The 60,948-nt window shown below is 42.2% G+C and overlaps 2 protein-coding genes across 4 annotated transcripts; one reads left to right on the plus strand and one right to left on the minus strand.

Annotated features, from left to right (window-relative positions):
* The first annotated feature begins 1,100 nt into the window (after positions 1-1,100).
* On the plus strand, positions 1,101-21,384 carry LACTB (lactamase beta). 3 transcript variants are annotated; one of them, XM_003314702.5, is made up of 6 exons: positions 1,101-1,538; positions 1,946-2,012; positions 6,156-6,346; positions 6,650-6,986; positions 8,768-8,933; positions 20,603-21,384. In XM_003314702.5, exons 1-6 carry the CDS (start codon positions 1,182-1,184, stop codon positions 21,126-21,128), a joined length of 1,644 nt encoding a protein of 547 aa, XP_003314750.2. In that variant the 5' UTR covers positions 1,101-1,181; the 3' UTR covers positions 21,129-21,384. The 3 variants fall into 3 exon arrangements, 1 of the variants encoding a protein (XP_003314750.2); XR_001709996.3 differs by having other exon boundaries at positions 1,113-1,538; positions 8,772-8,933; XR_008539317.2 differs by lacking the exon at positions 20,603-21,384 and adding an exon at positions 20,324-20,402 and having other exon boundaries at positions 1,113-1,538; positions 8,772-8,933.
* An 11,832-nt stretch (positions 21,385-33,216) lies between these two features.
* RPS27L (ribosomal protein S27 like) lies at positions 33,217-37,098 on the minus strand. The gene is made up of 4 exons (XM_003314703.6): positions 36,748-37,098; positions 35,761-35,869; positions 34,970-35,080; positions 33,217-33,418 (listed from the first exon to the last, which is right to left on the minus strand). The coding sequence occupies exons 1-4, from the start codon at positions 36,751-36,753 to the stop codon at positions 33,390-33,392; spliced, it is 255 nt and encodes an 84-aa protein (XP_003314751.1). The 5' UTR covers positions 36,754-37,098; the 3' UTR covers positions 33,217-33,389.
* Between the last annotated feature and the right edge of the window lie 23,850 nt (positions 37,099-60,948).

A 60,948-nucleotide genomic window follows, 5' to 3' on the forward strand; every position in this document is an offset into this window, starting at 1 on the left:
TTATTACCTCAATATATTTATTTTGAGGTATGTATATGTTTACTCAGTAAGTTTATTACCTCAATATGTTTCTCCTGATGGCTTGTCAGTTCAAGTCTGTGAGCTCTCTTCTTTATTCCACCTGCAAGAAAAGACAGGGCCATTTTGTATATGGGGCATATTGCCCCAGTGCTGAAGGTCTAAAGCCTACAAGCTTTCAAAGATCGTGTGTGTGTGTGTGTGTGTGTGTGTGTATCCCAAAATATAAAAATTACAAAACTGATAAATGTTTAAGTAACTTCAAATTAACATATCAATTTCATTACATGTTAAACTAGGATTTTATACACATTTTACATTTTGTAGCAATTTGAGATTAGGTTTCTTATTTCACAAGAATGTCTGATCATTTACAGATGCTGAGAAATCATAGGTAATTGTAAATTATAATAGTTACTTTTGGATTAAAATTTTTCAAGCACGAAATTTTTAAAAAACACTTTATCTTTTATAGCAAAAGAAAGGTAATATAAGGTCTGGATGTAACTTCATGTCTTTGGTACGGTATGGAGCTAGAATTCCAGAAGCAATAGATTTTAAAACATCTTTAGGGAAATGGGTGAATTGAAATGAGACATAAGGGAGATGGCAAGAGAGTGAAAAGAAGCGCGTTCTAAAGGAGGAAAGGAGAAAGGGAAAGGAAAGGAGAAAGGCATCTCTAAAGGGAAAGGAGATGCCTGCTGAGCGTCTACTGTGTGCCCTGCGCTGTTCCAGAAGTTGAGGATCCAAAACTAAGTCTAGGCTCCCCAAAGAAGTCCCAGTCTGGTAAGGAATCTGACAAGTAGTTAAATGATACAAAGTGTTAACTGTTGTTAAAGAAGTGTGCACACCGAGGGGCAAGATGGTAAGGGCGAGAACTCCCATGGGACGGGAACTAGGAAGGCTTCTGGGAGGTGACGCTTGATCTGAGGGTAAGCAAAGGAAAAAAAGGAAAGAGAGACAGAAAGGAAAAACAAGGAAGAGACAAGAAAAGGGAGAGGAAGAAGGGCTCGATGCGATCGGCGCTCGGGTAGTCAGGCGTCGACTGCTAGGGTCTGACCGCGGTCCCCACCCCCGTCCCGCCCCCTGTCCTTCCCTCCGCCCCGCGCCGCGGCGGGCAGGGTGTGCGTGAGTTTGGTGGCGGCCGGCTGTGCAGAGACGCCATGTACCGGCTCCTGTCAGCAGTGACTGCCCGGGCTGCCGCCCCCGGGGGCTTGGCCTCAAGCTGCGGACGACGCGGGGTCCATCAGCGCGCCGGGCTGCCGCCTCTCGGCCACGGCTGGGTCGGGGGCCTCGGGCTGGGGCTGGGGCTGGCGCTCGGGGTGAAGCTGGCAGGTGGGCTGAGGGGCGCGGCCCCGGCGCAGTCCCCCGCGGCCCCCGACCCTGAGGCGTCGCCTCTGGCCGAGCCGCCACAGGAGCAGTCCCTCGCCCCGTGGTCTCCGCAGACCCCGGCGCCGCCCCGCTCCAGGTGCTTCGCCAGAGCCATCGAGAGCAGCCGCGACCTGCTGCACAGGATCAAGGTGCGGCCACTGGAGCGGGGGGCGTAGGGGGCCGGGGATCCACCCCTGTCGGCGGTGCTGTCGGGGGCTGAGTGGACCCCACCCTGGGCGGCGGGGTGCCCGCGATCGGCTTCCGAGAAAGACTTCCCATTTCCCCACCGCCGAGCCGTGGTCAGACGCTCTTGGGGGTTCCCCAAATCTGGGTGGAGGTCACTGCCTGTCTCGGGGACCGCCCCTTCCCCCTAGGGGGCGGACAGGCACATCCCTTGCTGTTAGTGAGTGAGCATGGCCTGGGACGAGGTGGGCGGGGCCCAGGTGGAGGGGGCGGGGCCCAGGCTCGGGGGGCGGGGCCTTGGAAGGTCCCCGAGGAGAGCGCTGGGCTTTTTCAGCAGGCCCATAACTGTCGGTTCTTTCCCCTTCGGTCTTAGGATGAGGTGGGCGCACCGGGCATAGTGGTTGGAGTTTCTGTAGATGGAAAAGAAGTCTGGTCAGAAGGTGGGTTCAGAAAATTGTTGTTTTGTTCTGTGCCAGTTGGTAAATAAAATATTTTACTGGTTAGAGTGGATCCCATGAAATGCTATTGCATTTACATAAAACGATGCATATTGTAGAGAAAACATCTAACATAATAAAAGAATCAGGTGTTTTTAAATCACGGTAAGGTTTAAAATGTGACTAATAAATTGGAGTCATGAGGATGGCTACCCACTCCCACTTTTCTCTTAGGACTGGATTTATTAGTCTGAAAGTTATATACAGTAGTCCCTCCTTATCCTGCGGATATATTCCAAGACCCTCAGTGGATGCCTGAAAACGTGGATGATATTGAACCCTGTATATACTATATTTTATCTTATATATACATATCTATGATAAAGTTTATAAATCAGGCATAGTAAGAGATTAGCAACAATAATAAAATAGAACAATCACAACAATACTCTGAGTGGCATGCAATTTAAAGCTTACGAATTGTTTATTTCTGGAATTTTCCATTTAATACTTTCGGACCGTGGATAACTGAAACTGAGGAAAGCGAAACCACAGATAAGGGGTAACTACTGTGTAGAACAATCCATTAACTGAGTACTTGCAGGTAACACTTATGGGTAGATAAAACTCAGAATTTGTGAAGTTTTCTTTTTTAATTAAGTTAACAATTTCTTGAGGCCTCTCTTCCGTAAAAAGCAAAGTGCTAAGTACTGGGGTTATACACTATTGTAGGGACCAGCCCCACAGGGTCGGTGGGTCTCTCCCTGTGTGCGGCGATGAGAGAGTGTAGAAATAAAGACACAAGACAAAGAGATAAAAGAAAAGACAGCTGGGCCCGGGGGACCACTACCACCAATGCGCGGAGACCGGTAGTGGCCCCGAATGTCTGGCTGCGCTGTTATTTATTGGATACAAAGCAAAAGGGGCAGGATAAAGAGTGTGAGTCATTTCCAATGATAGGTAAGGTCACGTGGGTCACGTGTCCACTGGACAGGGGGCCCTTCCCTGCCTGGCAGCGGAGGCAGAGAGGGAGAGGAGACAGAGAGAAAGACAGCTTATGCCATTATTTCTGCATATCAGAGACTTTTACTACTTTCGCTAATTGACTACTGCTATCTAGAAGGCAGAGCCAGGTGTACAGGATGGAACATGAAGGCGGACTAGGAGCGTGACCACTGAAGCACAGCATCACAGGGAGACGGTTAGGCCTCCGGATAACTGCGGGCAGGCCTGACTGATGTCAGGCCCTCCACAAGAGGTGGAGGAGCAGAGTCTTCTCTAAACTCCCCCGGGGAAAAGGAGACTCCCTTTCTGGTTCTAAGTAGCGGGTGTTTTTCCTTGACGCTCTTCGCTACCGCTAGACCACGGTCCGGCTGGCAACGGACGTCTTCCCAGATGCTGGCGTTACCGCTAGACCAAGGAGTCCTTCTGGTGGCCCTGTCTGGGCGTAACAGAAGGCTCGCACTCTTGTCTTCTGGTCACTCCTCACTGTGTCCCCTCAGCTCCTATCTCTGTATGGCCTGGTTTTTCCTTGGCTATGATTATAGAGCAAGGATTATTATAATATTGGAATAAAGACTAATTGCTACAAACTAATGATTAATGATATATATAATCATATCTAAGATCTATATCTGGTATAACTATTCTTGTTTTATATTTTATTATACTGGAACAGCTCATGTCCTCGGTCTCTTGCCTCAGCGCCTGGGTGGCTTGCCGCCCACACACTACTCCTTGTCTTTAATGACTTTTCAGTCTACTTTATTAGGCTTTTTAACCAGGCAGAGGTGTCAACTATTTTTTTCAAACAGAGGCAAAAAACTTAGGGAGAGGGATTTCTATTCATTTTATGATACTTTTATCAAGGCATTATTTTTCATAACTTCTCTGTTGCACAGAAATTGATCTAATTGGTCATCCTAGGTTTCTAGGAGTCCCACTTTTAGAAAATGATGTTTCAGGCCAGGTGCAGTGGCTCAAGCCTGTAATCCTAGCACTTTGAGAGGCAGAGGCAGGTGGGTTGCCTGAGCTTAGGAGTTCGAGACCAGCCTGGACAACGTGGCAAAACCCCATCTCTACTAAAAACACAAAAAATTAGCCAGCCATGCTAGTGCGTGCCTGTAATCTCAGCTACTCGGGAGGCCAGGGCACGAGAATCGCTTGAACTCGGGAGGCGGAGGTTTGCAGTGAGCCGAGATCGTGTCACTGCACTCCAGCCTGGGCAACAGCGAGATTCTGTCTCAAAAAAAAAGAAAAAAAATGTTTCATATGCCATTTAAAGGCAGTAAGTTGATGGGTGCAGCAGGGGTTTGAATTTGAAGAAAAATGGGCCAGTTGAGGTGGCGCACGCCTGTAATCCCAGCGCTTAGGGAGGCCAGGGAGGAAGGATGGCTGAAGACCAGAAGTTTGAGACCAGCTTAGGCACCATAGCGACACCTGTGTCTCCATAAAAAAAAATTTTTTTTTTATTATTATTTTTTTTGGAGTTTCACTCTTGTTGCCCAGGCTGGAGTGCAATGGTGCGATCTCAGCTCACCACAACCTCCACCTCCCAGGTTCAAGTGATTCTCCTGCCTCGTCCTCCCGAGTAGCTGGGATTACAGGCATGCACCACCACGCCTGGCTAATTTTTGTATTTTAAGTAGAGACGGGGATTCTCCATGTTGGTCAGGCTGGTCTCGAACTCCCGACCTCAGGTGATGCGCCTGCCTTGGCATCCCAAAGTGCTGGGATTACAGGCGTGAGCCACCGTGCCCAGCTTAAAATTTTTTAAAAAAGGAAAATGATTCTTTCTTCAAGTATAAGTATAATCTAATCATTATACCTAATTTATGATAAGTCTTGTAATAAAAAATTATATAAATGCCAGCTTTATGGACTTTATGCAAATATTTTTTAGATATTTAAGATTATACAAATTTATAGTCATTGTATTCCTTTTCTTTTCAGATCTCTGTTCTCTTTTTATTTATTTATTTATTTATTTTTTGGACAGGGTCTCTTACTGTGTCTCCCAGGCTGGCGTGCAGTGGTGTGATCTTGGCTCACTGCAATCTCAAACTCCTGGGCTCAGATGATTCTCCCACCTCAGCCTCCTGACTAGCTGAGACTACAGGTGCACTCCACCACGCCAGGCTTTTTTCTTTCTTTCTGTCTTTCTTTGTATATTTTGTAGAGATGCGGTTTCTGCCATGTTGCTCAGGCTAGTCTCGAAATCCTGAGCTCAAGTAATCCACCCGTCTCCGCCTCCCAAAGTGCTGGGATTGCAGGCACTTTCTCTTTCTTAGTTAGATTTACGCACTTTCAGCCTGTGAGAACATGGAAACCAAATTTAAAATTTTTTCTAGAAAAAGCTTTAAGTTAGTACATAATTTTCCTCCTGGTTTGCAGTCGAATTAAATTGATGGTTAGCTAGATTTGGTTTGCAGGACATCTTTTCACACATTTTTGAGACAGAGTTTCACTTTGTCGCCCTGGCTGGAGTGCCGTGGCGTTTTCTCAGCTCACCGCAACCTCTGCCTCCAAGGTTCAAGCGATTCTCCTGCCTCAGCCTCCCGAGTAGCTGGGATTACAGGCACACGCCACCATGACCGGCCAATTTTTGTATTTTTAGTAGAGACGGGGTTTTACCATGTTGGCCAGGCTAGTTTTGAACTCCCAATCTCAGGTGATCTGCTCACCTTGGCCACCCAAAGTGCTCAGATTATAGGCATGAGTCACCGTGCCCGGCCCACACTTACTTTTATTGAGTGGCTATTTCAAGGAATTCAGTGGAAATTTACTCAAAAGTCAAAAATAAATATAATCTGAAGAAGAATAATGATGTTTTCTTTAAAGAATACTTTACTTAAAATTTAGAATAACTCAGTTGTTTAGATAAGCTAAGAAAAATTTGTATCTAAGTCATAGAAAATTGCTATTGCAAACAGGGTACAATTTCACTTTAGTTATAAGGTTAAATTGTTAGGCTTACCGATATACTAAGATTTCTTTACATGTCCAGTGTTAAGTAACTTATAAAAGTGGAGTATCTTTTCTTTTAGATAAACACAGCATGTTTAAAGATAGTATTATTTCAGTGTTTGAAAACTTGTTTGACCATGAAGCCTGTTAATAGTGACTTTTTGCTTTTTTCCCCCAAAGGTTTAGGTTATGCTGATGTTGAGAACCGTGTACCATGTAAACCAGAGACAGTTATGCGAATTGCTAGCATCAGCAAAAGTCTCACCATGGTTGCTCTTGCCAAATTGTGGGAAGCAGGGAAACTGGATCTTGATATTCCAGTACAACATTATGTTCCCGAATTCCCAGAAAAAGAATATGAAGGTGAAAAGGTACTGAAACTCACAGTTCATTTTACTAATGGCATGTTAAATGGTTTATGCTGGAATTTATATTTAAAATGTTTCATAGGATTCTTTGGCTTGTTTTTAGTTATTGTTAATGTATTAGTTTTTCTTAATCCAGATGATAATCAGGTAGGTATTTTTCTGAAATTTGAGGCTAAGGATTTGTACATGACATTTTCCCAGCAGCAGTTCTAAATGGAAAATATTACTGAGACATTATTCCGAGGCAACTAACTTTCTATTGTTCAGGTTAATATTGTAATTGAATTTTCATGTTTTTACAATTAGGTTTCTGTCACAACAAGATTACTGATTTCCCATTTAAGTGGAATTCGTCATTATGAAAAGGACATAAAAAAGGTGAAAGAAGAGAAAGCTTATAAAGCCTTGAAGATGATGAAAGAGAATGTTGCATTTGAGCAAGAAAAAGAAGGCAAAAGTAATGAAAAGAATGATTTTACTAAATTTAAAACAGAGCAGGAGAATGAAGCCAAATGTCGGAATTCAAAACCTGGCAAGAAAAAGAATGATTTTGAACAAGGCGAATTATATTTGAGAGAAAAGTTTGAAAATTCAATTGAATCCCTAAGATTATTTAAAAATGATCCTTTGTTCTTCAAACCTGGTGAGTGTTAATCCCTTCTCTTAACAAAATCATCATTACTGAAATGTTAATTTTCAGGAAATCCAAAGTGATACCATCCGGAGTGCATTCATTGAGGTTAATGATTGTGATATGGACTAGTCTGGTGCTTGCGTTTTTGTCTGTAGTTTCTAACAAAGCCTAGCATCCAGGCAGCTTGTTTAAATTTTGCCTCATTGGAGACTACCCAGTCATTTAGAGGATGTTCATGCAAACTTATGGAGAAATGTTGGAATAATAGTTCTCTAAATACAACCTGGACCAAAGTAGACATGATAAGGTATTGCTGATATTTTAGTATTTAGTTAGAATTTAAATTGCTCAACTTATTTTGTGCCTGTATTTCTTAAAGAAATGAGTGTTCATCACTAATTTTTTCCCAAAAAGCTGCTCTATACAAATAATTATCTTTGTTTTATTTTTTGATTTGGTGCCTATTGAAGCTACTTAATATCTAAATTTACCATAGTTTTATATACTTATATTCATTTTTCATTTTAAAAGCTTTTAGTTGAATAGATATTTTATAGATATGACTAATAAGAGCAAATAAGATATAATTATGGATTTTATCTTAAAAATAAAGTTCCATGCTGGGCACAGTTGGCTCACGCCTATAATCCCAGCACTTACGGAGGGAAAAGTGGGAGGATCGCTTGAGCCCAGGAGTTTAAGACTAGTCTGGGCAACAAAGCAAGGCCCTGTTTCTCCAAAAAAAATTTTTAATTAGCCAGGTTCGGTGGCCTGTGTGTGTAAGTAGTCCTAGCTACTCAGGAGGCTGAGGCGGGAGAATCCCTGAGCCCAGGAGTTCAAAGTTGCAGTGGGTTGTGATCATACCACTTTACTCTAGCTTGGGCAACAGCAAGAGCAAGACCCTGTCTCAAACCAGTTTGAGTTTGTCCAGAACCCAAAATGATATAAAGTTATTTATTTGAAATACTATGTATATTTGAATATATATTTAAATTCAAATATGTATTTGAAACAAAGTTTGTGTGCCTACATTTATTTTATTTTATTTTATTTATTTATTTATTTTGAGATGGAGTCTGGCCCTGTCACCCAGGCTGGAGTGCAGTGGCGGGATCTCAGCTCACTGCAAACTCTGCCTCCTGGGTTTAAGCGATTTTCCTTCTTCAGCCCCCTGAGTAGCTGGGATTATGGGTGCCCGCCACCACACCTGGCTAATTTTTGTATTTTAGTAGAGACAGGGTTTCACCATGTTGGCCAGGCTGGTCTCGAACTCCTGACCTCAGGTGATCCTCCCCCCTTGGCCTCCCAAAGTGCTAGGATACAGGAGTGAGCCACCGCTCCTGACCCATATATTTTATTAAAATAAGAACGTGTTTGCCCATTTATGCCCTAAACAATGAGTAGAGGTATATTAAGAACAAAGTTGACTCAAGAAATCAAATTTGCTTTTCTTTTCTTTCTGTTCCTGTTTTGTTGTCACTTTGAAATATTTTTGTTTTGTTTTAAGGTAGGATTTATTTGCTTACTTTATTATCAGAGAAAGGAGCAGATTTATGTGAAATGTTAAATATGCTGATCATAATTTTATTCTTGTGTTAAGGACTTGGAATAAGGACAGTTGCAAAGTTAACTCAATTTGTTGATGTATTGCTTGTGTTCTTTTTCTGAATGCTGAAGTAAAATATTCCAGTTTTAAAAGTATGCCAATTTTCAGTGGGAATATATTTTATATGTTTTTGAATAATAATCAAGAATTTTATTTTTTTTCCTCCTCGCAATGATGTCTCAAGGTAGTCAGTTTTTGTATTCAACTTTTGGCTATACCCTACTGGCAGCCATAGTAGAGAGAGCTTCAGGATGTAAATATTTGGACTATATGCAGAAAATATTCCATGACTTGGATATGCTGACGACTGTGCAGGAAGAAAACGAGCCAGTGATTTACAATAGAGCAAGGTAAATGAATACCTTCTGCTGTGTCTAGCTATATCGCATCTTAACACTATGTTATTAATTAAAAGTCAAATTTTCTTTGTTTCCATTCCAAAATCAACCTGCCACATTTTGGGAGCTTTTCTACATGTCTGTTTTCTCATCTGTAAAGTGAAGGAAGTAAAACATGTTTATAAAGTACACTAAGACCCTTTGATGAAAGATAGCAATAATATTAATAATTCAAACATGAATAACTAAACCAAAATTGCACCCCCCATGAGCATCTGTAATTTGCTCTTTAACCATTCCTTTTTTAGGTTTTAACTAATACTTTGTTTACGTGTTATTAGTTTTTAATTGTTTTCATACTGTTTTGAAATAATTTTATACTTATAGAAAAGTTGCAAGAGTAGTACAAAGGATTCACGTATCCTCTTTACTCAGATTCCCTTAATGTTAGTTTACCGCATTTGCATTACCTTTCTGTCTACATATGTGTTTGTTTCTGAACCATTTGGAAATAAGTTGTAGACGTGATATCCCTTTACCTATAAATATTTACATGTGTATTTTCTAAAAACAAGGACATTCAGGGCTGGGTGCAGTGGCTCACGCCTGTAATCCCAACACTTTGGAAGGCCGAGGTGGGTGGATCACCTGAGGTCAGGAGTTCAAGACCAGCCTGGCCAATGTGGTGAAATCAACCCTCTCTCTACTAAAAATGCAAAAATTAGCCAGGTGTGGTGGCGGGTGCCTATAATCCCAGCCACGCGGGAGGCTGAGGCAGGAGAATCGCTTGAACCCAGGAGGTGGAGTTGCAGTAAGCCAAGATCGTGCCCCTGAACTTCAGGCTGGGCGAAAGAGCGAGACTCCATGTCAAAAAAGGAAAAAAAAAAAAAAAAGGACATTTGGGAAATTAACATAGATACAATGCTTTTATCCAATCTACAGACCTTACTCAAATTTTGCCAGTTGTTCCAATAATGTCCTTTATAGCAAAAGAGCAGAAAAACTTTTTTTTCTGGTCTAGGATCTAATCCATGATCTCACATTGCATTTACTTGTCATATCTATCAGAAGTCACTTGACATCAGTTTGTCCCATTATTGCTGATGGTATTTTAATCACTTTTTGAGGTGGTGCCTGTCAGGTTATTGTAAAGTTACTATTTTTACTTTATAATTAACAAGTATATTTGGAGGAGATAATTTGAGATGATGTAAAAATCCTCTTTCTCATCAAACTTTCTACTAGTTTTAGCATCTATCAGTGATTCGTGACTGAATCAGTTATTACAGTGATGGTTGTCAAATGGTGATTTTCTAATTCCATCATCCATTCTATATTTATCAGTTGGCATTCTATTATAAGAAGGTGCGGGCCGGGGCGGTGGCTCACGCCTGTAATCCCATCACTTTGGGAGGCTGAGGTGGGCGGATCACATGAGACCAAGTTTGAGACCAGCCTGGCCAACATGGGGAAACCCCATCTCTACTGAAAATACAAAAAATCAGCCGGGCATGGTGGCATACACTTGTAATCTCGGCTGCTCGGGAGTCTGAGGCAGGAGAATCTCTTGAACCCAGGAGGCAGAGGTTGCAGTGAGCCAAGATCATGCCACTGCACTCCAGCCTGGGCGACAAAGTGAGACTCCATCTCAGAAAAAAAAGTGCTTTCCCTTCTCTCTTACTTATTTATTCATACCAGTATGCACTCATGGATTCTTATTTTAGTCAATGAGTTATAATCTGTCACTGTCATTATTTAATATGTTGCTTTTAAAATAGTATATGAAATAATAAAACTGTAACAGTAAATGGTTATTAGATTGCTTACCTATATGTGTATTTTTTGTTTTGTTTTGCCTTACATTTGTAAATATTTATTAAGCAAATACTACATGCCACATACTATACCACATAATAGAGCTAACCTGACATAGCTCCTGCCCTCCAGGAGCTTACAGACCAACATCTAGCAAATAATTCAATTAAGTACATACATTTTCTTTCAAAAAGAATACATGTTATGACTAGGCACAGTGGTTCACACCTGTAATCCCAGCACTTTGGGAGGCCAAGGCAGGAGGATTGCTTGAGCCCAAGAGTTTGAGACTAGCTAGGGCAACATAGTGAGACCCCGTCTCCACAAAAAATACAAAAATTAGCCAGGCATGGTGGTGCGTGCCTGTAGTCCTAGTTACTCGGGAGGCTGAGGTGGGAGGATTGTTTGAGCCCAGAAGGTGGAGGTTGTAGTGAGCTGAGGTCGCCCCACTACACTCTAGTCTGAGTAACAGAGCAAGACTCTGTCACCGCCCCCAACAAAAAAAAAAAGAATATGATGATTATGTAACATAGTTATCAGTGGGGCCACACTGCCCTTTAGATATGTAGCTAACATGGTAATCCCCTAATTTCTTTTTGTAATTATTATTTTAGATTCAGGGTGTACATGTGCAGGTTTGTTACATGGATATTATATAATGCTGAGGTTTGGACTTAAATTGAACCTGTCACCCAAATAATGAGCTTAGTACCTAATAGGTAGTTTTTTAACCCTTGCCCTCCTCCCTGCGTCCCCCTTTTTTGAGTCCTTGGTGTCTCTTGTTCCCATCTTTATGTTCACGTGTACCCAGTGTTTAGCTCCTACTTACAAGTGAGAATATGTGGTATTTGATTTTCTGTTTCTACATTAATTCACTTAGGATAATGGCCTCTAGCTACATTTATGTTGCTGCAAAGGACATGATTTTGTTCTTTTTTATGTATATGTGTAGATATTTAATTGAATGATTTTCTGCTTTATTTTGTGTGTGTTGATAGTAAACATTAAAATGCTCTTCTTATTTGGATTATGCAGACCTCTGCTACATGCCATTAATAAGAGTAATTAAGATTTTGGGGGCGGGGCAAGGTGGCTCACGCCTGTAATCCCAGCACTTTGGGAGGCTGAAGCAGGTGGATTGTCTGAGCTCAGGAGATCAAGACCAGCCTGGGTAATATGGTAAAACCCCATCTCTACCAAAAGTACAAAAAAAATTAGCCAGGCATGGTAGTGTGTACCTGTAGTCCTGACTACTTGGGAGGCTGAGTTGGGAGGATCACTTGAGCCTGGGAACTTGAGGCTCCACTGAGCTGTGATTGCACCACTGCACTCCAGCCTGGGCAAGAGAGCGAGACCCCATCTCAAAAAAAATTTTTTTTGATATATTATAAAAATACAAAGCAATATCTAAAATAATTGAACATTTAAAAACTATCTGGGTATAAACACTGTTTTACAGTGAGGTATCCTTAGGTACTTTTTAATAAGTTTTAAGATTTAAAACATTTAAACGACATTTTCTCTCCATTTTCTTTTACAGCTTTTAAATATAAAATATCAAGTTGAAGTTACTTACGTAAATTTGAATTCGGTGTTCAAACAAAATTCTAGGCAAATTGCTTAAGCAGACTTTAATATTTTATGGAGAGGCTTTAGAACAGATTTTGACAAGTTAACTAGAATTTTTACCCTTAGGAGTGAAAAATGCTATGATTTTATATAATTTCATATTTGATTCATTTACCACTATAATAGGAAAGGGTTTAGTCAGCTTTTTAGCCTTTACAAATTTTATATTTTAATTTATGCTTTCTCTTATGGAGACATTTTCTATGACTTAGAGTTTTAACTACTAATTTACATAATCTAAAATAACTCTGGCCAGGTGCTGTGTGGCTCATGCCTGTAATCCCAGCACTTTGAGAGGCCAAGGCAGGAGGATCATTTGAGGCCAGGAGTTTGAGACCAGCCTTGGCAACAGAGTGAGACCCCATCCCTACAAAAATTCTTTAAAAAATTAGGCGGGCATAGTAGCGCACACCTGCGGTCCTAGTTAATCAGGAGGAGAGGATCACTTGAGCCCTGGAGTTTCAGGCTGCAGTGAGCTATGATTATACCCTGCTCTCCAGCCTGGGTGACAAAGCAAGATCCTGTCTCTAAATGTTAATTAATTACTTAATTAAATAAAACAAGCACAAGACTATATGAAAGTGCTAAAAAATTTCCATGTTCAGCTGAGATGAGACAGGATTAAAGTAATGTGAACTAAATACAGATTTCTTGTCTGAACTGGTATACTTCAAATACTTCAATACTTCAAAATACACATGGAAGTATTGAATTTTAAAATTATAAACATTTGAGCTTATTTTGTAGAGAAAAATTTGAGACACAGTATTAGCAAATGCGATAAAGATTTGTTTGACTTTTTAAAGTAATTTGGGGTTTTATTATTAGAGGAAAAAGTATTTGGAAAGCAAATACTTGGTAACTTTTCAAAAATACTTTAATTCAGAAAGAACAAAATACTTATGAAAGGGCAGTTGTGTCAAATGTTAGGAGGGTGAGTCAGAAGTTTATAAAATGGCCAGTTGAGTTATATCTTGATTATTTGTGGTCAGAATTAATTCAGTTTTTTAAGTATTTGTATTCTTTACTGATTTTTATCTGTTTACTCCTCTCTCTTCCTACCATAGTGGTTTTCAAACTGTAGGTTTGTATGTCCAATTATTGAGTTGGAAAATCAGTTTAGTGGGTTGAGTACCAGGATTTCTTTTTTTTTAATGGAACAAAATAGAATAGAATATGATAAAGTACATTGCAGGTAGTAAAGGTAAATATAAGCTTTGGGATAAAGGTTAGGCTGCTGCATTAAAGGGGCACCAAAATGCAGTGGCGTGAGGAAAATAAAAGTTTAATTCCCCCTTGCAGCATTCCTGAGGTGAGCTGTTCTGATTGGTTCCCCACGAGCCTTTAAGAGGCCAGATTCATCCATCTTACTGCCCCTCTCTCCACAGTGGTGTCCCTGTCTGTACACCTGAAGCTCAATCACAGCCCTGCAGGTGCCCCAGCCTCCTGAAAAGAGAAAGGGTATGGAGCATGTACTCAGGGCCTTAAGGTCTCCAGACTTGCAAGTGTCACACTTCATTTCTGTCCACCTTCTGTTGGCAAAAACTTAGCTGTATGGTCACACTTTGCGACAAGGGAGGCTGAGAAATGTAATTTGTAGCTGAGCAGGCATGTGCCTTGCTTTACTTTATTACTAAGGAAGAAGAGTCAATTTTGTGAACAACCAGCCATCTATGCCACTGGCCACTGTGTTGCTCCATAAAACTTCTGTTTTAGAAGGGTGTGATGTGTGTGTGATGTGTGTGTGTGTGTGTGTGTGTGTGTTTTCATTCAGTCAAAAGGAGAAATATATTCCTCACTGTGGGTTGAGGTTAAAAAAAAAGTTTGAAAGCCATTCAGTGGACTATGTCAAACTAAAATTTTATTATAATTTTTGCTAGTAATTTGTGAAAGGGGCTTTGGAAGAGAATTTTGAATCTTAATTACTGATAGGAATTTTACAGTTATATTTTATTTTCCATTTTATTATTTGATTTATTAGAAAGGTAGCACATTTAACAAATCAACTATTACTTTTACCTTGCATATTTCCATTAGTACATGCTTTACAAATGGTTTAATTGTACTTTATAAAGAAATAGATGAAATGGTGGCTTTTTTTGGAAAATTTTTTAGCTTTATGTTCCTATCTACATACTAGTTTTGTTCAATCTTCTGTTGTATTTAAATTATAATTGTTCAATTATCAGCTTATTTAAAAGGATTAAATATGCATTGCAAATCAGTTTATGGCCTAAAAGAGATTTCTTGGGGACCCAAAATAAATTAGATTAGCAACAAGCAATGAATTTTAATTTTTTAAATGGCCTGTGGTTCTCAACTACTTCAGACTCTTTGTGTTTATTATTTTTGGATCTAGCATTATATTTTACTGGAAAGCACAAGAAAAATGATAAATACCATTGGGAGGCCAAGAGGGGTGGATTGCTTGAGACTCAGTGTTCAAGACCAGCCTGGGCAACATGGTGAAACCCTGTCAGACAATACAAAAAAAATCAGCCGGGCATGGTGGCATGCGCCTGTAGTCCCAGCTACTTGGAGGCTGAGCGGGCAGGATCACCTGAGCCCAGGAAGCTGATGCCGCAGTGAGCTGTGATCATGCCACTGCACTCTAACCTGATGATGGAATGAGACCCTGTCTCAAAAACAAAAGACAAATACCAGAAGTTGTCAGTTGAATCTAAAAAAAGATTCTCTAGTAAAGATGGCATGGATGTATGACCTTACTATGATTTAGATCTAGACATCTGAAAATTTGAAAATGGATGTCTAGCTCTGTGTATAAGGGGGAGAAGGATGTTATGTCCACTCATTGAGCCTCTTTTCTAAGCTAGAAATTAAGTCTCTGTAAATGTGCAGACTGCAGAGCAGCTATTATTTCCTGTTTTCTTGATGAGTAATTAACTTGTGACTTGCGCAAAAATCAAAACATGCCATATGATGGTGGGTTAATTTCATTTTCTTTTCTTTTTTTCTTTTCTTTTTTTTTTTTGAGGCAAGATCTCACTCTGTTGCCTAGGCAGGAATGCAGTGGCACAATCATACCTCACTGCAGCCTTGAACTCCCTGGCTCAAGTGATCCTCCTGTATCAGCCTTCCAAGTAGCTGGAACTACAGATGTGTGCCACCACACCTGGCTGATTTTTAAATTTTTTTGTAGAGATGAGATCTTGCTGTGTTTCCCAGGCTGATCTCCTGACCTCAAATGATCCTCCCTCCTCAGCCTCCCAAAGTGTTGGGATTACAGGCGTGAGCCTAGCTCATTTTATTTTCTATTCTTTGAAAAAAGGCGATGGGTTTCTATCTCTAGTGTTAAGGGTCCCTATCAGCTCTGAGATGCTTTTGGTTTGGTTTTTTTGTTTTGTCTTGTTTTAATTTTTGGTAGTTCTCGATGGTTCTAAAGGGTAGTTGATTCATTTTAGTTAGATAAAATGGGCTGCTGAAATAAAATAGGGCACTAAAAGAGGAAATATTGTTACCTAGGAAAATGTTTTGTCTATTTGCTATATTTATTTTATTTGATACAGTATCTATTTGGGCCTCTAAAACTCAACTCTGATTCTTTTTTGTAATAATTATTTTAAAGGAGTTTAAAGGCACCAGCTTTTTGGGGGAGTTCAGGGAGTAAAAGGAATCTCTTCAAAGATACAGGCAAAAATAAAACCTTGAAGTAAAACTTAATAAATATATATGTTTGTATTCATTTGTTTTATGGTACCATTTTGAGGGGAAAAAAATGTTTCCAGCTTCGTTATGTAGTCTACTGACTTGTTGGGTATAACCATAAACCTGTTTATAATATCCTGAGTAAGGCTTTTTAGAGTTACTATGTTTCCAGAAGTAAATATTTCTCTTCTTTATCACTTCTCTGTGTGTTTATGCATGTGTTTAAAATAGTACCATACGGTGTCTGTCACCTGTTTAAAAGTATCTCACCAGAATCCCACCTCACAATAGCACTTAAATTCTTTTGCTCAGATTTGAGTCACAAGATCACACTTAGCTGTAAGGGAGGCAAGAGAATTGTTTTTAACTGGATATGTTGTTGTCTTGAATAAAATTGGGATTTTCTTAAATGGAACAGTGGGGACACTGTTTCTGTTTAGGCACATAACTATACTGATTCTGTGTAGCAAATATACTCTGTATAGGCAAGTACACTAAATAACCCAGTAAGTGAACATCACAAAGGAGCTCAGTGAATGTTCTTGCCACTGAAAGACACTCAATTTGTTGATAGGGGAATCCTCAGTCAATGACTCAGCTTATTATTAGAACTTGGCCATATTTTTTATGTGTTTGGCACAATGTTTGCAACAAAAATTTCTAATTTTATAACTAGATGGGATGAAAACCAAATAAAATGAATATTTTCTGGAGTGTTTGCTGCATTTTTTAATGTTTAAAATTTTTAATTTCAATTTTTATGGGTACATAGCAGCTGTATATATTTATGGGGTACGTGAGATGTTTTGATACAGGCATGCACTGCAAAACAATCACTCGTGTAAAATGAGTTATCCATCCCCTCAAGTATTTATCCTTTGTGTTACAAATGATCCAATCCTACTCTTTTAGTTATTTTAAAATGTACAATTTTTATTGACCATAATCACCATGTTGTATTCTCAAATACTGGATCTTATTAATTATTTATGTTTCTTTTGTACCCATTAACCATCCCCCACCTTCTCTCAACTTTGGCTGTATTTTGACAGTATAAATATGGCCTTTACCTTCTATTTCTAAAGTGTCTTCTAGAATTAAGAATTGTTCCATATCAAGCTCTTTTTCATGCCTTTAGCTGACAGACTCTCTACTGGTAGTTCAATTCAAATGTTAATACTAAATGTTAAAGTGGGATTGTTTTTATAACATGCATTTGAAATTATGTTGGTTTTCAAACTTCTTATAACAATAAATACCAAGTGATGAATATTGTCTCTAAAGACATTTAAGAAGCATTTTAAAAATAAGGCTGGGCGCAATGGCTCATGCCTGTAATCACAGCACTTTGGGAGGTGGAGGCAGGTGGATCACTTGAGCCCAGGAGTTCGAGACCAACCTAAGCAACATGGCAAAACCCTGTCTCTACAAAAAATACAAAAATTAGCCAGGCAAGGTTGTGTGTGCCTGTAGTGCCAGCTACTCAGGAGGCTGAGGTGGGGGATTACCTGAGCCTGGGATCACACCACTGCACTCCAGCCTGGGTGACAGAGTGAGACCCTGTCCCCCCACCCTTGAAAAAAAGTATTTTTAGTTTCTAAGTTTGTAGATGTAGATTTCTGTGGTTATATAACATTCTTGTGCAGAATCTGGAGATTCTTATAAATAAGTATGAAGAAGCTGTTTGTCATCTGGCATCATCCCATCAGTTAGTTACAAAAATGTCTCAGTAACCTAGTCAAGAACTTGTGTCTATATTCTTTTAAGCAGAAATGTTCTAGGAATTTGAAATGGTAAAGTTTATCTTTCAGCTGAATAAAATTATTTTCATAAAAATGTACTAATTTGTCCTATGTGAAAAGGAACTAAGAGATTAAAATCTAGAATTTGCTTATTAAAGCTAGAATTATAAAGTCTAGAAGTCTCCATATTTTTATATTTAAAGGAGGAATGACTGAGGAGTTCTAGTTTCCAGTCTTAATGTAAGTGGTTTGAAATGCTTTACTGTTAAAAGGAAGTTACAGAGCTGGGCGCAGTGGCTTACACCTGTAATCCTAGCACTTTGGGAAACCGAGGCTGGCAGATTACATGAGGTCAGGAGTTTCTGACCAGCCTGGCCAACATAGGGAAACCCCGTTTCTACTAAAAATACTATATATATATATATATATATATATATATATATATATATTAGCTGTGTGTGGTGGTGGGCGCCTGTAATCCCAGCTACTCAGGAGGCTGAGGGAGAATCACTTGAATCCGGGAGGCGGAGATCACAGTGTGCTGAGATCATGCCACTGCACTCCAGCCTAGGTGAAAGAGCAAGACTCTGTTTCAAAAAAAAAAAAAAAAAAAATCGGCCAGGAACAGTGGCTCACGCCTATAATCCCAGCACTTTGGGAGGCCGAGGCAGGCAGATCACCTGAGTTTGGGAGTTCAAAACCAGCCTGGCCAACATGATGAAGCCCCGTCTCTACTAAAAATACAAAAAAAAAAAAAAAAAAAAAAAATTAGCTGGGCATAGTGGTGCATGCCTGTAATCCCAGCTACTGGGGAGGCTGAGGCAGGAGAATCAGTTGAACCCAGGAACAGTGAGCTGAGATTGTGCTGCTGCACTCCAGCCTGGGCATCAGAGCAAGACTCAGTGTCAAAAATCAATAAATAGGCCGGGCATGGTGGCTCGTGCCTATAATCCCAACACTTTGAGAGGCCAAGGTGGGTGGATCACCTGAGGTCAGGAGTTTGAGACCAGCCTGGCCAACATGGCAAAACCCCACCTCTACTAAAAATATAAAAGTTAGCCAGATGTGGTGGCGCACAACTGTAATCCCAGCTACTCGGGAGGCTGAGGCAGGAGAATCACTTGAACCCGGGAAGTGGAGGTTGCAGTGAGCCAAGATCGCGCCACTGCACTCCAGCCTAGGCGATAAGAGTGAAAGTCTGTCTCAAAAATAAATAAGTAAATATACAGAAAAAAATTAGCTGGGCATGGTGGCAGCACGTGTAATCCCAGCTACTGGGGAGGCTGAGGCAGGAGAACCAAACTGCAGCCTGGTCAACAGAGCAAGACTCTGTCTCAAAAAAAAGCAGTTACAGAAAGCTGATTATTGGCTGGGCACAGTGGCTCATGCCTGTAATCCCAGCACTTTGGGAGGCAGAGGCGAGTGGATTGCTTGAGGCCAGGAGTTCGAGACCAGGCTGGACAACAGTGAGACCTTCATCTCTACCAAAAAAAAAAAAAAAAAAATCTTAGCCAGGTATGGTGGTACACACCTGTGGTCCCAGCTGCTCAAGAGGCTGAGGCAGGAAGATTGCTTGAGCCCTGGAGGTTGAGGCTACAGTTAGCCATGATTGTACCACTGCAGTCCAGCCTAGGCAATAGTGCAAGACTCTGTCTCAAAAGAAAAGTAGAAATTTATTTCTCAATGAAAAAATGTGTTTCTATTATGTAACTTTTAGATTTAATTTTACTTGGTTGGCTGGAATTACAAATATAATCAGGAGTTGACACAAAGTAATGAGGGCCTAAAATTTGAGAGTTGTCATAGGAATAGAAGGAAGGGAGAAGGGTAAGACACAAAGCAGAGATTGAATAAATAGGATTTAGCATCTTATTGGATGTGAGAGTTTAGGGCAAGAAAGTCATTAAAAGTTGTATAATGAAGGTTTTAATGGAGAGAAACATGACAGACATGTTGATTTTGAGACAATGAGAAAACCACCTCTTTTTTTAAATCTTCAGACACATACCTGTGGCCACTCATTTCCTAACTGCTAACCCTACTTCACTCAATATTATGACTTGTACTTTTAGGGGACGTATAAGAATCTTGAAAAAAGAAGAAAGGATTCAAACTAGGGTTTGCTAACTCCAGCCTTTCCCACTGCACCAAGAAACTACCATGTCACATCATTATATATGATATGTATATGGTATTTTGTTTAGAATTTTTTTTTAGATAGGGTCTTGCTTTTCTGCCCAGGCTGGACTCAAACTCCTGGGCTCAAGTGATCCTCCTGCCTTAGCCTCCTGAGTCGCTGGGATTACAGGCACCAGCTGCTGCACCCAGCTTATATGGTATTTTTATCCAAGAAATCTAGTCATCTTACAAATAACCTTATTCCTAAACATCCCAAAGTGCTTTGGATGTTTACAGTTTTGGTTATAAAATTCATTTGTGGCACGATTCAACATTAACCCCAAGGACAAGGAATATCTACCAAATGATAACTTTCTCCGTATGCACAGTGCAAATATGTCATGTGTAATATTAACCAATACATTTTTTCAGGTATTAAAGGTTTGATACACTCAGCATGGACAAGCCATACCAATAGAAAAAAACCACTTTCTATGCTTTAATTCAAAAGGTAATTAGACTATCTTACTTAGTTATCTGTGTGTCATTAGGACCTGAATCATACTGAAAATTAGTGGTTAGTTTATAGTTTCTGAGAATGTATGATCATTACATTGAAATACAATCTCTCTCATGTATACATTTTTCTATCATCATGTGTGAAGCCAGTGACTATGAAATTTTTCATGATCATTTCTTATTTCCTTTTAGATTTTATGTTTACAATAAAAAGAAACGTCTTGTCAACACACCTTACGTGGATAACTCCTATAAATGGGCTGGTGGTGGATTTCTGTCTACAGTGGGTGACCTTCTGAAATTTGGGAATGCAATGCTTTATGGTTACCAAGTTGGGCTGTTTAAGAACTCAAATGAAAATCTTTTACCTGGATACCTCAAACCAGAAACAATGGTTATGATGTGGACCCCAGTCCCTAACACAGAGATGTCTTGGGATAAAGAGGGTAAATATGCAATGGCGTGGGGTGTTGTGGAAAAGAAACAAACGTATGGTTCGTGTAGAAAGCAACGGCATTATGCTTCACATACTGGAGGGGCAGTGGGTGCCAGTAGTGTCCTGCTGGTCCTTCCTGAAGAACTGGATACAGAGACTATAAATAACAAGGTTCCCCCAAGAGGAATCATTGTTTCTATCATATGTAACATGCAATCTGTTGGCCTCAATAGCACCGCTTTGAAGATTGCCCTTGAATTTGATAAAGACAGATCAGACTGATAACCTTAACACCATAGGTGCAAAATGAGTTGTTTTGAGGTTTTTTTGAAACATTAAAGTTCCAAAACATGACATTTTTAAGAATAAATTTGAAATAGAGTATAATTGAATGCAGAGAATTATGTACCTCTAATTGCTTAATTTTGTAATGGTCTTTTATTGTAGAATTGGTTCTTCATACTCAGGGAAGTAATTATATTGTTTTTACTTTTTGAAAAAAGTGTTAACTCTTGAAATAAAATATTCTGATAAAATATGTACTTTCTGCATGTGTAATACAGAGAAAATCTCATTCAACAGGAGCTTCCAAATATCCGAGGTTTTTTTTCTTTTCTTTTTTTTTTTGAAATGGACTCTTGCTGTGTTACGCAGCCTGGAGTGCAGTGATGTGATCTTGGCTCACCACAACCTCTGCTTCCTGAGTTCAAGCGATTCTCCTGCCTCAGCCTCCCAAGTAGCTGGGATTACAGGCACCCACCACCATGCCCAGCCACTTTTTGAATTTTTAATAGAGACAGCATTTCACCATGTTGGCCAGGCTGATCTCGAACTCTTGATCTCAGGTGATCCATCCGCCTCAGCCTGCCAAAGTGCTGGGGATTACAGGCGTGAGACACTGTGCCCAGCCCAAATATCCTTTTAATATGAGAGCAGAAACAAAAGCATGAGAAATGGTATATTAGTTATCCACTACAGCTTAAAAGAAACGTTCAGAGAAGGAATCGGGAAATCAGGAGCAATATAGTCGCGTGGGTCTGGCGCGGTCTCTAATGAGGTTGTAGACAAGGTGTTATGATCATCTGAAGAATTCTCCAGGGCTGGAGGAAATGCTTCCACGTGGCTTACTTGCATGACTGCTGGCAAGAGTCAGTTCTCTGGCTGGTGGGTGACAAGGGGACTCAGTTTGTCACCACATGGACCTCTCTGTAGGGCTGCTTGAGTATCTTATGGTAGTTGGCTTCCCGCAGAGTAAGTGATGAGACAGAGAGTGCCAGGCAGAAGTCACTCTTTTATAAACTAGCCTCAAGTCACATACCATCACATTTGCCAAATTCCATGGGTTACATGGGGCCTAATAAATGTTGGAGAGATTATATACATTGTGAATATTAGGAGGTAGGAATCACTGGGTGTCAACTTGGAAGTTGGGTACCACAGTCTGACCTCTGGTCCCCAATGATTTATGTCCTTCCCAATGCAAAATACTCTTACCTCCTTTCAAATCCTCCAGAAGTTTCACCTTAGTATAGCATCAGCTCAAAGCCCAGTATCTTATCATCTAAATCAGGTCAGGTGCAAGTGTGAATGAGGGCTCCTTGGGATGAGTTCCTTAGGTACAGCAACTCAAGTAGTTTCTCTTAAGACCTGTGAACTGTAGTTATTTGCTCCCCATATGTGTAACATACCGTAGCACAGCAGATATAGGATAATTGCTAGATACCGTCCTCTTCAAAAAGTAGGGAAGTGGAAGACATACAGGAGACTGGCAGTTCTGAAATTCAGTCAGACAGAGGTTGGCAACTCTGATTAGTATTCAAGGCTTCAGAATAATTCTTAGCTCTTGGCTATGTTCTCTGGGCTCTTAGTTCTACCTTACGAGTTATACTTTTTCTTTTTTTTAAGAGACAGGTGTTCACCATATTTCCCAGGCTGGTCTTCAACTACTGGGCTCAAGTGATCCACCCACCTCAGCCTCCCAAAGTGCTGGGATTATAGGCATGAGCCACCGCACCCAGCCCCTGAGTTATCCTTTTTTTAATTGTTCTTTTTTACTTTCTTTTTTTTTTTTTTTGAGACAGGGTTTCCCTCTGTCACCCAGGCTGGAGTACAGTGGCACAATCTCGGCTCACTGCAGCCTTAGCCTCCTGGGTTCAAGCAATTCTCCCACTTCAGCCTCTCGAGTAGCTGGGATTACAGGTGCGTGCCACCACTCCCGACTAATTTTTGTATTTTTAGTAGAGACAGCGTTTCACCATGTTGGCCAGGCTGGTCTCGAACTCCTGACCTCAGGTGATCCGCCCCCCTCGGCCTCCCAAAGTGCTGGGATTACAGGCGTGAGCCACTAAGCCTGGCCGCTTCCCTATACCTTTTTTTCATGAAAGGTAGCATATCTTTCTAGCTGAGTGGTTTTCTCAGTGTGCTTTCCACTTGTAGAAGTTTGGAGACCCAAAGGCCTTTTTATACTCTCTTTCCTTTCCATCTAAGTTAACAGTGGTTCTGCCAATATAATATTTTATTTCTCTAATTTTTGAATTTTTTTTAGCAACCCTATTAACTGACAATATAATATTTTAAAATGTTAAGAGTATCCTGTGAATTTTATTGGGGTTTATGCCAGTAGACAAAAGCCACCCCAAAGTCCCTTCAGAATATCCCCTCTCTAACTTGGGGCTTGTCTCTGCCAAGATAATGGGAAGAACTAATTATGCTAATAATCTAATGAACTCTATTGTTTAAATAGTTCTCTGAAGCACCATGTTGATTCATTTTGAAGTCTTGAGAAAGGATTGTATAGTCATGCCCTCAATATCATCTTTAGACTATGTTTTCCTGGAAGTGCCCTCAATTATTATCTTTGCCTTGAAGCCATTTCTTAATTTTGGCATCATTTGCCATCTGAAGAGTCTGGGAATTTTTTAAACCATCAATTATTAATTCTTTACCAATAGTTCTTCCATTAGCTTATCTTTCTCTTGCATGTTAGTATAAGCAACAAGAATTAAGGAAGCACATTCAACACTGTGTATGGCTCTCTGCTCCTTCTCTTGCCCTGTGACATCCGGGCTCCCCCTTCTCTTTCCGCCATGGTTGTAAGCTTCCTGAGGCCCTCACCAGAAGCACATGCCAGCACCATGCTTCCTGTCCAGCCTGCAGAACCGTGAGCCAAATAAACCTCTTTTTATAAATTACCCAGCCTCAAAACAAAAAAACAAAAAACAAAAAAAAAAACACTGCATATGGAAATCCCATCAGCTAGTCACCCAATTCATTAGGCACATTTTCTGTTTTCTGAGTTACTCCTGGCGACAGTGTTGCTAAATTTTCTGTCAGTACTAAACAAGAATCCCTTCCTCTAATTGCCAATAAGATTTCTCTTACTTTCCTTAAGACTACACCTGCAGCCTCTTCAAAGGCCATACTTCTCAACAATTTCTTCAAGGCTCTTCAGGTTTTCATTAACACTTTCCTTAAAGTCCTTCCAACTTCCATCCGCTGCTCTGTTCCACATACATACACACATACACACACACACATATGTAATTTAGATATAATTCACAGTCCATATGCCATAAAATTCTTTAACATGTACAATTCAGTGGTTTTTAGTATAGTCACGAGATTATGTACCCATTACCACTATCCAATTCATTTTCACCCCAAGAAGAAACCTCATACCCATTAGCATTTGCTCCCCATTCCTCTGTCCTTCCAGCCCCTGGTAACCAGCAATCTACTTTCTATCTCTTTGGATTTGCCTGTTACGGATGTTTCATATAAATGGAATCACACCATATCTGGCCTTCTGTGTCTTGAGCTTTTTCCTGTAGTATAATGTGTATTAGTTATCTATTACTGCATAACATTACCCCAAAGCTTATTGTCTCACAGTTTGTGTTTCAGAAATTTGGGGGCAGCTTTGCTGGGTGTTTCTAGCTCAGGGTCTCATGAGTTTGTAGACAAGATGTCAGCAGGGGCTTCAGGCATCTGAGGGAAGGCTTGACTGGGGCTGGATAATCTGATTCCAAAATGATTCACCCACGTGGCCATGGGCAAGAGGTCTTTGTGGCTTGCTGGCTTTGGGCAAGAGTTTTCAGTTTCTCACCACATGGCCCTCTCCATAGGTCTGCTTGTCTGTGCTATGGCTTCCCTTTAGAGCAGGGGATTGAAGAAACAGGGAAACACCTCAATGTCTTTTATAAATCAGCCTTGGAAGCTATATGCCATCACTTATGCCAAATTCTGTTGGTTACAGAAACCAACCCTGATTTGGTGTGGGAGAGGACTGTAGAAAGGAGTGGATACCAGAAGGTTGGGATCATTGGGAGCCATTTTGGAGGCTGCAGTGTTAACGTATTGGGGAATTTTGTTCTAACAGCCACAGATCATGTGTACTAGAGATTACCAGTGTGCCACTGAACTCAGGAAAATTCAAAAAGAAATCAAAGTTTTTATACACTCTAATAAAAGAAGGGCTTTTCTATAATTCTGAGCCCTAAATCTGTTTCTTCCCTTAACACTTTATACAAGTAAATAGATGGATATCTCTGAGTTGGTTGAAGTAGAAAGAGAGCAGCTCTCTAAAACAGATCCATTTCATCTCCTTATTTCTTTCTGACTTCTGATCTCTAGGTCCTGTATTCATGTTTGTCAAGTTTTCAATCCGTGCCCTTAGATAAACATAAAAATGTCATGCCTTTCTTTAATGTTATTTTAACATTAAATATTTAATGTTTCTTTAATGTTAGTGTTTTATGTTATTTGGAATTTATTTATTTTTTAGAAACAGAATCTTGCTCTGGCACCCAGGCTAGAGTGCAGTGACATGATCGTAACTCACTGTAACCTGGGCTCAAGTGATCCGCCCACCTTGGCCTTCCAAAGTGCTGGGATTACAGGCATGAACCACCATGCCTGGGCCCCCATTTGGAATTTTCTTTTATTTTTATTTATTTATTTATTTAGAGATAGGGTCTCACTCTGTCACCCAGGCTGGAATGCAGTGGTACAATCATGGCTCACTGCAGCCTTGACCTTCCAGCCTCAGGTGATCTTCCCACCTCAGCTTCCTGAGTAGCTAGAAATGCAGGTGCACTCCACTATGCCTGGATAATTTTTTGTAGAGTAGGGGTTTCACAATATTGTCCAGGCTGATCTTGAACTCCTGGACTCAAGCAATCCTCCTGCCTCAGCCTCTCAAAGTGCTGGGATTACAGGCATGAGCTACCGTGCCCGGCCACCAATTCTTTGATGGCCACGATTTCCTCTCATTCCATTGTGCATGCAACTTTGCAATGTGATTTTGCTGCTTTTTCCATCCAAAGGTGGAGCTCTTTCTCCACTCTCTTGAATCTGGTCTTGCTTTATGATTTGCTTTTTGACCCATTGAATGTGGTGGAAATGATGTTGCACAAGTCCCACTGCATAGGCTTTAAGTGGCTTTCAAGCTTTTGTCTGCCACCTTCTAAGAACACTACCCCAAGATTGCCATGTAAAGAAGCCAGACTAGCTTACTGAAGGATGGGGGACCATGTGGAGGGGAACAGAGATGCCCCACCTGACAGCTAGCACCAGCTGCCAGACCTATGATTTGAGCCTCCAGGTGAAGGTGGCTGTGTAAGTGAACCTAGATGAGACCAACAGAGTAAGCAGCCAACTCATATAATCATGAGAAATAGTAATAAGTCAACATTTTAAGCTATTAGATTTGGGGGTGACTTGTTTTGTAGCAAAAGTTAACATATCTATGCTCCAGTGTGGTGGTAAGGTGGGTAAATCACTTTAGGGAAAAAATGGAACATTAAAGTACTTGATGTTGAATAGACATGACTGCTTTCCACTTAAAAAAAAAACCACACAAACTATTTTTTTTTTTTTTTAAGACACAGTTTCGCTCTTGTTGCCCAAGCTGGAGTACAATGGCGCGTTCTCGGCTCACTGCAACCTCCACCTCCCAGGTTCAAGTGATTCTCCTGCTTCAGCCTCCTGAGTAGCTGGAACTACGGGCACATGCCACGCCCGGCTAATTTTCATATTTTTAGTACAGACGGGGTTTCATCGTATTGGTCAGGCTGGTCTCAAACTCCTGACCTCAGTTGATCCACCCGCCTTGACCTCCCAAAATGCTGAGATTACAGACGTGAGCCATCGCGCCCGGCCCACACAAACTATTAACAGAGCACTTACTGTGGGGAAGGCATTTTGCTAAGCTCTTTGTATATGCTATCTCATTATACCTTCAACATAACTCTATTAAGTAGAAATATTATTATTTTTTCCCAAGGTCACAAACCATTAACTAGCACTTGTTTCAAACCCACACATATCTGACTCTAAAGCCTGTTTTAACCATTATCGTGACTTCCCATAAAAAGCATCTCTAGGCCAACGCAGTAGCTCACACCTGTATTCCCAATGCTCTGGAAGGCTGAGATGGGCGGGCCACTTGAGCCCAGAAGTTTGAGACCAGCCTGGGCAACATGGTGAAACCCTGTCTCTACAAAAAATACAAAAATAAACCAGGTATGGTGGCATGGGCCTGTAGTCCCAGCTACTTGGGAGAATGAGGCGGGAGGATCACTTGAGCCCAGGAGGCAGAGGTTGCAGTGAGGCGAGATCGCATCGCTGCACTCTCTAGCTTGGGCAACAAAGCAAGACTCTGTCTAAAAAAAAAAAAAAAAAAAAAAAAGGCATCTCTAAAAATTTACCAATCCAATAAAAGTCATATTTAATGGCATGCAATTTTATTGATGCAGTCTTCAGTTTAAAAGTTTGTCACATAAAAATGAATAAAAATAAATATGTGTTGGTATTTTAATTAGTTGGCTACAAATAAATAAAAAACACAACTTCAAATTAATACAAAGACAAGATAAAGATAACATAGAGTCATAATCTTACACACCCCCTCTGTTCTAAATACATAGCATGATATATAAAATGTGTAATGAGAAAATTAAAAAGACTTTCATAGACACAAAACACTGAGCAGGGCTGAAGCTGAGGGTCTGCCGGGCTCTGGTTCAAAAGGCTGTGGCAGCTCCAATTTCTGTTCCTATAGAATAACTGAAACTAACACTGCTTCCCTAAGATTTAAAATGAAAGCTTATTAACTAAATTAGGACTATTCTGCCTAAATTCTTTGAAAGGTGAAGTTTTGCTAGGTATGAAAGTGAGAGTAGCCCTAGTAGTGTAGGGGGAAAGCGAGCCAGAATCGGTAGGACACAAATCAGCAGAGAAAATTTGCAATTCTGGCATCTCCTTTGAAACAAAATTCAAAGGCTATTTAAGTGTCGATCAATAGCAAACACCATGACCTGATGTCATTTCTTTCTTTCTTTATTTTTTTTTTTCTGAGACAGTCTTGCTCTGTCGCCCAGGCTGGAGTGCAGTGGTACGATCTGGGCTCACTGCAAGCTCCGCCTCCCAGGTTCAAGCAATTCTCCTGCCTCAGCCTCCCGAGTAGCTGGGACTACAGGCGCCCGCCACCACGCCCAGCTAATTTTTGTATTTTTAGCAGAGACGGGGTTTCATCATGTTGGCCAGGATGGTCTCAATCTCGACCTCGTGATCCGCCCGCCTGGGCCTCCCAAAGTGTTGGGATTACAGGCATGAGCCACCGCGCCCGGCCCCTGATGCCATTTTCTATGCCTATAGTTGTGAAAAAGTAGCTGTAAAATCAAGGTCATTATTCTATAAAAGTTATCCTTTTCTTTGTAAAATGCAATAATGTACTCTATTCCTTCCAAAGATTTTTTTTCCATGGAAAATTACGAAGACATGAGAGGCCGAGGCAGGCGGATCACGAGGTCAGCAGATCGAGACCATCCTGGCTAACACGGTGAAACCCCATCTCTACTAAAAATACTTAAAAAAAAATTAGCCCGGCGTGGTGGCACACGCCTGTAGTCTCAGGTACTCTGGAGGCTGAGGCAGGAGAATGGCGTGAACCCAGGAGGAGGAGCTTGCGGTGAACTGAGATTGCGCCACTGCACTTCAGCCTGGGCGACGGAGCAAGACTCCGTCTCAAAAAAAAAAAAAAAAGAAAGAAAGAAAAAGAAAAAAGAGAATTACAAAGACATAATTTAAGAATCTCAGTTTCCAAATATGGGGTAGAATTTTACAACTTTATATTCTGTGGTAGCAGAATAATGGCCCTCTAAAGATTCCCACACCCTAATCCCCAGAACCTACGAATATGTTACCTTACATAGCAAAACGGATTTTGTAGATGTCATTAAGAATACTTTATTTGGCCGGATGCAGTGGCTCACACCTATAATGCCAGCACTTTGGGAGGCTGAGGTGGGCGGATGGCCTGAGGCAAGGAGTTCAAGACCAGCCTGGGCAACATGGCGAAACCCCATCTCTACAAAAAAATACAAAAAATTAGCGGGGTGTGGTGGCACGTGCCTGTAGTTCCAGCTACTCGGGAGGCTGAGGCCAGAGGGTCACTCAAGCCTGGGAGGTGGAGGAGGTTGCAGTGAGCTGAGATCACGCCACTGCACTCCACCTAGGGAACAGAGCAAGACTCCATCTCAAAAATAAATAAATAAAAAGTGAAAACACTCTAAGTGTCTATCAACTGATGAATGGATAAACATTGTATATTATTACACAGAATATTGTCAAAAAAAGGAATGAAATATTGATTGATACATGCAACAGCATGGACAGCCCTTGAAAACATTATGCTAAGTGAAACATACAGAAGCTACATACCATATGATTCCATTTATACGAAATAGCATTATATGAAATATTGAGAAGAAGCAAATCCATGGAGACAAAAGTAGCTTAGTGGCTGCCAATGGCTGAGAGGAGGGAAGAATAGGGAGTGAATGCTGATAGGTATGAAGTTTCTTTCTAAGGTGATGAAAATGGTCTGGGATTAGACAGTAGTAATGGTTGCACAACCTTGTAAATATAGTAAAAACTACTGACTTTTACATCACAAAAGTTTGGATTTTATAGTATCTGAATCATATCTCCAGAAAAATAAAACAGAAAGGAATTAGAGCTTTATCAGATGACTTACAGGAACGACCAGACACAAAACCATTTGTCATCTCATCAGGCCAGAAGCCAAGAATTTCATTTTATTTTTAGCTTATTTATTTTTTTCTTGAGCTGGAGTCTTGCTCTGTCACCCAGGCTGGAGTGCAGAGGCGTGATCTTGGCTCACTGCAAGCTCCGCCTCCCAGGTTCACGCCATTCTCCTGCCTCAGCCTCCCAAGTAGCTGGGACTACAGGCGCCCACCACCATGCCCGGCTAATTTTTTGTATTTTTAGTAGAGACGGGGTTACACCATGTTAGCCAGGGTGGTCTCGATCTCCTGACCTCGTGATCCACCCGCCTCGGCCTCCCAAAGTGCTGGGATTATAGGCATGAGCCACTGCGCCCAGCCTATTTTTAGCTATCTTTATGTAACTGGTTTTTCCATTTATGGAAGCCTTCCCCTAAAAATAAATTTATATTAAGTTTATGGAAGGTTTCCTTTACAAATATATTTACATTAAAATATGAAGTCAATATAAATAATATTTCAAACATTCAGTATATAATAATGTATGTGGCTGACCCTGAAGTTTGGGAAAGGCCTGGTGTCCTATTCAGCACTTTTCAAAACCAGTAATACCATCTAGATTAATAATAAAGTAAAACTTAATACACCATTCGTTTCCCAATGCCATGTAAATCCTTAGATGTGTTCTTTCTTTGAGACACAGCTTCACTCTGTCACCCAGGCTGAAGTGCAGTGGTGCGATTTTGGCTCACTGCAACCTCTGCCTCCTGGTTTCAAGCAATTCTCGTGCCTCAGCCTCCCAAGTAGCTGGGACTACAGGTGTACACCACCACGCCCAGCTAATTTTTGTATGTTTAGTAGAGACGGGGTTTCACTGTGTTGGCCAGGCTGGTCTCGAACTCCTGACTGCAAGTGATCTGCCCGCCTCAGCCTCCCAAACTGCTGGGATTATAGGTGTGAGCCACCGCGCCCAGCCCTTAGATGTGGTCTTTAAAGTATAATCCTTTTTTTAAAAAATACTTCCAAGGGAATTTTCAGGGTTTGTTAGATTAGTCCTCATCATAGGTTTGATTCCTTCTCATCAAAAGCTGTCATCCCACTGTCTCTCCTTATAGCCAAGTATCCTAAACTGTGCAAGCTGAAGTGCCTTGGAGTACCTCAGGAAAAACACTGACACTGACGCATCTTTTGTATAAACTACTAGTTCCAGGCAGTTCAGTTTCAATATGATATGGCACTACATTCCCTTTGATGGCATCCTATCCTTGTGAAGCTGGGTTTGGAGCCACTGCTGTGACAAAAAGCACCATGCAAAAATCAATGTGGAAGAAATAAGGACAATGGTGTCCAATCTGATTTCAATTTTGAGAAACTGTACGGAGCCCAAAAGGCACACACATTCCATTAGTAACTGTGATGATTTAAGGATGAGATAAAAATTATCACATCAGGCTGGGCACAGTGGCTCACACCTGTAATCCCAGCACTTTGGTAGGCCAAGGCAGATCACCTGAGGCCAGGAGTTCCTTACAGCCTGGGCAACACAGCCAGAGCCCCATCTCTACAAAAAAATTAGGCGGGCGTGGTGGCACATGCCTGAAGGCTCCGCTACTCAGGAGGCAGAGGTGGGAGGCTTGCTTGAGCCCAGGAGTTTGAGGTCACAATGAGCTATGACCCTCCAATCTGGGCAATAGAGCCAAGACACTGTCTCTATTTTTAAAAAAATCATCACATCACTTTTGCTCTTGTGTGTGTATAGTTTTTTTCAAATGGCTACTAGAGTTGTTAGAACATAAGTTAATAAATGTAACTGTTAGGTATTTCTTTTGGCCAAGGAATGGCCTGAAAAAAGTTACTGAGATTCTAACGATGTCAGAAACTAAAAGTCTGAGAATCTCTGGGTCATCTACATATATATGTGTGTATATATATATATATATATATATATATATATATATATTTTTTTTTTTTTTTTTTCTTTTTTCTTTTTTTGAGACGGAGTTTCGTGCTTGTTGCCCAGGCTAGAGTGCAATGGCACGATCTTGGCTCACCACAACCTCCACCTCCCAGGTTCAAGCGAATTCTCCTGCCTCAGCCTCCTGAGTTAGCTGAGATTACAGGCATGCACCACCACGCCCAGCTAATTTTGCATTTTTAGTAGAGATGGGGTTTTTCCATGTTGGTCAGGCTGGTCTTGAACTCCCGACCTCAGGTGATCCACCTGCCTCAGGCTCCCAAAGTGCTGGGATTACAGGTGTGAGCCACTGCGCCCGGCCTTCCTCATACAACTATATACACCCCAAACTTGCCATCATTCTTTAGTTCTTGTGCAACAGTTCTCTGATTTAAGCAGTATGTAAGAGGATCAGTTGCTCACATTAGAGGCCTACCTGTTGATAGGAAATGCCTGTTTTAAATACCTGCCATAAGGTAACAAATCAAATAGAAGCAGAGTAGAAACTGGACTACCTTCCTAGTCCAATGAGGAGTTGTATAGTGAGTGGATACACTCCCCGTCTCAGCTCCCCAGGATTACTTCATAAACTATGAAAATGACAATGAGGCAGGCACCAGAACCACTCAACACACATCTGTAGTCAGGAGTGCTCACCTATCTGGGCCAGAGAATTCAACACCATCTACTATCCCCAACCAGGACTTCTGCGGGTAAATCATGCCACTTCTGATTTCTCCTCAAATTTTCTACCCTAAAAAGGAGCTTCCAATAAATAACTCAGACCCCAGCTAGCAGTTACTGTCCTAAATTACATAGTAGTATAGCAAGGCCACATAAATCCAAGGCATTACACTGTGATCGTTACTGTGTTAACTATGTATTTTTTTGAAACTATTCTTTTTAATTATAGTTTAAGTTCTGGGGTACACGTGCAGGACGTGCAAAATATGTACTTCTTTAAGATGTTTCCACAGGTACAACAGCAGGACTACATTTAGAATTCACAAATAATAGACTTTACATTTGTAATCCTTTAATCCCATTCATAGCAATTTGGAAAAGGAATGAACATAAAGTATTTAGGGTTTCTACTCTTGAAAATGAGACACAAATTAGCCGGGCATGGTGGTGTGTGCCTGTAATCCCAGCTACTTGGGAGGACAAGGCAAGAGAATTGCTTGAACCTGGGAGGCGGAGGTTGCAGTGAGCCGAGATCGCACCACTGCACTCCAGCTTGAGTGACAGAGCAGGACTCTCTGTCTCAAAAAAAAAAAAAGACACAAACTAATCAGAATAAATTTTAAAATGTTTAAACCAAATTCATATACACCGTATATATAAATGTATGGCATACTCAAATATATTTTAAAAAAAGAAAAAGAGGGGATTTGCCCATAATCAAAACTTTATTGAAAAACTGACACCAAAATAGGAGATTACTGCTGTATACCTTACAAAACCAAATGTAATTACATTATCTTGGTAAATTAATTAGAATTATGGAATTTATGATAAGGCTTTCTGTGAGACGACACAAAATTCAGGAAGCTGTTTGAATCATTAGTGTTGCTTTCTTCTAAATGAACACCCTGCAAAAGAATCATGAGAGTATATTAAACAAGTGCATTCTACCTTTGCTATAATTTTAATGACAAAAAGTACTTTTAAGTAAAATACTGAAGTTTAAAGAATATTGGATTAATATTCATATACGGATTATTTATCCTTTTATACCAGAAATTTGCTATAATATATCTATCATATCTGAGTTTACTCTGGTATGACTATAAGTGTCACTCCTGTTTCTCAAATGCTATCATGAAGTCTACTTAAGACCATGAGCCTGAATTCAACAGTGAAGACTGTTTCAAGCAAGCTGTCAGAAGATATACTCTTAATTTTTAGGAACTATTCTGAATACTTTTCTCAAGTAAATAATTTTGATTAGAGGTATTTTCAGACCTATTAGGAAAACTCTAGAACAGATAGACCCATTAAACCATCTGTCAGCATATGGGCACTAAATTCCAAAATCATGACATGACATACTTTGTTTCAAAAATCTCCCAAGTATACTTAGCAATATTACTTAGCAATATTACTCTTAAAAAAATCATGTGCTGACTCCATATTTAGATCTCACCAGGTCACACCAAATAGATCTCGGATTTGCTGCCAATCCACTTGAACTCTTCCAGTGAGAGCATGGAACTTACAGCTCCCCAAAATATCACAAACAAATTTATAACATCATTATGGAATTGCAAATTTACAAGTATTACTATGGAAACTATATATATAATTTTTTTTCTTATTGCACTAAAGTGAAAGAGGAATTAAAATTAGGTTTTTATATTAATCATTGCAGTTGCTCATAAAAGTAAAATCTCTGGCATTTTAACTTATATATTAGCTATCTGTTGCTTAGCTGGCAATGATAAAAAAAACTATTATATGTACTAAATACATATGGAACAAAATTTTGTAAGAGAAATTTTAAAATTCTATATGGTTTTAAAAATCTATATGTCCTGGCTGGCGAGGTGGCTCATGCCTGTAATCCCAGCACTTTGGGAGGCCGAGGCGGGCAGACCATGAGGTCAGGAGATCAAGACCATCCTGGCTAACACAGTGAAACCCCACCTCTACTAAAAATACAAAAAATTAGCCAGGCATGGTGGCACGCGCCTGTGGTCCCAGCTACTTGGGAGGCAGAGGCAAGAGAATCACTTGAACCGGGGAGGCAGAAGTTGCAGTGAGCTGAGATGGCGCCACTGCACTCCAGCCTGGGCGACAGAGCGAGACTCCTAATAAAAATAAATAAATAAATAAATAAATAAATCTGCATGTCCTATAACATGTAGTTATTCTTTTGCTTCTATTCTGACTTAATTTATTCCAAGTTAAGCAAACTAAGTGAATAAATGTGTTCTAAACTAAGAAAAATAAGTCAATGGAGTTCACTGCAAGGTCAAGAGTATAAATATATCCATTTGAACAGGCCATTCTTTACTGAAAGCACACAATGAAAGATAAGTTATTTTGGTAATCATTAAGATTTCTTTAAACTTTTCAGTGAAGATAGAGACATTTATAATCATCAATCTCATCACTGGGTTGGAGAATGCCAAATGATATACCTTCTGTGAGTCTGGCCTTTCCTCCTGTAGGCTGGCACAACACTGTTGAACAACCTACACAAAGAACCACTGTCTGAGCATGGCTGAAAACCGTGGTGATCTTGTAGCAACCTAAAAAAAAAAAAGGCAATGTTAAAAGTGAAAAGCAGAGGAAAACAGCACCTGTTCGACATTTCTGGTAATATGTAAAAAAATTAGTAACTTCAGTGCTATGAAACAGCAAGCCACATGTGTAACATAAACTTTTCTAGCAGCGACACAAAATTTTTTAAAAACAGGTAAAATCAATAATATATTTCATTAAACTTAATATTTCCAAAATATCATTTCAACATGTAATCAATGTATTTTTTTTCTGTGCTACATCGTCAAAATCCAGTGAGTATTTTACAATTAAAGAACATCTCTATTTTGAGTATCCACATTTTGATTATCCACAAGTGCTCAGTAGCCACATTCAGCTAATGGCCATTGTATTGGGCAGCACAGCTTTAGACTGAAGAATCAACAGACTTTTCTTTGTATCATGAAACAGAAAACTCATCGTCTGAAGAGCTTAAAGACTTGCTAAGTCAAATGGCATATCTCCTTTGAATGCCTGTTTTCACTTACCCCGAAATGTTTCTACAATGGTTTCAGTACATTTATTATGAAAATGTCCCTGACATTTCCAATTCTGTAATCCCACTTCTACTCAACAGAGGGTTCTAATGTATCTTAACTATACACACCACACTAGCAATCCCTACAGAAATTTTCCTTAGTAAAGGAATTAAGATTTCAAATTTTACCTGGACATTTTACATCCATAAAGTAAGAATTTGGACTTTGTACTAGGCGTTTCTTTTTATGTTTTTTCTTTTCCTCTTCCAAGGACGGATGTAGTAAATCTCTAGCCAACTGAACAAAGAAGCATATTATTACTATTAGTTTTAAACCACAACGCTGGCACATTTAACCATACATGAAATATACATGCAAAAACAGGAATAACGGTCATCCTCGGCAGAAGCAACACGTCAGATAGTAAAGTTATTTTTCGAAACCTGTTAATAACTTTCATCAGTACTTTTCATAATACTTGTGTTCTCCAAGTCCCTAGAAAAGGGCTTTCGCACGATCAGGAAACATATGGTAAGGCAAACTCTGTCCTTCTTTACTCAACTGCGTAATGAACTGTCTTCAATGAAAACTGCGCGAAGTCGAGGTGCTAAGCAAAGAAAGTGACCCCGACTGTGGACTCGCTTAGAGTAGAAACTGCTGAAGTAGACCAGACAACGTCAGCGCCTGGGTGATTTTTGCTCCTGTGGCTCAACAGCTGATCTGACAGGAATTCTTGCTGAGCGACCGTCCTTGACGGAATTAATATATAAGGCAACAACGAGGACAGTTTTTAAAAAAGGAAAACAAGTAGGAAATCGCTTCCGAAAGAAGGCAGAGGGGGCGAGAAACACCAATCACTGGGAAAGCCAAAAGACCCAAAGATCACAACCTCAGGGGCATCCTCAAAAACCAAGACCGCTCATAAGCTACACAGAGAACTGTTCCCCTCCCAGCCACCGCCTCTGAATTGCAGCCCACGCCCCTGCAGGGCCAGCCGCGCCGCGGTGACCGGGCAAGTCACTACATGCCCGCCACGCGCGAAGACGCTGCGCAACCTGAGCCGCCTCGCCACTCTCGGACACTACAGGCCCGAGAGGCAGCCGGACTCATCCGTCCCATATGACTCTCGGTAAAGAAGCCCAAAACAAACCCGGAGCCCGATGTAAACAACTCACAGGCATGTTGATCCTCTCGCAAGCTCAGCCCTACCAGACCTCCCAGCCCACACAGCTAGCAAGCTGCAAGCGATCTGCGCTCGGCATCAACTTCCGGGATAGAAGCGGCTGGGAGGAGCGGCGGGGCGGGCTTGACTGCTCTAGGCCCTCCTCTCGGTGGTAGGGGGACGCTGCAGCCGGGTACTCGGGTCCAGGGCGCAGGGAAGACCCGGGGATGGTGAGCGTTCCAGGGTGCCAAGTCCCGTGGGTCTAACGGGCTTGTTGGCGAGCGCCGCGGGCTCTGCAGTGCCTGAGGCCAGAATCTGGCTGGGGAGCGGCCTTGGGCTTAGGCCATGGCGAGGGAGCGCCCGCGGCCACCGGGGCCGGCGCCACCCCGGAACCCGGCGGGCCGCTCAGTCCCGGCCCCGGCCCCGGCGCCCTGGCCCGGCCGCTCTCGGTTAGCTCTGGGGGTGAGCACACGGGGCAATGCCACTATTCTCTTCTTTTGTGTATTAAAAAATACAGTATTATTAACCATTAATACGTGCCAGAGAGATTATGAAAGAGGCTCGTATCCTTTTGGCTTCCCTTTTCAAGGCGCAGATTTCGAAGTTTTCTGCGGGGTATGGCTGTGCCTTAGGTTTGCTTTGTTCTGAAAAAAAGTTTTTAAAACAGCACGGATTCGCTGCTGTGCCTCATTCACTAAGAGGCCGCACCCCTTCCGAGGATTACTTGTCCTTTGCAGAGTGGACAACTAGGGGGCCTGAGAAAGGCGAGTGTCACCGATGACCGAACATGAGTCTTTATCATTATTATTATTTGAGACAAGGTCTCGCTCTTTTGCCCAGGCTGGAATGCAATGGTGCCATCACAGCTCACTGCAGCCTCGACCTCCTGGTGGGCTCAAGCGATCCTCCCGCCTCAGCCTCCCGAGTAGCTGGGACCACAGGAACACGCCACTATTCTTTTTTTTTTTTTTTTTCCTTGGAGACAGGGTCCTGCTATATTGCCCAGGCTTGTCTCCAACTCCTAGGCTCAAGAAGTCCTCCCACCTCAGCCTCCCAAGTAGTTGGGACTACCGGCGTGTGACAGCATGCTCTATTTTTGAGGAGGAAACTCTATGCTTGAAAGATGGGTGTCATGGGCGACCAAAAGGCAAGAAGCCAGAAAGACACTTTACCAGAAAATTGGTCTAACTGGATTTTTTTTTTTTTTTTTTTTTTTTGGCAGAGTCTTGCTCTGTCACCCAGGCTGGAGTACAGTGGCGCGATCTTGGCTCACTGCAACCTCCGCCTCCTGGGTTCACGCGATTCTCCTGCCTCAGTACTCCCAAGTAGCTGAGATTACAGGTGTCCATCACCATGTCCGGCTACTTTTTGTGTTTTTAGTAGAGACGGGGGATGGTGGGGGGGGGGGTTCACTATGTTGGCCAAGCTGGTCTCGAACTCCTGACCTCAAGTGATCTGCCCGCCTTGGCCTCCCAAAGTGTTGGGATTACAGGCGTGAGCCACCGCGTCCCGCCCTGACTTGATGTTCTTAATCACCTTATTTGTCTTTGCAAAAAGGATACATGTATAATATACATTTTGGGAAATGCAGAAAAATAGAAGAAAATTTACCATCTGTAAATAAACATTTTTAACTTTTGACCTATATCCTTCCCAATATTTTTTACTCTCTTGGATATAGGTTTATTTTGGGTTTTGACTTAACCTAATTGGGATCATCTTGTGCATAATCTTTTGTAGACTTGAATTTTCCTCCCACTTACTATAAAATGAGCATCACTCCATGTCACTACATATTCTTTTTTTTTTTTTAAATAAGGTCTCACTGTGTTGCCCAGGCTGGAGTGCAGTGGCACAATCTTGGCTCACTGCAGCCTCGACCTCCTGGGCTCAAGCAATTGTCCCCCCTCAGCCTCCTGAGTAGTTGGGACTGCAGGTACAAGCCACCATGCCTGGTTAATTTTTGTAATGTTTGTAGAGATGGGGTTTCGCCATGTTGCCCAGGCTGAAATATTCTACATTATGCTTCTTAATGAGCATATAGCATTTGTCCTGTGACTATATATATCTTCATTTCAGCCATACACTAAATTGGGCATTAGGTTTGGGTTTTTAAATATTTGATACTTAAAAATTAATAAAATATTGGTGAATATTAAATATTTAATGTGTATAAGTATATAGAATAATACAATTGTATACACAGAATAGTGGCCCCCAAAGACATCAGTGTCCTAATCCTCAGAACCTTTAGTTACATGGCAAGTGGAATAAAGGTTGCTGATTAGCTGATTTAATCTAGAAGGAGTATCCTGGATTATCTGTGTAGGCCCAGTGGAATCACAAGGGTTCTTGAAAGTGGAAGAGGAAGACAGAAGAGCGAGAAAGAGATGTGGTAATGGAAGGTCTGAGAGGTGCTATGTTGATGGCTTGTAGATGGAAGAGGGCCATGAGCCAAGGAATGTGGGCAGCGTCTAGAAGCTGGAAAAGGCAAGGAAATGGACTCCCTCCTGGATCTCCCAAAGAGGGACACAGCCCTGCCAACATCTCAACTTTAGCCCAATAAGACCTGGCTCAGACTTCTGTCCAGAACTGTAAGATAATAAATTTGTCTTGTTGCCTGTAATTTCAGCACTTTGGGAGGCCAAGGTGGGCAGATCACCTGGGGTCAGGAGTTCGAGATCAGCCTGGCCAACATGGTGAAACTGCGTCTCTACTAAAAATACAAAAATTAGCCGGGCGTGGTGGCGCACACCTATAGACACCAGCTACTTGGGAGGCTGAGGCAGGGGAATTGCTTGAACCTGGGAGGCAGAGGTTGCAGTGAGCGGAGATGGCGCCAATGCACTCCAGCCTGGGCAACAGAGCAAGACTCTGTCTCAAAAAATAAATAAATAAATAAATACATTTATGTTGTTTTAAGCCATTATTACATTTATGGTAATTGGTTACAGCAACAATAGAAAATTAATGCAATAAATGAAGATCCATGTACCCACTACCTAGCTCTGTCAAAGCTTAACATTCAGTACTCCCTCCCAGCAACTTTTCATTATTAACGCTACAATAAACATTTTTATAGATACGTTTTTGTGTTTGTCCTCATTCCCTTAGGATAAATTCCTGGAGGAGGAATTGCTGAGTCAAAAGTTATGCACATTTTAAGGTTTGTAATATAAACTGCCAAATTACCCTCCAGAAAAGCGAAACCAATTTATTTTCCAGATATAAATGTATGTGAATGTCCCTTTCTTTGCACCCTTGACAATACTGGATATTATGTTTTTCCCTATCTCAATCCAGAAGAACTATTGTTTTGAACTAATATTTTGTCATATTTCATTGTTGTTGTAATTAATATTTTCCATATGCTTATTGGCCATTAGCATTTTTCTACTTTTGTTTTCTTGTGTTTTTGAAACAGGGTCTTGCTCTATTGCCCAGGCTGGAGTGCAGCATCAAACTCCCAGCCTCAAGCAATCCTCCTGCCTCTGCCTCTCAGAATGCTGGGATTACACTGTGACCCACTGTGCCCTGCCTAATTTTATTTTTTGATAATTTGTTTTAATCATGCAGAAGTTTTTAATGTTATATATTCACACACACACATACATATTTCAAATTTATTGCTTTTTTCCCTTTTGCTATTGTGTTTAGAGAGGACTTGGTCACTGTAGGATTAACTGAATATTTGCCGTTGCTTTCTTCTAATTCTCTTGTTGTGATATTTATTCTTTAACTTTTTAATTAAGTTGGAATTTATTTTGGCACTTCATGTATCATAGGTCTCAGAACAATTTCTGATTATTAGGCCTAGTTATGGCTTCAGTTCTTGTTAACTAATGCCCGGTATAGTGTCAAAATCCTCCAGCCTCTGAGACACTCACAGGCAGCCTGAGAAATAAAATTTTCCAGGTCAAGAAGACCTGGACTCTAATTACAACTCTGCCTCCTCCTCCAAAGCTCAGTTTCTCCTAAAATGTTTTCAGGCCCCTGCACTGATGGCAGATGGAGGGCCCTGGAGTCCCTTTACACTTGGCACCCTGCTCTCAGGGATCCTGCAGAAGGAGCTCCCACCTGGCTTTCCAAAGAACTGTAGAGCACCAGTCAAAATCCTATTTACTGCCCTGAGAACTTTCCAGCCATTCTAGCTGGCCAGGTCTAAGTAGGTGCCACTGAAACCTTCCATTTGGCACTGGCTCCCTTCACCTCAGAAGGGTGTGGGGGCCATCTCTACTCCCATCTCCCTTTACCAAATTCTTTTTTTTTTTTTAGATGGAATTCCAGGCTGGAGTGTAGTGGTCCCGATCTCGGCTCACTGAAACATCTGCCTCCTGGGTTCAAGTGATTCTTGTGCCTCAGCCTCCCAAGTAGCTGGGACTACAGGTGCATGCATCATGCCCAGCTAATTTTTGTGCTTTTAGTAGAGACGAGGTTTCACCATGTTGGCCAGGCTGGTCTCAAACTCCCGACCTCAGGTGATCCGCCCACTTCGGCCTCCCAAAGTGCTGGGATTACAGGTGTGAGCCACTGCGCCCAGCCTCCCTTTACCAACTTCTAGTGCTGATAAAACACATAGGTGTTCGGACAGGCTAAGCCGGGAACCCAACTAGTGCTAAATTTCAGGCCCCAAGTGCTGCTCTAAATAAATCAGATCCCCAGCTTTCCCCTGGACTGAAGTTTTTCAATGCCTGTGCCCTTTTCCCAGAAAGATGATCAAGGGTTTAGTTTAGTTTTGCTTTTAAGAAATTGAGGCCAGGCGCAGTGGCTCATGCCTATAATCCCAGCACTCTGGGAGGCCGAGGCGGATGGATGATTTGAGGTCAGGAGTTGAAGACCAGCTTGGCCAACATGGTGAGACCCCATCTTTACTAAAAATACAAAAATTAGCCAGACATCGAGGTGTGTGCCTGTAATCCCAGCTACTCAGGAGGCTGAGGTAGAAGAATCATTTGAACCCGGGAGGCGGAGGTTTCGGTGAGCTGAGATCGCGACACTGCACTCCAGCCTGGGCAACAGAATGAGACTCCGTCTCAAAAAAAAAAGAAAAAAAAAATTTAGAGTTTGAGGTGGAGGTCCTAAAGATAACTTTTCTTTTTTTGAGTCAAGGTCTCACTCTGTTGCCCACGCTGGAGTGCAGTGGTGTGAAACAGCTCACTGTCGCCTTCACATCCTGGGCTCAAGCAATCTCATCAGCCTCCAGAGTAGCTGGGACCATAGATGTGTACCACCACACCTGACTTTTTTAAAAATTTTGTAGAGACGGGGTTTTGCCATGTTGCCCAGACTGAAGATAACTTTTCTTTTTTTTTTCTTTTGAGATGGAGTCTCACTCCGTCGTCCAGGCTGGAGTGCAGTGACATGATCTCAGCTCACTGCAACCCCCACCTCCCGGGTTCAAGCAATTCTCCTGCCTCAGCCTCCCCGGTAGCTGGGACTACGGGCATATGCCACCACGCCCAAGCTAATTTTTATATTTTTAGTAGAGACGGGGTTTCACCATGTTGGCCAGGCTGGTCTCGAACGCCTGACCTCAGGTGGTCCACCCACCTTGGCCTCCCAAAGTGTTGGGATTACAGGCGTGAGCCACCGCGCCCGGCCTAAAGATAACTTTTCATACCCTTTATAAGTATTTTTCTGAGACACTTCGAGAAATCTGTGTCATCAGGAAACTATAACAAGACTGCATTCTTTTTTCTCTTCCATTGTCCACCTATTGGCAGTTATTAAAGTGCTTGTGGCTCATTCTCAACACACTCCTGAAATCAGCAGCAACTTCTGCAAGTGTGTGTCTTTTCTGCCTACCAGTTCTCCAACAGGACCACACCCATGGCCCCCAAAGTGCCAACTGTAGAGTTGCCATCTATCTGTTATTCATGAGGATGCTTCATGAAACTCTCTTCAGTCATCCCTTCTGAGTGACCATCTGTGATCTGCCAAGACCCTGACACGAGGATACCCTGTCAGGATGTGGTCCTCTTTTAGCCTAGAAGGCGTTGCAGTTGGGGTCCATCTGCTCCTCAGTCATCAATCAAACCAAATCACCGCAGAAACATCCTTTGTCCCTGCCTGTGGGACCATTCAGTTTTAACAGGCTGTGGCTCCTCCTGTTCTATGCTTGAAATGGATATGGGAATCTTAAAGGAGACAGCCTGTAGTCCTAGCCATGTAGATCCTTGCCACTTTGTGGACCAGCCACCTACAAACTTTTTGGAAATAGAGACTCTCAGGCGCCACCCCTGAACTACTGAGTCAGAATCTGCATTTTAACAATGGTGATCCTTGTGCACATCCCTGTGTGAGAAGCACTGGCCTAGATATATCACACTGCCATTCTCTCTGGAGTCTTCCTACCTCCCCGCTGGGGCCGTCAGGAAGCCAGAACCCAGGTTTCTGCTACTCCAGGGTAACAAATCAAGGATTTTTCTCTATATTGGAACAGGAAAGCACTCCTCTTTCACTGCTTCTCCAAGATGCTCTATTCATTCCAGCAAATCTCATTCTCTCTTACCATATCTAGGAACCTTTTAAGTCAGTGATACCAAAGTTGTTTGCTTTTTGGAATCACCAAAGGAGCAGCTGAGGTCAATTAAATTAGAGTATTTAGGGGTGGAACCCAGGCGGCAGTATTTTTAAAACTCCCCAGGTGATTCCATGAACAGCCAGCGTTGCACTTCCTGCTATAAATTGTCTGGAGGGCTTAGAATTTATAAAAGCAAAGCCCAGAAAGTACTATATGCTTCTAATGCTTAAAAGGAGAATGAGGGAAAAATACAGGGAGAAAAAAATCATTAATATTTCAAAATAGCCAAGCTTGGCAGCCAGGTGAGATCTCCTAGCACCTGTCCTGCTTGCCTTGATGATCAGGTCTCTTCATTTCCCCTACCATTGATTCCTGCAAACCTTCTCACTATCCGCCCGAGACTCCAGAGGAGAAGGTAAGCTACTGAGAGACACGGTGTTTTCTCAGACTTCATTGTAACGCACAGTTCATACTGTCAAGGTGTTTTATGAGGGTGCTGAGGCCAGCATAAATTTATGCAAATATAATCTCTCCCCTTTCTGAACTCTTAATCCCTACCTTAACCACTTGTCAATAACTACTGCAGTCTTATATGAACTTTTTAAAAAATGCTCTTATACTGCTATGCTATTTCACTTTCCATGTGTCATGCCTTCTCTTCCCCAAAAGTCCATAGGCTTTTTTTTTTTTTTTTCTGAGATGGAGCCTCGCTCTTGTCGTCCAGGCTGTAGTGCAGTGGCGCGATCTCGGCTCACTGCAACCTTCACCTCCCAGGTTCAAGCAATTCTCCTGCCTCAGCCTCCTGAGTAGCTGGGATTACAGGCAGGAGCCACTGTTTAGTAGAGAGGGGGTTTCACTATGTTGGCCAGGCTGGTCTCAAACTCCTGACCTCAGGTGATCTGCCTGCCTTGGCCTCCCAAAGTGCGGGGATTACAGGCGTGAGCCACTGTGCCTGGCCCATAGGGTTCTTGAAGATCAGGATTTGGTCTCATCTCCCCAAAAGCCTAGCACAGTGCATAATGGGCACTCCAGGAATATGCTGAGTACCATACTCAATAGAGCTGACTTGATGATCATTCTTTAATAATGATTCCAGTTATCCAGAATCCCTTTCTTCTCATCATAGTTTTAGTTGATCCTTCTTGATGCACTCCTTTGATCATTCCTCTGTCTCAACTTGGTGTTATGAAAAGACCAAAAGACCACTGAATTCTGCCTAAGCCTCAGTTAACTTGTTTCTAAAATTAGGAAAGTTCAGGTGCGGTGGCTTACAACTGTAATCCCTACACTTTGGGAGACCAAGGGAAAGGATTGCTTAAGGCCAGAAGTTCAAGACCAGCCTGGGTAACACAGCCAGATCTCATTTCTACAAAAAAAGAAAAAAGAACATTAGGTGAGCATGATGGCATGTACCTGTGGTCCCAGCTACTCAGGAGGCTGAGGTGGGAGGATCGCTTGAGCCCGGGAGGGTGAGGCTGCAAAGAGCCATGATTGCACCACTACACTCCAGCCTGGGCGACATTGAGACCCTGTCTCCAAAAACAAACAAACAAATAAGATAAAATTAGGAAAGTGATTCAAAGTCACTGCAGAGTTAATGCGACGACACTGTAGTAACCTCTGCTTCTTCTTCCCTTGGGAAGTGGGTACAAGCAAAATAAGTGAAAAGCATTCTGTTTTTCCATTAGATAAAAGCTGACTAAAAGGCTAATGGGTTAAAGGGCTCAAAGTATAAAGAAGAATGGTGTTCTACTTATTCACACTGAAAAACTTATTCAACTATTTATGGAATGTCTGCTATATACAAAACAGTAAGCAATTTGGAAACCCTATTTCCAGGGAGCACAGAAACTTTAATAGCCGTTTAACCTCTAAGTTGTGTCTCTATCTATAAGATGAAAATATTTATACCTATTTCATAAGGTTATAAGAAGAAAAAATGCGATGAGGCATAGTATACCGCAAGTGTTCAATAAATGCCAACTGTAATTCCTAGTGGTTGTCAGGAAGCTAGAACCCAGATTCCTACTACTCCAGGGTAACAAATAAAGGATTTTTCTCCACATTGGAGCAGGAAAGCACCTCTCTTCCCGCGTTCATTCTAGCAAATCTCATTCTCTCTTACCACTTCTAGGAGCCCTCTAAGTCAATAAAACCCAAATTTGTTGTACATTAGAATCACCAAAGGAGCAGCTGAAGTCGATTAAATTAGAGTACTTGGGGGTAGAACCCAGCTGGCAGTATTTTTGTAAACTCCCCAGGTAATTCCATCAGCAGCTAGGGTTGAGAACTACTGCTGTATAAGTTCTCCGGGGTGCTTAGCGTTTGCAAAAGAAATCAGTTGGCTCTGGGAATCTTGGACTGATGGCATTTCCCTCATAACAACTTGTAAAATGCAATGTCATTACAACAGTTCTGCCTTAAGGAAGATTATGAGAATATGTTCTATCTGCAAAAAATACTGGAGTCTCTGAATCAAAAGCTCAGAGACTGTTATTTCAAGATCCAATAGGTGGCACAAGGAGCCACTTATACAGGACAAGTGCTGGCCAGCAGAGAACTTTAACTTCCTGTTTCCAGGGGGCCTTCACCTTGGAGATGTCTTCCTACTTATGTTACGCAGCCATTCCATAAGTAGCTATGCATAATAGGCCCCTTCAATATACAGAGCATAGTTATTTTGGGTTTTCCTAAAGACAGAATATATGGCCTACAGGGCAGGTGAGAGTAAAGCTAGTCTTCCCTAAGTATTTCCCCAATATTTCACTCATCTGAAACTCATTAACTAAAGGAAACCACTTAAATTCCAATTGCCCTCACACAAAAGTGAAATAGCAGCAGGTGGCTCATGCCTGTAATCCCGGCACTTTGGGAGGCTGAGGCAGGCGGATCACTTGAGGTCATGAGTTCGAGACCAGCCTGACCAATATGGTGAGATGTGCCCGCCCCCCCCGCCACCCCCGTCTCTACTAATAATACAGAAATTAGCTGGGTGTGGTGGCGGGCACCTGTAATCCTATCTACTTGGGAGGCTGAGGCAGGAGAATCACTTGAACCTGGGAGGAGGAGGTTGCGGTGAGCTGAGATAGTGCCACTGTACTCCAGGCTGGGTGACAGAGTGAAACTCCATCTCAAAACAAACAAAAAAACGTGAAATAGCATTGGCTTTAAATGTATTTTTATAGAGACACATAATTGAACAATCTACTAGAAGGGCTATTGTCATTTAGTCGTGCCAGGCCAGTAGTCATTAGGTAGCATAGACTCTCAAACAGTAGGGCATTGGTCAGTGAGCTTGGAGGTGGGGAGGAAGGGGTAGGTGTGCTGATCAGTAGTGTTCGCTAATTTCCATGGTGAAAATATTCCCACTATGACCACTTTCAATCTACTAAGGTGAAGTCAATTTACAGAGAGTTGGGAAGAGATGAGCACAACCTTCTGATCGGTAATCCCTAAGTCTTTGGAGTATTTCCATTATCATCAGAACTGCTAATAAAATATCTGTATTGATCATTTTGGGATTCTTTTTCTCTATCCTCTGATCAAAAAGCAGGGAGCAGAAATGAAAAATGAAAGAAAGGATGATCTGTTAGACTAATCCGCAGACTGGAAAATTGGCCTTGAATAAAGAAGAGTTGACCTTCTTAATAATTTTACCTGCCTGGGCATAATACATTGCACAGAGTAAGGGCTCTATGGGACATTGCTTTCTGACTTGTAAATAATGTGGTTAAATATTAAAGATAGAATTTCAGATTAGAGGCCAGGTGTGGTGGCTCACGCCTGTAATCCTAGCAGTTTGGGAGGCCAAGGCAGGAGTATCACTTGAGCTCAGAAGTTTGAGACCAGGCTGGGCAACATAGTGAGAAACCATCTCTACTGAAAAAAAAAAAAGAAAAAATTCATTCCACATTAGGGATAATCCACTCCAATTTTAGACAGCTCTACTTATTCCTTATGTTGTATCAAAATCTGCTTGCTTTTTAATTTGAATTCACCTATTGAAGTTCTGTCTAGGGAGGGAACATAGAAATACATATCATTCATTTTACAAACAAGTCTAGGCTGGTCACAGTGGCTCACACTTACCATCCCAGCACTTTGGGAGGTCAAGGTGGGAGGATCACTTGAGGCCAGGAGTTCAAGACCAGCCTGAGCAACATAGGGAGACCCTATCTCTACCAAAAAAAGAAAATTAGCTGGGCATGGTAGCACATGCCTATAGTACCAGCTACTCAAGAGACTGAGGAGGGAGGATCACTTGAACCCAGGAGTTTGAGATTATGAGTGAGCTGTGATCTCACCACTGCACTCCAGCCTGGGCGACAGAGTGAGATTCTGTCTCTAAAAAAATAAAAATAAACTCTAGAGCTAATTAAGGATGATATTTCATCTCCTCTAAGGCTTTATTTCTCCAGGATGAGTATCATTGGCTCCTATAAACAGTTTCCCATCACCCTTATCACATTTCTCTAGTCATGCTCCAATTTGCCCATTTCTCTCTTAAAATAGGCCCAATGACTGAACACACTGCCAGCTGAGAATAACAGGGAATTATTACTTGTCCTGTTCGGATTATCGTAAGTGTATCAGTACATCCCAATATCACAAAGCTTTTTTTGTCAATGCAGTGGTATCACACTGTTGATTTACATAAACTTACAGCTGACTAAAATCCTGTCTTTTAAAACTATTAAACCTCACATTCCTTATGCTATAATTGCATTTTAAGAAATCTAAATACAGTGAATATACTAAAAATGTTTTTTAATTTTTTTATTTTTTATTCGTTTATTTATTTATTTATTTTTGAGACGGAGTCTCGCTGTTTCACCAGGCTGGAGTGCAGTGATGTGATCTCGGCTCATTGCAACCTCCGCCTCCTGGGTTCCAGCGATTCTCCTGCCTCAGCCTCCCGAGTACCTGGGACTACAGGTGCATGCCACCACACCCAGCTAATTTTTGTATTTTTAGTAGAGAGGGGGTTTCACTATGTTGGCCGAGATGGTCTCGATCTCTTGACCTTGTGATCCAACTGCCTCTGCCTCCCAAAGTGCTGGGATTACAGGCGTGAGCCACCGTGCCCCACCCTAAAAACCAATGAATTGTATATTTTAATTGGCGAACTGTTTGGTATGTAAATTATATCTCAATAAACCTGTTAAAAAAATCTAAGTACAGGAAAGAAAGACAGTTTTATTTTATCAAATACCTGCTACATTTTGCCAGGCACATTATCTCATATGATCTTTTCAACAATCCCTTTGGGTTCTAGAAAAATTAAGTAACTTGTCCTGCTGGGCGTGGTGGCTCACGCCTGTAATCCCAGCACTTTGGGAGGCTGAGGCAGGTGGATCATGAGGTCAGGAGTTCAAGACCAGCCTGACCAACATGGCAAAACCCCGTCTCTACTAAAAATACAAAAATTAGCCAGGCATGGTGGCACGCGTAGAAGGCTGAGGCATGAGAATTGCTTGAACCCAGGAGGCCGAGGTTGCAGTGAGCCAAGGTCATGCCACTACACTCCAGCCTGGGTGACAAAGCGAGACTCTGTCTCAAAAAAAAAAAAAAAGCAGGACAAGTCACAGAGTAAACTGTGTCTCCTGAACTACTGAGACAGGGCTTCTTAAAGCCTTCCATCTAGACAGAGGATTTGCATGTGAACCCGGGGCAGGGCCAAAGCTACAGATGAGTATCAAATGCCCCAGCAGTGGGACTGACCGATTGTCAGGGGAATTGGCAAGACCAGTGCCAATCCTGTTTTGTTCTGGGTATGCCATCTATAATGCCATCCATCCACTTCCCTATGACACAAGAAGGTATATCAGGAAGTGACTAGGAGAAAACATTATTTTAGGGATAAGTGTGAATCTGTTGCATTTAATATTGTGATCAGTAAAAATTATCTGTGCATGTCTGATTTAGACAGGCCAGTTGAGTGTGATGGGACTAGCAGGGTAGGTGTGAACAGGCAGACACTTTCTGTGCAACCAGAATCTCTGGCTAAGCCTCTCTCCCTGCCAGCCCACGGACTTAGCCAAGTCTCCTTGGGTTTCCAGTAACAGAGGCATCTCACACTTGCCTGAGCTAAAATGGAGAGTGTGCTGGGCACCGGCCAGGGCAGGAAGGGCAGCTGGGCCACATGGGGTGGGAACAAAGCCCTGAGAGGCCACTGCGAATGGAGACAGCCATGCTCTTGCCACCTCCCTTTTTCTCTTGGGGTGACCTGGTTTCTCATCTCTTTCTCCCTGACACTGTGTCAGTCTCCTTTCTCCACAGCCCAGTTTTCCTTCTATGGTACATAGTGAAAATGGCCAGGCCAGCCCCCCAGTATAAGCTGTCCTAGTTCCAGGGCCAACTGTGGCTGACCAGAGGCCTGTGTCCTAATTCCAGGTGCCCTGGAGAGAGAATCTGGTTGTCTCAGCTTGGGTCAGGAGTGTCTACCCTGGTCATCTGTGGTAGAGCCTCAGGGCCACTTGAGGAGACAGTGACTGCTGGGGCCACCCCTGTGGAAGAAGGCTAGGGGCAACTTTGAGGAAAGGAGGCACAGACTGAACAGAAGACCCTAAAGGTGCCCACTCCCTCCAGGCGTCTTTGCTGCCTTTGGCACCACAGCTGGTGGCTCTGCGCTACCCCCTCCAGGCTGCCTGCCTTCTCCCTCAAACCCCTAGCATTAATGGGACATTGTTTGTTAACTGAAAACATTTTCTCCACAAACTTCGGCAAACTGGTGGTGAATGTCTACAACAAAAACATTTTTTCCTGTGGAATAATCAAATCCGAGGACCACATGTTGAGGGGAGAAACCATTTAAACTAAAGACATACCAAATACATTGGAACTGAGTCAGTTTACAAGGATCTACATGTGTCTAACAGTATATTTTACAACCAACAAAATTACTATGCATAATATACAAGTAATTCATTTGCAAAATGCCTTTCTAAACAGCCCTCACATTATGTCTAAATGAGAACTATCTTATTCACACTTCTTCAAGTGGCCAAAGAAGAAAATCTGAAATAAGGGGTGAGAAGCAGAAAATCTAGAGGTTCTGACCTAAGTGGGTCCTGCTTCTGACTTATAAGGTGCCATTAAGGGAACTATGGGGCACGTTGTTAAATCCAAAGGCTATACGGTGAGCCTTGGAGAGCAACTAAGACTCCTTCCCCCATAATCTCTGATAGTGGTGGTGGTGGTGATGATGATGATGATATCACCTGAGCACTGATTTTGTGCCAGGCATCGTGCTAGGCACTCTTCACATGGATTATCTAATTTGATCTTTCCAACATCCCTATGAGGTAGATAGTAATATTATCCCCATTTTACACATGAGGAAACTGAGGCACAGAGATAGTTAAGTACCATTCCTAAGTTCTCAGAAATGGTAACTTGCAGAACCAAGCTATAAACCTAAGTCTGGCTGAAGCTGAAGACCTTTCATCCTTATGAATATAATATATCTAGATCTTCCAACAAGATTTTTTTTTAATTTTGAAAACAAAACTCCCTAATGGACATTAGGCCTTCCTATCATTTTCATCACTCATTATGTCTTTTTATTTCCAGTGCATTTGAACAAGTATCTTTTATATTTTCTATAAAGAAGTACCGAGGTCAAGGGCAATATAAAAATGATTAAGACCCTCTTGGGGTTTTTGAGGAGCTCAAGGTCATCTAATATTAGGAAGAGCCTGTATAAGCATAATTATAACACAATACTGAATATGATCTGTCATCCTAGAAACACAGGGCTCTAAGAGATTAAGGGAAGGAGTGGTCATGTCCACTAAGCATATACAAGTTATGATTTGCTGCCTGTGAATGTTGCTAGATGAATTGTGTGAAAGAGACAGAAATCCCATGTTAGCCAAAGTAACCAACAGTGCCCAGGTGTGATCCTCAGTGGGACCACTATGACTTCTGGTAAGTTAGGTAGCCATGTATATTATTAGTCTGTTCTCACATTGGTATAAAGAACTACCTGAGACTGGGTAATTTATTTATAAAAAGAGGTTTGACTCACAGTTCCACAGGCTGTACAGGAGGCATGGCTGGGGAGGCCTCAGGAAGCTTACAATCATGGTGGAAGGCGAAGGGAAAGCAGGCACATTGTCTTCGTTTGTTTGTTTTTGTTTTTGAGATGGAGTCTCCCACTGTTGCCCAGGCTGGAGTGCAGTGGCACAATCTTGGCTCACAGCAACCTCAGCCTCCCAGGTTCAAGCGATTCTCCTGCCTCAGCCTCCCAAGTAGCTGGGACTACAGGCATGCGCCACCACGCCCAGCTAATTTTTTGTATTTTTAGTAGAGATGGGGTTTCACTGCGTTAGCCAGGATGGTCTCGATCTCCTGACGTCGTGATCTGCCCGCCTCGGCCTTCCAAAGTGCTAGGATTACAGGCATGAGCACGTGTTACATGGCCGAAACAAGGGGAAGAGAGCTAAGGGAGAGGTGTTACAGACTTTTAAACAACCAGATGTCATAAGAACTCACTATCACGAGAACAGCAAGGGGGAAGGCCGCCCCCATGATCCAATCATCTCCCACCAGGCCTCTCCTCCAACACTGGGGATTAGAATTCACACATGAGATTTCGGCAGGGACACAAATCCAAACCATATCACCATGTCTTTAAGTGAAGTAGGAAAGACACAAGACTTTAAAGGAAGGAATGGATCCTAGATAGGCCTGAGCCTCGTAGCGCGTTCTCAGTAAGCACTGTCCCTGAAGAAAAGACTCCTATCATGAGCTGTCAGCCAGCAAACCCAGGCAGGTATGATAGGAAGACCTGCAGAGGAGATCTTTGGAAAGAGCTTTTCCCTCAGTGTGACACTTTAGATCTCAAGGATCTCTCCAGAACAGTCCCAGGAATAAACGGATACACCTTGTTCTTTGTACTTTGATTGCAAAAACCAGCCCATCATCTGCCACCAGCTGGACCCAGTGAATTTTGGAGCTGCCTGCCATGCAGACATCTGAGACGTGCGTTGATTACATGCTCTGCCCCCCCCCACTGCCATTGCTAAGCCCTGCTTTCTGTTCAGGCAATGTGAGCCAACTGTGCCTTCCTGCTCCTCTGTTGTCTGCAGCAGTCTGTGATCAGGACTCAGAGGCTTAACCATAGCAGTGGAAAGCAGGATGCACTCCAAACTTAGCTGACTTTGGATAAAATGGCTCTAAAGCTCTTTTTCATTTATATACAACTTTACATTACAAAGCCCATCACAATCAGCATTAATTAAACCTGCCACTCATTGCCCTCTGAGGTAGAGCTGAATTAGTCTGCTCATTTTACAGCTGACAAAACAGACAGAAAGGCTTAAGGATTTGCTGAAGTGAAGTGGGGTTCAATCAAGGAAGCCTGGCATGATTCCCTTTCTAGTTCATTCTTCTTCTCCTGGAGGAGGCCTTCAAAATGCCTAGCTCCTAACTCTGAGCAGCTAAAGGAAGCCAAGTGGGAAGAGAAGCTTGGCAGAGCAGCCGTGGCGATCTAGAACAGAACATCAGTGTGAGGTTTGGATGATGTGAGCACAGCCAGGTCATGTTTTCCTGATTCTCAGTGGATATTACACACATGCGCGCGCAAGCACACACGCACACACACACACACACACACACACACACGCAGTTTCCCTTGTTGGGTCAGGGAGCAGAAGGATGTTGGAACGTAGTTGGAGCGCTGGTTGGCAGCAATGCTCTGTTTGACCTGGTGGCAAAGTGGCCCACCCATTACCCACACTCCAACCACTTACCAGAGCCTTTATATTAGAATTTTAAACACACTCAAAATCAAACACATTCCAAGGACAGGCCCCATTTTGTGGGGCATGGAGCAAGAATGAAAACGAAAACCAACATATCATATGTCTAAATATTTAAAAATTCTAGCCAAAGCTAACAAACTTGGGTTTCCTACCTTGACAGATATACCTTTACAATGATGCAGATAATTGGTTTGAATTTAGAATATTTCAGCTCCTTAGAGGTCCATACCAAAATGTGGTGGCCCAGGAGAGCAGCCCTGGCCCAGAACGGTGCCCTTCCTTCACCCCTCAAATTGGGCCCACATCATGAAGGGCCTCACACACACACGATGTGGATTCCAGCCCATATGTCCAAGCGCTGGCCATATCATCACCCTCTTTTGGTGGCCACTTAGGGCTATGGCCCAATTGTACAGTCCACCCTCAGAAGGATAGATCAGGGCTGGGTGCAGTGGCTCACACCTGTAGTCCCAGTACTTTGGGAGGCTCACTTGAGGTCAGGAGTTCGAGACCAGCCTGGCCAACATGGTGAAAACCCGTCTTTACTAAAAATACAAAAATTAGCTGGGCATGGTAGTAGGCGCCTATAATCCCAACTACTCGAGAGGCTGAGGCAGGAGAATCACTTGAACCCTGGAGGTGGAGCTTGCAGTGAGCTGAGATTGCGCGACTGCACTCCAGCCTGAGCAACAGAGCAAGATTCAGTTTCAAATAAAAAAAAAATAAAAAGGGCCGAGCACGGTGGCTCATGCCTGTAATCCTAGCACTTCGGGAGGCCGAGATGAGTGGATTGCCTCATTTCAGGAGTTTGAGACCAGCCTGGGCAACAAGGTGAAACCCTGTCTCTACTAAAATACAAAAAATTAGCCAGGCGTGGCCATGTGTGCCTGTAATCCAAGCTACTTGGGAGGTTGAGGCAGGAGAATTGCTTGAACCCCGGAGGCGGAGGTTGCAGTGAGCTGAGATTACACCACTGCACTCCAGCCTGGGTGACAGAGCGAGACTCCGTCTCCAAAAAATAAAAAATAAAAAAATAAAAAAAGAAGAAAAAGAAAGAAAGAAAGATCGATCAGGAGAAGAGGCCCATACCAATCCTGGAAGCAGGGCCATTGGCAGGGAATCCTGAGTTCTGGGTACCTGGAATGTAGCCTAAAAAGATGGCATGGCTCTGGATGAGTAAATCCACTTAGCCTGTAAACTCCTTGCCCAGTGGAGAGGACTGACCAGAAGAGAACAAGGGTAGCATAGGGCTCTCTACACAGTGGGCCCCAGGGGAGAGGCCCCTCTTGCCAAGACCTAAGAGCAAATCATATCTGGCCAAATAATAAATAAGCCAAAGGTGTGAGTTAATAGAGTCTGCACAAATCTGGGTACCATTATTTCTACCTCAACTATACAACACAAAGGCATGAGCTGTTTCAATATTTTATCTGCTACCTCCAATAAATAACTTACTTATTCTGGGCAGTAGGCATTATCTCCAGTAGGTATAAGGGCCAGAGAACAAATGAATGAGCTCCATAAGTAAATATTTTACTGCTAAGGTTGCACTCCCATACAAAACCAGACATCAAAACTCTAGAGGATGATCCTAAGGTCAGTGCCACTGCTGCTGCCTCCCCAGAATGGACCAAGGGGGTGGAAGAGAAGCTTGATTGCCTGGACTGCTGGGCATTGCTTTTTGTGGGGGTTGCTTGGGTCAGTCAAGGTTGTGAGGAGCTGTCAGACAAAACAGCTTCTGTCCACATCATTTCCTTCAGAATCAGGGTCATGATCACAGTCCTGGCTTTGAGATGCAAAGAAGCTAAAATTATGAGCTTCCTTATTGTTCCCCCATCTCAGTTTTGCATAATAATTTACAACATTTAATATTAAGGGAAATATGTCCACATGTAAAAAGTATTTTCATCACCAAATTCTCAAGGCAAAAGATGTAAGGAAATGTGTACAATGTTTATTTGGATGCAAATTCGTTGTTGTGTGTTCAAACGTTAACAGCATTGAATTCTGGATTCTCGGCTCAGGCGAGGGTTAGTTCAACTTTCTCCAACAATACTGTTCATAATATATGAAGGATACATTCTTTAATGATCTTTGGAGGTTGGTTATATAATTTAATTTCCTTAAAGTTTTTGTTTTGTTTTATTTTGTTTTTGAGACGGAGTCTCGCTCTGTCGCCCAGGCTGGAGTGCAATGGCACGATCTCGGCTCACCGCAACCTCCGCCTCCCAGGGGGTTCAAGTGATTCTCCTGCCTTAGCCTCCCAAGTAGCTGGGATTACAGGCGCCCATGCCCAGCTAAATTTTGTATTTTTAATAGAGACAGGGTTTCACCAGGTTGGCCAGGCTAGTCACGAACTCCTGACCTCAGGTGATCCAAGAGCCTCGGCCTCCCAAAGTGCTGGGATTACAGGCATGAGCCACCACACCCGGCTTCCTTTAAATTTTTTCGCTTTTCATATGGAGGTAGAAACAGAGCCCAAATCAGAATTTAAAAGTTGGTTCAGACTAGTAGGTGGTGGTCACTTCTGGGGTGTAAACAGGCAGGTTCTTTTCCTACCCCCTTCACCTTCTCCCCAACAGATCCACTGTCTGTTCAGATAGAGCCATTCTGGAAAGCTAGGGACAATTTTTATTCCCTGACTAATCCCATTTTTGGTTGTCACTTGGCAACTTGGTCTATATTGCAGCCTGTACAAGCATCCAGCTTCCCGAAGGCATCCCTGAAACCTCGCTCAATGCAGTTCAGGTTCCCATGTCATCTTGATTCATCCTCCTTGCTCATCCATTTAAGGTGAATTGTGGGTCTAAAGTAGGTGACTCAATGCTGGTCAGCAAGACCTTGCTGGGATGGTTCACCCAAGAGCATCGCTCTTAGGTGATGCTGTTGATTGCTAGTAAAACCCAATGTCATTGATACTGAGTGTGGTAACCTTCCATGTATCAACAATAGTTAGGGAATTAGGTGTTCTAATACACTGGGTAATCCACTTAATTATAGACTACCAGTGTCTAAATGAATATAAACTAGTTTTGAAATAACTATAAGGCTGGGCGCAGTGGTTTACGCCTGTAATCCCAGCACTTTGGGAGGCCGAGACGGGTGGATCACTTGAGGTCAGGAGTTCAAGACCAGCCTGGTCAACATGGTGAAACCCCATTTCCACAAAATAATAAAAAAATTAGCCAGGCGTGGTGGCGCGCTCCTGTAATCCCAGCTACTTGGGAGGTTGAGGCAGGAGAATTGCTTGAACCTGGGAGGCAGAAGTTGGAGTGAGCGGAGATTGCACCACTGCACTCCAGCCTGGGCGGCAGAGTGAGACTCTGTCAAAAAAAAAAAAAAAAGAACTATAAACTAGCACCACAGTACATTACCAGTATATCATAATTCTACCTAGTATTTTAACTATTTAAGTGCGGGTCCCACCTCCCATGAAGGCCATGTGCTTCTTACGGAGTGGTCTGTGTCAGTTCATCTTTATTCCTCTTATGGTATCTAGTAAGTTGCTTTATATATTGTAGGTGCTAAAAGAGCTTTTGTTGAATGAAACTATAGAACACAAACTATCATTTACTAACATGACTTAATCCTGTGATGACTCAGAAGGCCCTCCAGGATCACACATTTCTTCAAGGTTGTTATTATGTGTGTTATCTATGGGGATGTTTAAACACAGACCAAGTGGTTGAAAGGGGAATTCTGCAGTGCCTGGAAGATAGGACTTGATAACTACCAGCTCATTCCAATTCTGTGTGTATGTATTGAAGAGTCAAATATAGAAATGATCTCATTTATTATCACCTGAATGAAACATGTTTATGAAACCAAGAGATTACAAGTGAAAACTGTCAAATAGCCTCTGTTAATAAGCCTTAACCAGAATTCATGGTCCTTGACCACGATAAGTCAATTAATCTGAAAAGGTAGAATTCCATTAGTGCTGTGAGTGTATTATTACCATTATTTAATTTTATTAAAACCTGCTCATTAGATTATAATTTACTAATTAATGCAAACATATTTGTCACTATGTGGCTAATATATGCCAAGCCTGTGTTAGTCAGTCATTAGGGATACAATGTAAATATAATTCATGCCCTCAAGAAATTCAAATAATTTATCTGTAAAAACACTTCATTGTGCAGATCATTTTTACAGCACTTTAAATGTCAACGTGGGAAATTAGCCTGGGTGTGATATGACCCTCTAACCTAGCCTGTAATTCATTCAAAATACAGAACAATACAAAGCAAAAAATGCCAGTTAGTTTAATTACTTGACATTAGTCTTTTTCTGAAAAACACAATATACAGAATGTTCATTCAGAATTCTGGGTAAATATGCTTCTGCACAGATGATTTTAATTTCAGGTTAGTACAACATCTGCCAGTCCCCCAGAGCTTGAGGGTGAAGCAGCTTCCCCAGGTGTGGAGGAGAGAGAGCCAACACAGCGCCCCACCCTCTTCTCTGATCTCTCTGTGGATCTGACAGTGACAGAGGCGGCAGCAGGGAGCCCTGCCCTGGGACTCAGGAGAAGCCTGGGAGGCAGGGACGGGTGTTCTCAGTCCAGTCTGTCAGGAATTCTGGGAATGGATGCTGCCGTCTTTCCTCACAGCTTCCTGTAAACATGCTGACTTTCAACTTGATAGTAGGACTTTGCTATTTAGTGTTTTCATATCTAAAACTAAGGGGTTAGGTTTCGAGGGGTGGCTTAGCCTCTAATCTCAGCACTTTGTGAGCCCGAGGCAGGTAGATCACTTCAGGCAAGGAATCTGAGACCAGCCTAGGCAACATGGTGAAACCCCATCTCTACCAAAAAAATATAAAAATTAGCTGGGCGTGGTGGTGCGGACCTGTGGTCTCAGCTGAGATGGAAGGATACCTTGAGCCGAGGTGAGAGGATACCTTGAGCCGACGTGAGAGGATACCTTGAGCCGACGTGAGAGGATACCTTGAGCCGACGTGAGAGGATACCTTGAGCCCAGGTGAGAGGATACCTTGAGCCCAGGTGAGAGGATACCTTGAGCCTGGGAGGTAGAGGTTGCAGTGAGCCAAGATCATGCCACTGCACTCCAAGCTGGGTGACAGAGAGAGACCCTGTCTCAAAATAAATAAATTAAAAAAATAAAAATAAAAATAAGGGCCGAGTGCGGTGGCTCTCATGCCTGTAATCCCAGCACTTTGGGAGGCCAAGGCGGGTGGATCACCTGAAGTCAGGAGTTCAAGACCAGCCTGGCCAATATAGTGAAACCCATCTCTACTAAAAATACAAAAAATTAGCCAGGTGTGGTGGCGGGCGCCTGTAGTCCCAGCTACTTGGGAGGCGCAGGCAGGAGAATCGCCGGAACCCAGGAGGCAGAGGCTGCAGTGAGCCGAGATGGCGCCACTGCACTCCAGCCTGGGCGATAGAGTGAGACTCCGTCTCAAAAAAAACAAAAACAAAAAACGAACAAACAAACAAAAAAAAAGGGTTTGGATTAAATCAGTTTCCTAACATACAGTCTGAGGACACAAGCCCCATAAGATGCGCCATCAGAATGGAGTGTGGGAAAAGCCGTGTGCCACACCTTGCGGTGGAGACTCACAGCTGCGCCTCTGCATACTGACGTCAGAGAAGCCGCACCATCTAAACAACTGATAGCAGCATTTCTCAAAAAGCTTAGCCCTGAAATCTTTTCTTCTTGTATCACCTGCTAGCATCTGCTGACTCACTTAGCGTTCTGAGGTACACATTTTGAGAAACCCTGGAATACATCTCTATAGTCATTGGATTTTTGTTTTGTTTTTTCTCGAGATGGAGTTTCGCCCTGTCACCTGGCTGGAGTGCAGTGGCGCAATCTCGGCTCACTGCAACCTCTGCCTCTGGGTTCAAGCAATTCTGCTGCCTCAGCCTCCTGACTAGCTGGGATTACAGGCGCCCGCCACCACGCCCGGCTAATTTTTGTATTTTTAGTAGAGACGGGGTTTCTCCCCGTTGGCCAGGCTGGTGTCGAACTCCTGACCTCGTGATCTGCCCACCTCAGCCTCCCGAAGTGCTGGGATTACAGGTGTGAGCCACCGCACCCGGCCTAGACATTGGTTTTTATGGCCTCTTTTTTTGAGACGGAGTCTCGCTCTGTTGCCAGGCTGGAGTGCTGTGGCGTGATATCAGCTCACTGCAACTTCCAACTCCCTGGTTCAAGCGATTCTCCTGCCTCAGCCTCCCGAGTAGCCGGGATTACAGGCACGCACCATCACGCCCAGCTAATTTTTGTATTTTTAGTAGAGACGGAGTTTCACCATGTTGGCCTGGATGGTCTCAATCTCCTGACCTCGTGATCCGCCTGCCTTGGCCTCCCAAAGTACTGGGATTACAGGCGTGAGCTACAGCGCCCGGCAGGTTTTTATGGCCTCTTAAAGCAAGAAGTAGTCTTAGAAGTCAGAGGTCCATTGAGGTTAGGTAGCCTGTCAAGGATCTCAGTTAGTCACTGGGCAGACTAGGTCCCTTTCATCTGTCAATTTCTTACATTTGTATTCTCATAACCTTGATGGATACAATTTTACTGTGAGGAAAGCTAGAAAAAGCATCAGCAATTGAAATCCACAGACAATTCCTAAGCCCCAGAGTTTCCACTTTTGGGTGAGCCCTGTTGGTTGAAGTGACTCCTGATTAAGCAAAAGTGATTAGAAATACTATATTTTCTAATGATGACTGTCTACAGGCTAGTGGAGGTGTTACTGAATAGAGACTTATACACAATTCAAGAAGCCACTGAGAAGAGGGAAAGCAGAAACAAACAGTATGGAGTCCAGAGCCCAAGTAATTAGCTCCTGGTGATGAAAAGTAAATTACTTTTTTTGATACTGGGCCCAAGGAGATCCTCTGATTTTTTTTTTTTTTTTTAAGTACTAAGTGTGAGTCACAGATTCAGTTGGCGTCAGATCTTGAAAAAGAGATCTGATACTTTCTATACTGACCTTAAAGCCTAGTCTCCTGGATAGGGTCTCCTTTTTGCCAGCTCGAAAAAAATCTCACACATCTCTTCACTTGGTCTTTGCCTTGAGTTAAAAGAACAAAAATAATTTTAGGCTTTAATCTCTTTTTATGCAGTTTGCTTGCAAAGAATTATTTAAGTTGGTGGCTAAGTAAACAATGGTATTCTCCCCAGCAGTTAATTCCACTGGCTTTTCCACAGTCCCAACTATAGTATAGCCTAGCCCCAAAGTAATTAAAGAAGCAAGCAATTTGCGTTCTTTTTCTACAAAACTACTCTTGAGTAGCAGATGGCAAACACAAATGTTTTGCTCTAGAGACATATGGAAACCTCTCTGTTTCATAAAAGCCTCAATAAATATTAAACCCCAAATGATGCCATTCATTGCAGAAATAAAATGTGATAATCCCCCAGACAGCCTAATTAGACCATATAGCTACTTGAGTTTCAGAAAGCAATAGGTGGGAAATTACTATGTGATTGGGATTTCATTCGCAGTTTCTCTTAATCTGAATATTCAACCTGGCCCAAAAGAATCACCTATTCAGCCTTATTTATTCAGCATTCTATTAGGTTATCATCATCATTTATGCTTGTAATTTTAAAAGTGAATAATCAAAGAATCCTGCTTGATTTCACATTAACTCTTCAGTTCTGTCTGAACCAGTGAGAGCAAGGAATTTCACAAAGGGAGAGGGTGTTTTATCATAGGTTCTGGAGCAATTCAACATGTTCCCTGATTAACTCTGTTTATAATCCGTTGCTGCTGTTAAACCAGGAAAAAAAAAAAAGTCAGAGCCAGGTGCAGTAATGTGCACCTGTAGTCCTACCTACTCAGGAGGCCGAGGCAGGAGGATCACTTGAGCTCCGGAGTTTGAAGTTACAGTGAGCTATGATCGTGCCTGTGAATAGCCATGCACTCCAGCCTATGGAACATTGTGAGACCCTGC

The sequence above is a fragment of the Pan troglodytes genome, chromosome 16, assembly GCF_028858775.2.
Source record: "Pan troglodytes isolate AG18354 chromosome 16, NHGRI_mPanTro3-v2.0_pri, whole genome shotgun sequence".
Classification (NCBI taxonomy): domain Eukaryota; kingdom Metazoa; phylum Chordata; class Mammalia; order Primates; family Hominidae; genus Pan; species Pan troglodytes.

What these genes read in the sequence shown, in the direction of transcription:
- LACTB (XM_003314702.5), top strand. Translation starts at nt 1,182, where the DNA reads ATGTACCGGCTCCTGTCAGCAGTGACTGCCCGGGCTGCCGCCCCCGGG. An exon ending in ACCTGCTGCACAGGATCAAG is followed by an intron (nt 1,539 to 1,945) that starts GTGCGGCCACTG and finishes CTTCGGTCTTAG; the next exon opens with GATGAGGTGGGCGCACCGGG. An exon ending in GTGATTTACAATAGAGCAAG is followed by an intron (nt 8,934 to 20,602) that starts GTAAATGAATAC and finishes ATTTCCTTTTAG; the next exon opens with ATTTTATGTTTACAATAAAA.
- RPS27L (XM_003314703.6), bottom strand. An exon ending in TATGGATGTAAAATGTCCAG is followed by an intron (nt 35,081 to 35,760) that starts GTAAAATTTGAA and finishes TTTTTTTTTTAG; the next exon opens with GTTGCTACAAGATCACCACG. An exon ending in AAAGGCCAGACTCACAGAAG is followed by an intron (nt 33,419 to 34,969) that starts GTATATCATTTG and finishes ATTCTTTTGCAG; the next exon opens with GGTGTTCATTTAGAAGAAAG.